We start from the raw sequence: 72089 nt of genomic DNA on the forward strand, positions 1-72089 counted from the left end.
ACTTGTCTCACTAGCTGTTATAATTACATTAACCTGTTTCTCATCATCTAAATTTTGCCTTGGGGCTTTTTACCTTTCTTACATTCTGCATGTTCTACTTTCCTTGATTCTTCCATGTTTGGCTGTCTGGTGGCTTCCTGGCAGTCTGACTGGCCCAAGGCATCTCCCTCCTTTTATCCCTCATTCTTTCTTATCTTCTAGTGACCCTAGATTCCTCCTCCTACTTATCCTTTGTGACTTCCAGCCCAATCTGTCCCTCTACTGTCTAGCTACTGGCTATTCAGGTTTTTATTAGACCAATCAGGAGCCTTAGGCAGGCAAGGTAAAACAAATGCAGCATATCTTTACATAGTTAAATAACTTCAGCATAAACAAATGTAACACATCTTTATATAGTTAAAGCAATTTTCCACAACAAAATGGAGCTCTTTGGAGGAGTCCAAAATATTTTGATTTCAAGATGTCTGACACTGAACTTCTCACACAGTTGGACTTTGGTTTTTCTTTGATCTGATTTTAACTGTTCCCTGGCTGTTTCATTTTAAAGAGAGCATGCAACTTATTTCTTGATTTTAGAGGAACCCAGTTATGAGACTTTGGAATTTTACAGAGACTTTGAAAATTTTAGAGAAATTTTTAACTTTGAAAGAAATTTTAGATGTGCATTGATATGGCGACATCCACTAGAACAAGAAAGCATACCGGTGTTTAAACACTCAAAAAAGAATGGCCTTTTCCACACAGCTATCCTCTTCCAATAGCTCCTTAGTAAAGGAGGGAACCTGAGATCATCTATCCTGTCTGTGTTAGTTGGAGTTTCTATTGATGAAATGAAACACGATGACTGAAAAATAAGTTGAGGAGGAAATGGTTTATTAGGCTTACACTTCCATACTGGTGTTCATCGCTGAAGGAAATCAGGACAGGAACTCAAGCAGGGCAGAATCCTAGAGGCAGGAAATGATGCAGAGGCCATGAAAGCATACTGCTTACTGGCTTGCTTCTCATGGCTTGCTCAGTCTTCTTTCCTATAGAACCTGGGGCCACCAGCCCTGGGATGGCACCAGTGCCTGTCCCTCAGTATTGATCGCTAATTGAGAAAATGCCTTATAGCTGGATCTCATGGAGGCAATACCTCAGTTGAGGCTCATTTCTCTCTGATGACTCTAGCATGCATCAGTTGACACAAACCCAGCCAGTTCACTGTCTATGCAATATTTTGACTATGTTGTTTGTGTGTATCTATTGGCTTGGGCTGTTCTTAACCTGGATCAAAGAAGCTTCTGTTTGCAGTGAACAGGAGTCAGTAAAGATACTTATAACTCGTCAACATCCCGAGAGTAAGAGACTGAGTGATCAGCCCTCAACAGCATATGTCTATTAATTGTACTACCTCCAAGGCTCAGGGAGTATAGAGGAAGGAGAGGTGAAAATAGAGTGGAAGTCTGTCGGATGGGGAGAAGTACTGTGAAGTACTGTCTTCTAGACCTGACATGGCAATTGCAATCATGAACTCACAGCAGCTCTGGCTGTCTGCAGTGACTTGCATAATAGTGCCATTTTAATGATGGCTTTCTCCTTCAGTATTCATTCAGTTTTTATGAGCTGCTTACTTAATCCCTTTGCTCTTATCTTCACATACCTTATCTTTTATCATTTGGCTCATTTTAGTAGAGTTTCTAAGCCTCCCAAGTTATATACTTAGTAAATCACACCAAAACAAATTCAAAGATCAGTTAGCATGGTTGCTGGACCCCCATAAATAAGCAGCCAAGGCTGAGAGCAGCTTTGCTTTGCGATTATGAACAATCCTTCTTTGTTGGTACTTTTTATCATAAAAAAATTGTGGGGGAAAATAATCTGTGCTTCTAAGGGAGACTTGCACTATCTGCACAATAAACCTCCAGGGCTTTCTGATTTCATTTCCTCCTTTGATGTCTGCTAATTTACAGTGTTACAAGTAGAATAAACTGCTTAGTAGCAGTTCAACTGACTTCCCTCCTCCACTGTTGGAAAATAAGTTTCCCCAATTTGCAGGAGCTTCAAACAACTGGTCTATAAATGTCTTTGTACTCCACATTCTTGTTCAACAATCTGTAATATCTCCTTGGCTCCTTCATTGATTAATTAATGGGATCAAATCTTGAATCCATGCCCATTGTTCTATCTACAGGAGAGTTTGGATTTACCAGGTCAGTGAAGCTATCTTTTAAGGGCACTGCCTCTGTGGCTGACTAAGGCTTTTGATACATTTTGAGTTTCGTATTGATCACTTCCTAATTATCATCTGTAATATGCTTTCTTCTTTGTTCTCTGTGTTGCTTCCATTTAAAAAAAAACATGTAAGCATATTTTTCTCCTGTTTTATTTTGCTATTGGCATAACTTATTTACGTGGCAGTCTGAGAACACTTGGTATTGTACTATCCTTTGGGGAAAAATGAGGCTTCTTTGTAATTCTTTTAAAAAATATGATTGGTTCTAGTTAGCAGTTACATTAACAAAATTCATTGTGGCATTTTAATATACTTATATCATTATACTTCGTTGTCACCTCCTTCGGCAGCCATTTCCATTTCTCTCGTCACCCTTTTGCAGGTCACCTTCCTCTTCCCAACTAGCTCTTCATTCTGCTTTTATGTTATATTATCCATTGTTTTCTCTGCTTCCTCCTCTCCCCAACATCATACTGCTTTCTCACCTCTCTACATTCATGTTTTACATACATATGTATTCATGCACAAGCACATATGAATTTAAATCTAGATTCAATATATGAAAGAGAATGTTAAATTTGTCCCTTTGAGCCTGTCTTATTTTACTTAACATAATGACCTTCAGTTCCAACTACCCAAAATATCATACTTTCATTCTTAGTTGCTGAATAAAACCCTGTTATTAAGCGAGGTATACCGAGTCTACAATTCTAACACTCTGGAGGCCAATGTAGGAAAATTTCCATTCAGTCAAGGCCAGCCCAGGCTCCATAGTTAGTTTCAGACCATCCTGAGCTATAGAACGAGACTGTGTCAAAAGCAAAACAATTCTGTTGTTGTGTTGTGTGTTTCTTTCTTTTTTGTCTTTTTTTCTTTCTTTTCTTTTTTTCTTTTTTTTATTTTTCTTTTCTTTTTTTTTTTTTTTTTTTTTTTTGTTTTTTTGAGACAGGGTTTCTCTGTGTAGCTTTGGAGCCTATCCTGGCACTCACTCTGGAGACCAGGCTGGCCTCAAACTCACAGAGATCCACCTGCCACTGCCTCCTGAGTGCTGGGATTAAAGGCGTGCGCCACCAACGCCCAGCCTGTTGTGTGTTTCTTTATCCATCTGCTGATGAACTTTTAGGATGTTCTGGGTCACCTTCTTATGAGTATTGTAGGAGCGAGTGTGGACATTGAGTGTGGTGTGTGGGTTTAGAATCCACCAGCCGTACAGTAGCAGACCTGGATCCTATAGTAATTCTAGTTTTATGTTTGTGAGGAACCTGCACAGTGATTTCTATAATGACTGTACTAGTTCATTCCTTCCACCAGGGAATAAGTGTTTCTCCTCCATACCCTTGCCAGCATTTGCTGTCATTTGTTGTCTGGGTCATAGCCATTTGGAGTAGAGTAAGATGTTTTTGATTCTGCTAATGCACTCGATTTCTGTCCAAAAACTTTTTAACTTAATGTAATGATTTACAGTTCTTTGGATTGTTTGATGAATTATTGGAGCCCTTTTCAGAAAGTCTTTGCCATACCTATATCTTGAAGTATTTTTTAAAAACTTACTTTGTATTTGTGTATGCTTATATGTGGTGCATGCCTGTGTAGCTGCCAATTTTTTTTTGTTTATTTACATTAGTATTCTTTGATTTGAGGACTGTATGCCTAGATGGGTTTGGCTGCTGGGTTCTCCAGGAGGTAGAGCTGGGGAAGGGCCATTCCATCTGGTCTCTTTCTGGGGATGAGGGGGATGGTGAGTGTCAGAAAACTCAGACCCTCCCTGCTCCTGCTTACTAGGAGAAAATAACCACTGAGTTGGGAGATTTGTTGAAGCAGGATCTCTTATTCCAACAGGCATGAATTTATTTAGGGCTGAGGTAGGGGATAGGAATCTTAGGATGGGGTAAGGTGATGTGGGGAGTAAGGGCCAATAATATTCCATCAAGCTGGCAGGTAGCTAGGCAGGGGGCAGTCTTACATCAGGCCTTGCTGAGTCACCCCCATGTGGAGGTTTGGCCAGAGACAGGCTGCCAAACTCTAGGCAGGTTCAGGAGGTTACACTGGGCCTCACATCCGAGCCTTAAATCCAAGTCAGGCTCAGGAGGTTATATTGGGCCTTGCATCCAAGCCTTTTTAGGCCCAACATCGACAGATCCAGGAATTATGAACTGATATTGTCTTTCAATAATTTTGAAAGAGTTTCATCAAGTTTTCTTCAAATTTTTTCTTCTTGTTGTTTCTAGTACTTGTTTCTGGGACTGTACCTAGAATATAAAAGACATTTCTATTTCATCCCCTATATTCTTAAATCTATTTGATATTCAATGATTTTTGTCTTTGTCCTGTATCAGGGTAGTATATAATCTGATCTTTTTCGGTGTTATTACATGTCTTTTCATCTTTTTTTTTCCAGTCTGTATTTTAGTCAGTCAGTTGCATGCTTTTTAATTCCAACAGCCTCACTCATTAGAGTTAATCCCATTATTGGCAACATGATATGTTGGGGAGAAAGAGACTGGTCAATTTCTCTATTGCCTGCAGCCCTCAGGCGACAGCAGCATCTCATGGAGTCTGTTCTTGACTGTCTCCCTTCATCCTCAAGTGTAATCTGTTTTGTATGGAGGGAGGTGGCAGACTATTATCTTGGGCTATAGATGGTATCTTCCTAGTGGCCAATGCAAAAATTTCTTCTTTGTTCAGGTTACTTCTAAGTCATGGAAAGCCTGGTGTCTCTGACCTATGCGCTCCACCTGGACCAATGTGTTTGTTCAAGTTTCTCATGAGAGTGAAAGATTCAAAGTCGGTGTTTGGTTCCTTTCTGCAACTGTTGGAAGGGCTTGGACAAGTGACTTTATAGACCTGCCCTGGAACCAGAGGAGGATTTGACAACACTCATGAGTAGGCTACAGAATCTTTAGGAAAGCCATTGTTTGAGGTTATACCCTGGCCTCCAACACCACACACCCCCTCTTTTGTGGATGTTTTTATATCTGTGGGTTTTTTAAAAAATACATTATAAGAAATTATATTAATAAATTTAAAGGCAATTTGTATTTAATTTTTCTTCTTCTCCAAAGCAACCACCATTTAAAGACCTTTAAGCAAAGTTCTCCATTTATGCTTTTTTGGTCTGCCTAGGTGGTGTGAGTTTAGGTAGCCATGGTCAGTGAGAAATCGCCTGTAGTTCTAAATTCTCAAGACAATTATTCCACTTCCCTCTCCATAACAAAATCACAAGAAGGAAATGTCTTGACTAGCCCATTCTGAGTGATATTATTGGTCACTGCTCATTCTAACATTGATGACATAGTACACTGGGGCTGCAGTTTTATATGAAAGGGTCCCTTAGATATGTTAACCAATGACGCCTTATTCTTATAATAGGCCTGTGTATAACCTTCAAAGTTTTCCAGGACAAAGAAGGCATCTTCAGGTCATAAGCAACATTGATGTTTATTTGACTTCCCACATGCCTGTTTGTGTATTCTTGTTTGTTTGTTTGTTTTGCCCTACACACTATACCACCCATCACTGACCACTGTCAGTTTTCAATGAGCCTAAAAATGTGATTTACATTTTACAAAATATATCAGGGTTTTAGTCAGGTGGGTCAACATGTTATAGTAGCAACTCTCAAACTTTGTAGACTTAGGATTGCTTTAATGGCTAAAATTTGCTGAAGGACTCAGGTTTCTTGTTTATGTGCATTCTGTCTACTGGCACGTATTACTTAATGATGGTTATGAATTCGAGAAATGCCTCATTGAGAGGTTTTGGTATATGAACATTATAAACTTACTAACAGAAACTTACTTGTTCATTGTGTAACCTGCTGGACCCCTGAGCTATATGGCATCTACCTACATATGTTCAGTCTGTCTTTGACACAATGCCATCATACAGAACCTGCTGTGTTAATATTTGCCATTCCACAAAGTAAATAGATAACTTAAGAATGTTTCTTTATTGAAAAACAACAAACTCAGTATATTGTTCTGGTAAGTAATTTTTTTCACAAATAAAAATTTAGGTAGTAATTATATTTGAACGAGAAAAACACTAATGATAAGTATTGCATCATTTTTGCATTTTGGCAAAACTTTTTAATGGCTGACTAGAAAGGCAATATTCTCTTATCTTATTTTGCACATCAATTTGCTATATTACATATTATTTGGCCTCTGGCAAACCCCACAGCATGCTCAAAGGAAAATAGCAGTGAAAAGGCAAATGACATAGAATGATTATGAAAATCACTTTGACCTGTGACCTCTTTATAGTGGCTCGAAGATCTCAGGAGTATCTTCACCACTAGGAACCTGAAGACTGAGGAACTTATGTTACTCCATTTCAACTTTAGATAATGGTCTCTGGGTAGTGGGATGCTAGGTGTTCTACAATATGTTCTAGGAGGAGCCTGAAGTAAGAGAAGAGAACCCAAACCTCAACTTGACTTTTTTCACTACTGCTCCTGGAATTGTTATTAAAATATTTTTTATTAATTCTTTGATGGTGTCATACAATATAGCTTGATCATTGTCACCCTCTGCTCTTCCACCTAACGTCTCAAAGACACACCTCACTATACCCTGAAAACTTCATGTTCTATCTCTGCTGTCTCTGTCTGTCTGTCTGTCTGTCTGTCTGTCTGTCTGTCTCTCTCTGTCTCTCTGTCTCTGTCTCTGTCTCTCTCTGTCTCTCTCTGTCTCTCTCTCTCTCTCTCTCTCTCTCTCTCTCTCTCCATTGACTCCAATTTGGGGTGTCAATGTATTTCTGGTATTAGGCCATCCACTGGAGCATGGTGGACCTACCAGTAGTCCACACCCTTAATTTTTTTCTTTTCAGATTTTTTATTTGAATTAGAAACAAGATTGTTTTACATGCCAATCCCAGTTCCCTTCTCCCTCCTTTCCTCTCCTGCAACCCCCAACTAAAACCCTACCTATCACATTTCCTTTCTTCTATTCTTCCCCTGACTCAACCTTTCTGCTCCCTTATGTCCTCTGCATCCTTCCTTTTCCCTTCTCATTCTCATAACTTCCTCCCCCTTCTTCTTGTGCTCTCAATTTGCTCAGGGGATCTTGATCCCTTCCCCCTCTCCAGGGGACCATGTATGTCTCTCTTAGGGACCTCCTTGTTTACTAGCTCCTCTGGCAGTGTGGATTGTAGGCTGGTAATCCTTTACTCCATGTCTAAAATCCACATATGAATGAGTACATATCATGTTTATCTTTTTGTGATTGAGTTACCTGGCTCAGAATGGTTTCTTCTAGTTTCATCCATTTTCCTGAAAATTTCAAGATTCCATTGTTTTTTTTCTGCAGAGTACTACTCCATTGTGTAAATGTACCACATTTTCTCTATCCATTCTTCAGTTGAGGGGCATCTAGGCTGCTTCCAGTTTCTGGCTATTACAAGTAATGCTGCTATGAACATCGTTGAACAGATGTCCTTGTTGTATCAATGTGCTTCTTTTGGGTATATTGCTGGAATTGCTGGATCTTGTGGTAAACTGATTCCCATTTTCTTGAGGAGCTGCCATACTGTTTTCCAAAGTGGCTGTACAAGTTGGTACTCCCACCAACAGTGGAGAAGTGTTCCCCTTTCTCCACATCCTCTCTAGCATAAACTGTCATTGGTGTTTTTGATTTTGGCCATTCTGACAGGAGTAAGATGGTATCTCAGAGTTGTTTTGATTTGCATTTCCCTGATGGCTAAGGATGTTGAACACTTTCTTATGTGTCTTTCAGCCATTTTAGATTCCTCTATTGAGAATTGTCTATTTAGTTCTGTACCCCACTTTTTAATTGGGTTGTTTGGTGTTTTGGAGACTAGCTTCTTGAGTTCTTTGTATATTTTGGAGATCAGCCCTCTGTCAGATGTGGGGTTGGTGGATATCTTTTCCCTTAAATTAAACAGACTTTTGCCACACAGGAATCATCTGCTGTCCATAGTTATTTGTTAGGGGCAGGGTTCATAACCCCCTTTCTATTCAGTGCTAGAATGTTGGCTGGCTTGATCTTGTGCAGGTCTTGTACAGACAACTACCACGGTTGTGAGTTCATGACTGCAGCACTCATGTCCCAATGACACTGTTTTACTCCAGTCCTCCATGGATGCTTGCTCTTAACAATCTTTACAGGCAACTCAAGGGTCCTTGAGTCTTGGGGAGGAAGTGTGATACAAATGTCCTCTTTGTATCTGAACACTCCATTAGCAATCATTCTCTATACTTTGACCAGTTGTGAATTTCTGCATTAGCCATGATCACTGCATAAAGAAATGTCTCATAAACTGAGATATGAGAGCTGCTCTAATTTCTGCATAGAGAGATACCAGTTATCAAAGTAATGCTGGTAGTTCCAACCCCAGGGCCTGTGAGCTCCCCAACCATTCTTGGCCAGATGTTGTCTAGTACCAGACATGTGTTTCTTCCTGTGGAACGAACCTTATACTAATTAATAGTTGGTTAAACTAAAGTAGTTGGTTATCTCCATAGTACTTGTGACACTATTACACCCATGTAATATCCTGCCACACTGGTTATTATTGCATGTTACAGAGTTCACAGATGAGTAAGATTGTTGATGACATTTTTTTTTCCTCCAAAAACCTGCATAGTACCTTCTAGTTCTAGCCACCATGGAGAAAATATCCTGGTCAATACCAATTTAATTTCTCCAAGCCTTGTGAAAAAAAGTGTGATGTCAAAGTATGTGATGTCTTCAGCAAAGGGATCTTACCATCAAGTTATGATAGGCAATCAAGCACAAAGGCAATAGCTTGTACTTTTGGTGGGTTCTCCAGGACACTCTACAGTAACAACCAGAAAGTGCCCCACATTTGGCGCTGGCTTTTAATTGAAAACCTCTGGCCTCTTGGAGGAACACCCTTTCCTATGTAGCATAACTCCGGTTAAACTCTTTTATAATACATGTATACACATGAAGCTTATAAAATAGGAGTTTTGCACATACCTTTTCCAAACATCCTCAGTGTTAGCTAATTTTCCACAAGCCAAACCCCCATCTACCTACCTCAGTCCCTCTCCTCACTTAAACCTTCCTCCCCATTTCCACCATTTTCCTTCAATATCATGTGTTCTACGTTCCCCTTACTCAGAATCTTTCTTCCCTCCCTTCACTGATAGTCTTTTCCTAGTTTCCTAGCTTCTACAGATATTCCAAATTAAACACACCAATCTAAAGATTGGAAACTAACATTTGTGTGTGAGAATCTATGATGCTTGTCTTTTTAGGTCTGTGTTACGTTAGTCAGTGTAAGTTTTTCTGGTCCCATCTTGAACCTGAATTTTCATTTTCTTTATAGCTTAATAAAATTCTATTGTATAGGTTCAACATTGATCTATATCTGCTTCTCTCTATTCCAGCCCCCTAACCTTTTCTCTTTTTTTTCTTTCTGTTTTGGTGCTGATTATGGAACCCAGGTCCTTGTACATTCTAGGCAAGTGTATTACTACGGAATATATCTTCATCTCATATCCCACTTAGTTTGTCTTATATTCAAAACTTCTTTGCCACGTCCTTTAGATCTTCATAAAGTTTCATCTCATGATCCCAAATAGTTTGTCTTAAAAAAATAAAAGCACATCAAATTCTGTCATTTAAGAAAAATAGTCTCAGATCATGCAACATTAGTATGAGCTTTCCTCTTTTCCACATTCAAAATTCTGTTTATATAAATCTCAGCTTCACATTACACAAAAATAATGATTTCTGCTTCTATCAGAGAAAATCAATTCCTTTTATTAACAAAATCATTCTGTAATTGCCAAAGCTGAACTTAAATCTTGAAAGTGCTCTAAACTATTTTTGTTATTTTAAAATCATGGGCAAATGATCACCAAAATATCAGCATATTGCATATTTATGGAGAAGAAAAGTTCTAGGCTGAAATCCTTAGACAAACACATAACCTAGCTAAAGTGCATGGATTTCTCACAGTAAGTCTTACTCTTCAAAATCACAGTGTGTGATTATCTCTTAAAATGATAAAGCCTTGATTTTTATGGTTGATTAACTAGGTTATTGTAAATCACATCAGCTTTGAGTTTGGCATGTCTCCCAGAAAGCAAACTTCCCAGGCTAAGCTCAAAGTTTCTTTTTCCATAACAAAGATTTGAATCCACAAATCCCTTGAGATTTCTTGCATCCAAAGCAGACATTTCCCAGGGTTTCATATGGTTTTCTGGAAAGCGCTTGACCTAGCAAGTAGTTCCATATGGAGGCACCAGAGCTAATGAAAGTTCATTTCCTGTGCGTTCATCTTACTTGAGTCATTCTATTATTTTTTCCTCAATAATCACTGGTCTCTTGTTCTCCCATCCAAGTCCATGCCATGTTGAGGGAAGCCATAGTTATCAGAGTGAAAAAGCATAAAAAAAAAAAAAAAGAAAACACGGTTCCTAATTTTTTAAGCTATCAAGTTACAAGGGCATTTACATTTATCCTTTGAGATTTGTTGGGCCACTTTAGGTGAATTTGTGGAGTGTCTGCACAGAGTGAGTAGCAGCTAGGTCTCAAGCTATCCCACAGTCAGTAGACTCACAGGAATGTAGTAAGAAAGCAGGGTTTCTAGACAATAGAAGTTTCAACACTATAGCAATATTTTAAGTGTAAAGATAGAGGATCAATTTTAGATTTGCCTGGGACACTTAGCATTTCTGTAGCAAATGCTGTCAATGTTCCACGAAAATCCTTGGGAATCCCTTCATTGTTTCTTGTACTCATCTCCTAAGCCTGTGTTCTGTTTTTTTCTGTTAGTTGTCACTTGTGGAGATCTCTTTGGTGAACTGTTTTTAAGCTCTCAAAGTTAATTGACCTATGTGTGAGAACCTAAAATGCCAGGGAGTGTGAGTTTTCCATTCTTATTTCCCAGAGTTCCGTCACTGCCACCTACTAAGAATGGGGATTTTAGGTGGGAATGAGTATACAGACTTGATCACTGATAGGGCTCTCCAATCATGACAGGCTAATGCTGAGGCTTTCCTTAACATCTTTCCATTGTGAAACTGGAAAATAACTCCTATGCAAAGGCTTATTGCACAAATGAGTGGCACAGCATTTATAGAACTATCATAAGTAGTAAAATGTCCCAACATAAAATGATTTCTTTTGCCCACAAAACAGGGCTGTCATATAGATAAAGCAATCTAAGCCACTAAGGTGATAATGTACTCTTAAGTTTGAACCTGGTAGATTTAAATAAAAATGAGGGGAAGTTGACATGTAGATTACTTAGTAGTTAGCAACTCTTTCTCTAAAATTGGAAGAAATTTAAAATGTATTGTTTGTTTACAGTTGGGTGAAGGACAAAGAAATATCTTAGAATATATGTAAAACTAAATTTTAACAAATCTATCTTAGGGCTGTGGGATTTACTTTTTGGATATATATACACTGTTTTGTTCTAGAAGCCTTGGTCTTTAAGATGCATATATTATAAAAATTGCCCCTGTTCAGTTGAGCCCTAAAACATGGTATTTTGCTTAAACATGCAGGAGTTAGTTTCACTCTCCCCAACAGTGTCCCTTTCTCAAAGATGACATGTGAAATCCATAGTGTAAAATTTACTGCGAAGAAAGCAGTAATACTGAGGTGCATTTGTAGCCATAGATCATGTGGATGGTCTGCTGTGGTCAAGCCCCAGTTCTGCCTGTCCACTCCTTAATGCTCCTCATATTAAGTCATGGTCTCTACTCAGGACTGTCACGATGGTGACAGGTAGCACCGTGGACAAGCTTTGAGGAGATTCAAAATGCCCAAACGACAGCACCCAACTCTCTTTAGGACCTGCTTGAGAAAATGACTGTAAGTTCGTTTATGTTCTGAGTATGGGGTAAATATTAAAGTGAAGTAACCTCTTAGTTGCTTAGCTTCTCTAAAACATTGATGGTTTTGATGTGAATACTCTTAGTTCTTGATGGTTCCCTGATGATTATGGCTGTCAGTATTTGCAGGATCGGACACTGTATAATGTATGCAGCTAACTTTAGTGAGAAGGGAGGGGATTGCAGAACCTGGGATGAAGGGATATGCTACCTGGAGCATCCCCAGATGAGATTTATTGAAGAAAGCTCTGAGTTGATATTGTCAAAAGGAATAGAGCTCTGGTTTCACATTGTAAGGACCAGTGCTTGGGTCAGTCCCTTTGGTAACCATTTTGGAGGAAAGAAAATGATTATGAATAAATGGGCTGTTGATTTATTTCCAAGTGACAGATTAAGAGCTAGGACCAGGGCAGAAGCAATTGCAAAGCAAGGTGAGCTGGGAATGGAGAGAGATTTCCCAGAGAATTGGCAAATTTTGTGAGCAACTTGATGTGCAAGGCTGAAACTGGGAATTGAGGTGTTAACCAGCACTTCAGAAGGTTTGGCTCAAAGAGCAGCTGCCTGATGGAATGAATTATTTGTGGATTGTAAGTCTGTATATGTTTGTGGTACTTGTTGTGCCTGGTGCTCTTTGAACTTCTTGGATCTGGTTCTGTGGCTTGGAGCCTGTCATTAACGTTACAATGTTCTTCACCACTGTGACTAAAATACCTATTCTGTTCCATTCCCTCTCTCTTCCCTTCCCAGTGTGCTACTTTCATGTGTGTTGTACCTCTTAACTTGGCCATATTAAAGGTTCTGCACTGTTTTTCCCTATTCCTTTTTGTTTGTTTGTTTAGTTTTGTTGTGTTTTTTCGAGACAGGGTTTCTCTGTGTAGCTTTGGAGCCTATCCTGGCACTCGCTCTAGAGACCAGGCTGGCCTCGAACTCACAGAGACCCGCCTGCCTCTGCCTCCCGAGTGCTGGAATTAAAGGTGTGCACCACCAACGCCTGGCTGTTTTTCCCTATTCTTAATTTTAACTTTTAAAATTAATTAGTTTCTTTTTATGTATGTGTGGGTTTTGCCTGCATGCACATCTGTGTACAACATGCTAGCTGGGTGCCCCCAAAAGCCAGAAGAGGACCTTGGATGCCCTGGGACTGTAATTACAGATGGCTGCGAACTGCTATATGAGTACTGGGAATTGAATTCAGGTCCTCCAGAAGGAAATCCAATGCTCTTAACTGCTGAGTCATATCTCTGGGCCCAGATTTTAATTATCAAAATACTATTATTATATTTGTTTTGCATGCTGGTGATGCATGTGCCAGGGTATGCATGATGAGGTCAGAGAACAATATGCAGGAGCTGCTAGTTTCCAACTCACACCTTGTGGGTTCTGGGGATTGAACCCCAGGCTTAGTGGCAAGTACTTTTACCCCAAAGAAGTTATCTCACTGACCTATACTTTTTCAAGCATGCATTTCATTTTGAGAAATGTGTATGAACCTACCTCAAAATTCATTTATTCTTTCCTTGGCTGTGACTGGTCTATCTAAGGTATTGTTTCTATTAATCTGTTTTTGACTTCTAGCGTTCAGTTTTGATTTTGATTTTTTTCTTAACATTTTGTCTTTGTTTATATTATCATTTGTCTATACATGGCACATGCTTTTTCCATTATGACTCTTACCATATTCATCATTGTTACTTTAAATCCCTCTTTGAGAATTCCAACATCTGTCATACTTGCATTTGGTTCTGATGAATTTCTTTGTCTCTTTGGACTGGATATAAACATATATAACTTCTAGTATATCTTGCAACTTCTTGCTAGAATCCATATTATATTGATTGGGTAAGGACTAGGGTAAGTGGGAATTTAGTGTCAGGACTTATGTATTTATATAGCTCTGATTAGATGTTGGGATGTGTTTAATGTTTCTTGTGAATAGAGGCATGCCCCTCCCCCCATCAAATTCCTCTTAGTGTCTTGTTTTCATCTTGAATTTACCTAAGTATTCTCTTCAGAGTCTGTGTCTTATCTCCTGATTTATTCAACTGAAAATGACTGTTATAATGGAGCTTTGTTGTGGTGGTGATCAGATGTAGGCAAAAGAGACCAATTAATAATCTTCCTAATAATTCTCAAGTCTTGTATATAAAGCTTTGTTTTTTTAATTAAATGTATGTATCAGGAGCTATTTGCTTCTCTCTCTCTCTCTCTCTCTGTGTGTGTGTGTGTGTGTGTGGCAGGGAGTGTATGTGGTTATGTGCACGTGAGTGTGGGTACTTCAGAAGCCAGGAGAAGGTGTCAGCTCTCCTGGAGTTGGAGTTACGGGTGCTTGTGAACTGCTAGACATGGGTGCTGGGAATTGAACTCAGGTCCTCTGCAAGAGCATTAATTGTTTTAGTGGCTAAGCCATACCTCCAACCCCCTTTAATCTCATGTCTTTTGTAGATCTCACATCAGTGAACTCTTAAGTATTTGTTCAGTGTTTGGTGTTTATTTTCTCCTACTCTATGCTTGGGTCATTGATCGTATCATTCTCAATGTATTTCTTTGAAGTCCTAGCTTTGGTGTGTGTGTGTGTGTGTGTGTGTGTGTGTGTGTGTGTGTGTGTGTGTGTGTGTGTGTGCTATTTTAGGTGAACTAGTAAGGGGAGAGCTGAGATAAGATTTCAGGATGTCTATCTTGAGCCTTTCCTTCACTTGAACAGTAGGCCTTTGTTAAAGAGGCTGCTCTGAGAATTCTTGACAGTGGTTAATCTTTCTGTCCCCTTGACAGAGTGACAAGCAAATGTAAGAACTTGGAGGAGTTCCTGAAAAGAAAACACAGCATGAGGGTTTTACCCAAATGCTACAGACATTATGCTATGTTCAGCTCAGGAAACCTTCCCAAGGGACTATTCTACCAGCTCAGAGAGTGATAGTGGTTCCTGGCAGATCTCAGTTTCTGCACCTCTCTAACTGCACTCTGCTCTCTGAGTTGTGGGATAATTGTCTGCCTAGACACATCAGTTCTCTTATAGACTCAGGGAAAGCCACTGACTTTTCAGTTTGCCCAGTTTCTTTTTTTTATGGTATAGACGGGAATGAAAGCTCATATTCTTCTGTAACATCTTGATATTGAAACTGAGAGTGGATTGGTTCTTTTGAAAAATGGAGTCAGATGGTCTCAGGAAGCATCATTCCTTGTCAGTCCCACCAACTGCAATCCTGGGTACTGTCACCCTCAGAATTTCTACCATTCTATGGTTTTGCCTAAGACTCAAAATTCTGTTTCTTCTCTTCCTTATTCCTCTTCCTTCCAAACATTTGTTGGCAAGCTTTCTTAAATGCCCTGATTAGATAAGAAAATCACTTACGATGTGAGAGATATAGCTAACATATCCGAATTGGCACTTTAGTGTAAGACTATGGTCTGACTAGCAGTGTGGGGGATATGCTGGGTCTTCCATATCTTCATCATGCTGGGTACTTCATCACCAACTTACATTTGTGCCAGTCACAGAGGCTCAAATATTTTATTTGTATTTTTAAATGACCCACAAGCATTCTTACAGTTTTATTACTAATTCTTCATCACTTGAATCTGCCCTTTGACTTTCAAGGTGCTGCCTGCCTCATATGTGGGGGATAGGCCTCTTCAGTGTCCTGCCTCTGGCCAGTGTCCCCTATACTTGGCAACCTCTTCCACCTTTATTTGTCTTTCACTTCTGCCATCAATGGTGGCATTAACCATTTTATTTATCCTGCTGATTATTTCCTTCTGGTGTTCAAAGAACGAAGTGGGCCTTAATATCTTGCCTTCTGATTTTCAATGTGCAGGGTGACATACTCTTTGGATGGGGAGGCTGCCATAAGCTGAGATGTTCTGAGGCTGGAGTGTTAGACTAGAGGAGAGGAGGAAGCAAGCAAATTTCAATGTTCTCTTAGGCAAATGGATAATTCAGTGATCTCACAACACATTGTTTTTGTCTTGACGTCTATCTCTAGAGCCTGCATGCAGTGCCTGTCTCATTAATGATAGATTTCAAACTGTACATAACATACACGTGCTTGAATTGCAAAACTCTCTAGTTATAAAATTGTGGCAAGTGACTCCCTTCTATGGTTCTGTCCTATGAGGAATAATTGCTGTTGGTCTACTAATTAAAGCGTTAGAGTATGATTAACTTAGCTGCCTTCCTCTAAGTCATGTAGTAAAATAGACTACAAGTTACTGTGTTTGTGAGTACTCCATTATTATAACAAAATATTTGAGACAATGTATTTATAAGAGGAAAAGTTATTTTGGCTCCAAATTTTGTAGTTTTAGTACATGGTCATTGGAGTCTATTGCTTTGTGGCCTGTAGCCAGATAGTTAGTATATCAGGGCAAGGATTGTGCAGGAGAGGCATCTTCACTTCAGTCAGGAAGGAAGAGAGGTGGGAAGGAAGTAGGGTCCCCTTCAAAGGCACAATCCTGATGGTAAGAAGACTTCCTACTATACCTCAACTGTTAAAGTTCCCACTATTTCCCAACAACCCATAGAATGGGGACAGAGCTATGATAGTCAATATTGATTGCTTACTTGATTGAGCAAATTGCACTTCTGGGTATATCTGTTTTTGTATTTCCAGAAAGGATTAACTAAGCAAGATGACCACCTGTAAATGTGGATGGTATGGTGTAATAGGCAAGGGTCTGTACAGAGCTAGAGTGTAAAAGGAGTTCTTAATTCATCTAGATAGTAAAAGGCCAGAGTCAGATATAGAGGGAAATGCTTAGAGATCAGAGAGAAGGAGCAAGCCACAGCACACCTTATCTCCTATGCATCTCTGCAGATTTCCTGTTTGTTTATATCTTGTTTCTTGTATCTTGTTTCTGCTTATATCTTGTTTCTGCCCGGCTATGTCACTTCCTGCCTGTCTGTACAGACCTCCAGACCTCTATGGTTAGCTAGTGGCAAGCTCCATTCTTTGTTCCCTATACAGGCTTTATTTGTGCAAGAAAGATATCACCACACTAGAGGGTAAGTACAAACATTCCTAGTCCTACAGGTAGTCTTTTCACTTTACTTCCAGGACTCTGTGATATAAATGTCTATGCTTTTGCCATCGTCTGCTCACTGTGATGGACTGAAACCATGATCTCCAATCTGTCCCTCCTAGTTGTTTTTCTCAGATACTTGCCACGGAAATGTAATGTCTGACATAAAATTTTATGTATGTTAACACAGAGATTTGGGGAGCACTTGTCCAAGCCATAGCAGATAGGCAACCTGTGGTGGTTGCCTCCCATCTCACGGATAAGGGAGGTTTCAAGCCCTTGCCTTACTTAAACTGTTTCCATGGGGAAATATGTTCTTAGCATCAACTAAATTGTTCAACCTGTTCCAAAATCAGTCTCTGTGTACATTTTAAAAGATTATTAAAGTGCTTGTAGAAGATGCCAGTTTAACCCATGCTGGCAATATAAGGCACAAGAAATTACACAAGGAAAAAAATACAAAAAATAATAAAATCACACAGCAAAGAAGTGAAGGGGACAGCTTAGAATCTGATCTGTGAGGCTGCAGGTTTCTTGTAGTGCCCTAGTCGTTGGTTGTTCACGGGAAGGTTTTTAAATAATTGCCTGCATTGGTAGGATAGGAAAAAAGCAAAGATCAACTAAGTCTGTATTATTCCTGGGAGGTAGGAATTGGGAACCATTTGGAAAATGAAGGACTTTGGATGTAGTGTTTCTCTCTTAACAATTTTCATCTAAAAATTGAAGGTAAATACTTGAATGTTCCTAAATTTATTTTTTTGGTTATTTTTTTGATCATGTGTGCGTGTGTGTGTGTGTGTGTGTGTGTGTGTGTGTGTGTGTGTGTGTGTGTGTGTTGGTTTAACTGGATGTCTGCATGTTGAAGAATGCAACTTGATCCATATCAATATCTATTACCCTACACAAGTCTAAATTCCAAGAGGATCAAAGACCTAAACATAAAACTAGAAATACTAACCTTGATAGAAGAGAAAGTGGAAATAGTTTTGAACACATTAACACAGGAGACAACTTCCTGAAAAGAACACTTAAGATCAATAATAAATGAATGGGACCTTATGAAACTGAAAAGCTTCTGCAAGGCAAAGGACACCATCAACAGGACAGCCTACAATACAATAGGCAGCCCACAGAATAGGAGAAGATTTTCACAAACTCAACATCTGACAGAGGGCTAATCTCCAAAATGCACAAAGAATTAAAAAAACTAGAAATCAAGACACCAAATAACTCAATTTTAAAATCGGGTATAGACCTAAACAGAATTCTTAAGAGAGGAATCTCAAATGGCTGAGAAACACTTCAATGTTCAATAAACATTCTTAGCCATCAGGGAAATGCAAATCAAAATGACTTTGAGATTGGACCTTATACCTGTTAGAAAGACTAAGATAAAAAACACAGGTGACAGTTCATGCTGGGGAGGATGTGGAGCAAGAAGAACATTCTTCCACTGCTGGTGGGAGTGCAAACTTGTATGGCCATTTTGGAAATCAATATGCTGGTTACTCAGAAAATTGGGAATCAATCTACCTCAAGACCCAGCTATATGATTCTTGCACATTTACCCAAAGGATGCTCCATTCTACCACAAGGACACTTGTTCAGCTATGTTCATAGCAGCATTATTCATAATAGCCAGAACCTGGAAACAACCTAGATGTCCCTCAACTGAAGAATGGACAAAGAATATGTTTTATGTTTTCACAATGGAATATTACACAGATATTAAAAGTGACATCATAAATTTGTAGAAAAATGTATGGAACTAAAAAAAAATCATCCTGAATGAGGTAATCCAGACCCAGAAAAACAAATATGGTATGTACTTACTTATAACTTTACATTAGCTGTTAATTAAAGGATACTCATGCTACAATCCTCAGACCCAGAGAAGCTAATTAACAAGATGGGATGAATGGATCTCCTAAGATGAAATAGAATAGATTTTGAAGGTGGACTGGGGATTGGTAGGGATAGGCAGGATGGGGAAGAATAGAGGGAGAGAGTATTAGGAGAGAAAACTGTAATTGAGGGGCATTTGGGGGTGACTCAGAAACCTAGTGCAATGAAAACTTCCTAGAATGAGAGATGTCAAGCCTCAACCAGCCATCTTCTATAAGCAGGTAAGGCTCTCAGCAGTGGGACATAGATCCAGCTACAAAACCTTTGACTTATAATCTGTCCTGCCTGCAAGATGCACTGGGGCAATGGTGGCACAGAACTTGTGTGAGTGGTCAAACAATGACAGGTCCAACCTGAGGCTCATGCCATAAAAGGGAACACAAACACCACAAGAATATGACCCACAGAATCAACCAAGCAGGGGTCACAGGATGTGGTAGTTTGAATGTAATTGGCCCCCATAATCGCATAAGGAGTGGCACTACTAGGAGATGTGGCCTTGTTGGAGTAGGTGTGATCTTGTTGGAGAAAGTGTGTCACTGTGAAAGTATGCTTTGAGGTCTTATATATGCTCAAGATACCACCCAGTGTATCAGTCTACTTCCTGTTTACTTCTGATCAATATGTAGATAGTATAATATCTGCCTGCATACCACCATGCTCCCCACCATGAAGATAATGGACTGAACCTCTGAACTGTAAGCTGCCATCTCAATTAAATGTTTCCTTTATACGAGTTGCCATGGTCATGGTGTCTCTTCACAGTAATAGAAACCCTAAATATAAGGGCTCACAGAGACTGAAGTGACAGTCATGGAGCCTATATGGGTATGAGCTAGTTCCTTTGCATATACCATATGGTTGTGTAGCTGGGTGTTCTTGTGGGACTCCAAATAGTGGGAGTTGGGTTGTCTCTGACTCTTTTGACTGCTTTTGGGACCCTTTTCCTCCTGCTCCTTCTAGGTTGCCTTGTCTAGCCTTGATATGAGGGGATGTGCCTAGTTTTATTGCAACTTGTTATGCCATGTTTGGTTGACATCCTGGGGAGCGTGTTCCTTTCTTTTTTTTTTTTTTCTTTCTTTTTTTTTTGTTTTTTTGAGACAGGGTTTCTCTGTGTAGCTTTGGAGCCTATCCTGGCACTCGCTCTAGAGACCAGGTTGGCTTTGAACTCACAGAGATCTGCCTGCCTCTGCCTCCTGAGTGCTGGGATTAAAGGCATGGACCACCAATGCCCGGCAAGCTTGCTCCTTTCTGAAGAGAAATGGAGGAGGGGTGGATCTGGGGAAGGGAAAAGGTTGTGGGGAGGAACTGAGAAGAGTGGAGGGAGGGGAAACTGTAGTCAGGATAGAATATATGAGAGAAGATTAACTAAATTTTAAAAATTGAAGGTAACTGCTGAAAAGTATTTTGAAAATCCCCAGTTTGGGGTTCCTCTGCTAATGCAATAAGCTAAATCAAACCAAATTAATAAGGTCAGATTTAATAAACAGAAAAAAGCAGAGTGAAGCAACTCCCAGGTGCTTCTCAAGAAGGCAGGAAAGAGATCACATGGCAGGTCTGACAACCAGGTCATAAATACCCTGTAGGCCTGTCCTTGACCAGCTCCAGCTCCAGGGGAGGAGCTGATCCTTGGTAGGCTTTCTGAGGGGCAGGGACTGGAATGGGAGGATTGGGAGCTGAGGTAGAACTTTTGCCTAGACAACTACTTTTATTTTTTTTAATGGTTTTTGTGTCTGGTGTGTGTGTGTGTGTGTGTGTGTGTGTGTGTGTGTGTGTGTGTGTTTAACTTCTATGCATGTATATACTTCTATGCAGATGCACTCAATGGAAGTCTGAGTTGATTGAGTTGATGTCAGGCATCCTCCTTATTTACTCACAACCTTTAAATTGAGCAGGGTCTTTCACTAAAACCAGTGCTCTCCGTTTCCTTGGTCTGTCTAACCAGCTTGCTCTGCAGATTACTCTTCTCTCTTCTGTATGGGCATTACAGGAGGGCCAATACTACCCTTTCCCAGCATTATGTGTGTCCTGGGGAATCCAAATCCAGGTCCCCATGCTTGTGGCACATATGTTTTACCTGCTGAGCTATCTCCCCACAAAAGTTATTTCTAACTAGAAGACAGAGAAGATAGACATGGGGACATGGGAAGCTCCTTCAGAACACTCAAAGAGAATGAAAGATGTACTTTCTTCTCATTCATGCTTACATTTCCTCCAGCTAACAAATTGTATTTATGTTTTCTTATTACTGAAGTTTTAGATGTTGAAACCACTATAATTCTAGTCTGTTTAGCCGTGTGCATTTTCTACTGCTGTGTCTTCACCACCAGTGGCTTTCTTGGGCTTTCACACATGCACATTCTGATTTTATGAGCACCCTATTTAATGAACTCTCAGAAGTTGCAAATGGATTATTAATGATTTATTTACAGCTGAAAAAGTTGTAAACAGTATGATAATATTTTCATGAATATTTAACAATGTTAACACAATACAATTAATTGTATCTCAAGGCCTCATTAAATATAAAGAAATTTTATTTTAAGTAACAATAGATAGAGAACATATATAGTGAGTTCTTATAGAACATAATGGCATTCTTGTTAAGAAGCTTACATATTCTTATTCCTTCTTCAGAAATGAATATGTTTTAATACACTGCACCAGAGATGCCTGGACCTATAACATGCATTTTACATCAACTCTGAACAGTATGCTAAAACTGTATGCTTAATGATACTGCCCCAAGAATAAGAACAGCTATAAATCATCCCCAACGTTCTACTGTGAATAGTGGGTTGCATCCAAAATGTAATTATAAAGCAGCCACAATTAGTGTTCAGTAGGCAGTGTCTGTGAGAGGTAATGGAGATCTTGAGAGCCCAAAGGCCTTGGGAAAGTATCTCAGCATCTCAGCCTTACCTTTGGCCAAGGGGTAAGACAAAGCTTGAGTTGATCAGTTCAGAATGATCTTTTAAATTTGTTTTATAAGCTTAGGGATACAGTATTTGTGTGTGTGTGTGTGTGTGTGTGTGTGTGTGTGTGAGAGAGAGAGAGAGAGAGAGAGAGAGAGAGAGAGAGAGAGAGAGAGAGAGAGTGACAGAGAGAGAGAGACAGAGAGAGAGACACACAGAGAGACACAGAGAGAGACACAGAGAGAGAAAAAACAGCCAAACAGAAAGACAGACAGACAGACAAAGGTTTAACATAAAAATTTTAAGTGAGAATCACTTGACTTCAGTGCTATGAGCAGTTGTATCTGCATCAGCATTCAATACTGATGTCCAGACAGAGGGCTGGCCAGACAGAGCTCTCCTAAGTTCTAGATAATAGTAGTAGGCCAATAACAGAGGAACTGGATCATCAAACTGAGTTTGAGTATAGAGTAGGGTTCAGAGAGTGATTCTAAATACAATCCCAAAGATAGCAGTTGGAGGTAAATCTAGAAACAATATTTATAGAACAATTCAATGATAGCATTAATCCCCAAAGAGATTGGTATAGAAAATAAGTCAAGAGATAAAATGCCACTGACCAAATTTGTTCAGAAGATCAGTCAACAGACAAATATGCATCCATGTGTTAAGTGCCCATTTGTGGTCACAGACAGAATCCATCAAATGAAATAGATACAAAGATTAGCCACCAGGACAGTTGGTGGACTCACAGAAATAATTTAATTTCTTCTTAATATGGAAAAAGAATATAATCTAGCCTGGAATACTTGGCTTTATAATAATGCAACCCCAACATTTCCATGGCCAACATAAGTTACACTGTGACCCAAACTCTTAAGAAATGTTTTATAGAATTTCTCATAATTAGTCCATAACTGTTAAAATTGGTGAAGGGACTCAGTAGACCATATTGCAGGAGAGAACTACAAAGTAGTTAGTGCTTTAGACCAATGTGGTAAAATTTAATGCAGGTTGATGTATCTCCCCTTATCCAGGTAGACTGACTAGAGAAAGGTGTTTGTGAAACGTTATGTTTGCGAGAGACAGAGACTGTCCCTTTCCCCTCTCATTCCACCAACTCCTTTCCCAGCCAAGAAACAATGTGATATGATGGATAGGATAATGGGGTTTGTCTTGTCATTGCCAGTCCTGGCGTGGTTAACTAGTAGGAGAGATGAAGGAGAGTCCTACTTAAAAGGAAGCATTCAACAATATGTTTAACTCTTCCAGTCATCCCAGAGCTGCAGTTTTCTGTGATTCAGGACTTTCATTGTTCAAATTACAACAACAAACCAGAATGTTTAGTGAGGTGTGCTTTGTAAACTCCTTGGTATACCCTACTATTCTGTTATTAGAATGCTTCAAACATTTTCCTGGGGAAGTCTCTATTGGATCTCCTAAACTAGTGATTACCAAGACTGGGTCCAGCAAATCATCTGGAAGGCTTGTAGAAACACAGAACACTCGGATCTCCTCCAGAGTTTCTGATTCAAACATTCAATGGCAAGAGCCCAAGATCTTGCATCTCTACTTAAGATTTCTAATTGCTGCTGCTGCCCTCTGGGAAGGAGGGTCTAAACAATCTGAGTGTCTGTGAGAGACAGTAAGCAGAGTGGCTACCCATTCATACTGTGCCTCAGAGCCTGGTGAGGTGCCTTGGCTGCCCTGCTCACACTGTAGACCAGAGCCCTGGTAGGTGCCTTACAGTCCTTAAGAACTGAGGCCTGCATGCCCAGTAGGAAGCCAAATGTAAAGGTGCCCATCCTAGGGAGATTTCTTGTTTGATGATGTCATTTAGAAAGAAGATTGTGTTTGCTGTTGGCTTTTTGTTTAGGTTGAAATTCCTTAGGTCTTTGCTTTGCTAGTTGAAGGAGACTTTTGGAGGTTTTGGGTCTACTTTCCAGTTAATTTTCTTCTTAATAAGGAAAATTTGAGGGGCTCAGGATCCAGCTTATTTGCTAAGAGCCCTTGGTACTTTTCTGGGGGACTATGGTTCATTTTTTATCACCTACATCAGGCAACTGACCAGGGACTCTGACAGTCTCTTCTTGCTACCACAAACACCTACACACATGTGGCATTAATACAAACATAAATACATATACATATATACATATGTAGAATACATACATATACACATACATGCAGAGATGCTTATATACAAAGAAAAATGAAATAAAATCTTAAAAACTAATACTTAGAATAGAATAAGAGCAGGCTCAAGTTACAGTGCTGGTACTGCATGAAGGCATAGATTTAACCAAACCAGATTTTGGTAAAAGAGCATGTCAGGTCACTTTGATTGCCTTACTCTATCCATAAATTCAGATAGCTTTCATAGAAAATATGCTAAGGAAAATGTAGGTTGCCTTGAGCTCGCTTGAGCCCAAATGTCTTTCCCTGGCCCTTTGCTAGGAGGGAGCTTATAATTGACTGGGTGGAAGTGAGGGCTCAGATGAGTCACGGAGCTGCCCATGGTTCATGCTCTGCTTCTTTCCTCTGGGGTCTGAGCAGAGATGCTGATATGGGTCAGAACTGCAGCAGAAGCTATAGCTAATAGGACTTTATTAATCACTTGGTCTACTTCTTGAACATTTACTATGTGTCATGTAGTGTTGTAGTATGAGATTCTTGCAGTGAGCACAAACAATACAACTCTATTATAGTACAAAAGAAAAATCAGTTTTCTATACCTGTAGGTTCCGAAATTGCAGATTTGACCAACCATTCGTTAAAAACATTAGAAAAGCAATTACAACTATACAAAACACATGCAGAAAAATTCACTATTATTCTCCTAAACAATATAACAACTTTTTACACAGTACTTGCGTTGCATCAGGTGTTAGAATGGTGGAGAGGTGGTTTAAAGTGCCCAAGAGGCTTGTGTAAATCCTATGCAAATACTACAGCATTACCTATAAAGAACTTGAGCAAATGGCTGGGATAAGGTAGGTCAGTTGGGAGAACTGGTAAATCTCTAAGCCCTCAGGGATTAAACTCCATACTAGAAGTCTTGCTTAGAGGTTTATGTAGCTGTTTTGGAGAAGAGACAGGCAGTGGGAGAAGGGTCAGGAGTGGCCTCAGAGGCAGATGTCAGGGACCATGGAAAGGTCCAGGATTCCTATCCTGTCCACATCAGTGGAGTGATATACATGTTCGGCCATCATATCTCTGTGTTAAGTTCCTCCTGTCACTGCAGGAAGTTAAGAGATGGGTAGGGCAACATCTGTCCTTGTCCAGATCTGTCTTCAAGCCACCATTGTTGATTTCAGGAAGAAACATTAAGGAGCACTGTACTTTCCACTCACTTTATATAATATAGTTTATGTTCTTGGGTTATCAAGAATAAGAAAAATTGCCATACTGGATCATAAAAACAGAAGCAGTTTCACATAAAATGTCAGAGTAAAGTAACACGGTTTATTATCTGGACTAAACATGCATCATGAATAGTTAGTATTATGCACTAGATAATGTAAATACAGTAACTTTACCATGCTTCCTCATCGACTCCCTGGTGCCAGGCATTGCTAGTTAACTGCAGCACTGTCCTTTTCACATTCCTATTGTCAGAATCCTTTCGACCTGGAGTGTGAGCAGCATCTAGCCTTTATTACAGTTACCACATGAATTATATTTATGGACAAAGCATCTGTAGATAAACTCTAGATTCATTGCTTCTGTTGTGCCACCCTACCTGTTGTTTCAAATAATCTGTTGTTTCAAAGAAATCAGTCAGTTCAAGTGTATGATGACAGATAGCAAAAAGGAGTTCGTTTCCTTTGCTCCTTTGGCATATAAAAAGGGAAGACGATGAATTTGAAGATGAAAGAGGATGAAGGCTGATTTCCTTTTTGAAACTCAGCTCTGGCACTTCCAAACAGCTTCAAAGCAAGAATCCAGCTTTTAAATCTTTTTAATATTCTAACTGGAATAATCCAAGAGAGCTAGAACAGTGTGCCTTGATCACAAACCTTCTAGCGTGAAGAAGTCTATCTATCCAAAACTTGGATCTTCTTGCTACTGTTCACTTCAACTTCAAACTAAGACAGCACACTTTTTATAATATATTTATCCAATTCACTTATTCATAATGACAAATATATTCACCTACATAAATAGCTAATTTACTTACCATTTCGAGAAATAGGCTTGTCCAAGCATTAGATGCCACGCAGTTAAAAAAAAAAAATTGATTTAGGAAAACCACTCCCTAAGTAAAAGATGTAAGCCTGAAGCAGGTATTCAGTAACTAAAGAAATACAAAGAACCACCCTACTTTTAGTTTTCAGTAGTGAGATCTTATTTTCTAATCAGTATTGCTCTCACATTTTCAGCATAGCTCAAGAGTTGAATTTACAAAGAGGGTATTTCCTTGAAGTTTCAAGCTCTTACTTCACAATAATTGTTGCTACCTAAAAGCACATTAAGTGTCTGTTCAAATATGCAGCTGCCTTGAATGCAAAAGACAAATCACACAAGACTTGCTGTCTGTCCTTCCTGGCTTCAGGTGTCTAGCAAAACACCTCCACCCTCGGGGATTGCTTTTGTTTGTGTAGCTGGGCTGCTGACACCAAGTGACAGCAGAGAGCTGAGCTTCAATAAAATCAATATCCTCAGCACTCCAGCTCCAAACTTCTCTTTGAAGTACAAGAAGCTATCGCCTTCTAGACTGTGCATTCCTTTTTCTGAAGGGGGGATTTCCCACAGGGATTATTGGACAAGTGAGCTGAGTTCTTGATTCTTGCTTTATCTTTCTCATTTGTAAGTAAAACAACAAAGGGCTATGGTTTACCAGTGCATTACCCTGTTTTCCTTTTCATCTAAAAGGTAAAGCTGATGGTGTGTGTATATGTCTGGAGGTGCACCGATCTAGGTAACTTTAGAAGTAAGTGAAGTCTAGGGGAAGCACATTATTCAGTTGATAAAAGGATACAGTTTACACCTCCAAAATGGCTATGAACTTATATTGGAATTGAACAAGGAAGCAAATAATTGGCAGGATGGAATCTTGATTTCTCACTGTGGAGAGGAAAATCGCAGTATGTAAGAAGGGACACACCAAAGACCCATGGAGTAAAGTGGACTCATATTAGAGAAAGTGTGGACTCATGCTCATGAAACATAGATACAGATGGTTACATGTAGAAATTCTGGTTGAAACAGCTTTGTTCACAGACTCATGTGCACATACATATCTCTGTCCTGACAGCTGGAAAGCAGTGACAGGCCTCAGAGCACAAAGCACACCTACATCACAAGTTTGGGGTTCTAATTGTCTTCTTGAAATTTGAACTTCATGGAGGAGAAGCTGACTTGGATGGAAGACCAAGATGGTACTAGCATCTTCTCTCCTTAGAGAATCCAGATGATCTAAATAGAACACAGCATGGCCCCACACGATGACTGGCATGTCAAGGAGACAAGAGTCCGAGGAAAGAACTCCTCTGGTGGAAAGCTGAAACAATCTGAGCAACATAACTCCAGAATGTCAGATTCCAACTAAAGGTCTAAAGTATGTAAACAAGAGGATTGACTAATACACATAAACTACAGGGATGAGCCAGAATGAGGAATGTCCTGTTGAAGTAAAAAACATTTGACATAGACACTTCATCCTCACAAATGCCCCCACTTAACATGCGAGCTGTGTCTAATGATTTCCTCCTGGAGCATGGAGAGAAAAATAGGAGGCCTCTGAAAGGTGGAAATAGGACAAGCACTCACTCAGTGTTTAAGTTCAATATCTTCACTAAAAAGACCATATTGGTAGGGAAAACCTCCAAATTTCTAACCATTGTCTCAAAACTGTTCCAGTAAGATAAACCTAGTGTGGTGGCTCATGCCTGTCATCCTAGCCCTCAGGAGAATGAGTCAAGATGATTACAAGCACTTGAGACTAGCCTGGCTACAGAGTGCGCTATTGTCTCAGTAAACAAATACAAACAAAGCCACCCTAAACCCCCCAAAAAGCAAACAAACAAAAAACGAAGTGGGGAAGTTTCTGTAAAACTCATTAAGAAGAGATAGAAATTGAGAAAGTGTCAGAGCCACAGGACACCAAAGAAAAGAAGCCAGCTAAGTGCAGAGTGGGGGCCTGGAGGTGACATGCACCTCAGAAAGCTTGAGTTAAGTGTAGGTTTTAGCTAACAGTAATGTATCAACATTTTCTTATTAAAAGAAATGCATCACATTAATATGTTGTTAATGGTGGAAGCTGAGTGTGAGCTATATGACAACTGTGTAACATCTTGGTTATTTTTCTATAATTTTAAAATTATATAAAACAAAATGATTATTTTAAAAATGTATACAATTCAAATTTACAAAATGAATTTATACAGTTTACTAAGCTTAGATATTCTTCCTGTTTTCATGTGCTTTGTTAATATAATTGGTAAACTCAAGAACTGAAATAAAACAGAACCCCTGGTTTCCTACTGAAGGCTGTGTCTGACTGTGTTCTCTGTCTTCAGTAAAGAAGGAAGTAGTTTTAAATTGAAGGTTAGCCCCCAAAGGAGTATTTTACAGAAAACAAAATACAAAAGGACCATGGAGTTTCCATGTTACTGTTGCTAAACATGTCCCTGCATACAAAGCTACTATACTCCAAAGTTAGAATTTTGTGTATATAAATACTCAGTATATATTCAGTAATCAAACACATATTTTGGGTGGTTATGCCCCTATGGCCATGGGATTTAACCTGGCAAAGTACATTCTTAAAAGTAGCAGAGCTACAGTACTGCAAATGGTGAACTCACCAAGTCAGTGCAGGAGAACTCACCCTGGTGGTGAGGACCAAGGAGAGTTGGCAGGCTGACCAACCCTACAACTACCCAGGCCCAGGGTTATAGGTCAGCCCACCTCAATATCCACCCCATCTGTGATCTGCTGAAGCATGAGAAGGGTCTGGTACTACTGACACAAAGCTGTAGAATCTTCATGACACTGGGCAACAGCAAGATAACCAAGAGCAGTTCCAGTGAGGGACCAGAATCGATAGTGTAGCAAAATCCAGAGGGCTGGAACCAGACCAATGGCTCTTTGCAATGAACACTTGCAAGTAAAGATATATGGGCAAAGCAGTTCACCGTGTGATTCATTATGTCACACTCAACTTCCATGATGATTTTTTTCCTTTTATATTTTTCTCTTAATTTTGTGGTGGGGGAGGAGCTGCAAGGGCCGAGGGTGGATACACAGGGACGGGAAATGAATGGGACCAAGTTGCATGATGTGAAAGACACAAAGAGTAAATAAAAAAGAAAATTAAAAAAATAAAGTTGGAATTTAAAAGAAATGTATCACAGCTAAAGTGTTGTAGTATTTAATAGTGGTTAAAAGAGCTATTGGCACACATGAGATTTATGAAAATGATAGAGCGAGCAGACCAGCACGCATGTTAGCACTGTCAGAAGGTTGACTGGCTTTTTAAAGATTGAGCCACAAACACAGCATTTTCTTTAAGTGAAACCTCAATAATTTTATTATCAAACACATAAACCAGGCTTCAAAATTCTTTTTTCTATACCTATTAGTGTTGTAGCATTTTGTAACATCATGTCCATTGAACCCAGAAAGATACAGGGTTGCAATTTAAGGCCAACTGCAGTTTGCCAAGTAGATTTTGACAATGTCGTTCCATCAATTTTTTTACTGAGGGTGAAAAGAGAGCACAAGAGCATTTTATTTATTCTCTCCAGAGCCCATTAACCTATTGCTATGCTCCAAGAAAAGTACTGACTTCTACAGAATACAGCTTTCTAAAACCTTTGAGGGAAACTTCCATACCACCTGTCCACTTTTTATTTATGCTTTCATAAAAGCCTGCTAGTCAGTCTCCAACTTGTGATACTTAGGGGCAAAGCTCAGTGAGTAATGGACCCTTTCACTGCACTCTATTTTGACCTCAGCTGAATACAGATGATGTTTGACATCTGGATGGCCAGGAGAAGTGAAGGTCGTTTGCAAGATGCAACTAAGTGTGGCACCTCCATGTAAACACATTATATATCATGTCTGAAGTTTGGTTGAGGTCGGGGTAGGATATCCCAGCTATGTCATGATGGTCAGGTCTTCTCCATGTAAAAACTGCCATTTGTTAAATATACTGGTTTTGGAATTATGTTTTCCTATCCAAAAGTAGAGGATTTTTTCCTGCTCCTATTCATTTGTTTTCCTCCTCAAGAGCAAATGTTCTCAAAATATAAATCCAGGATGAAGAATCAGTAGCTTTCCTACTTTTAGAAGCAACTAGGAAGGAGTTGTGAACACAATTGACAGCAAGTAAATGGATATACACAGTTAACAGTTTTAATAGTGTTCCTATCAAATGTTTATGAAAACGTTTTTTTCCTGTCACCTCCATATGTATACTGTACCATGTGCACATACACAAATAAAAAAACTATATAAAAAATAGCCAAATTTATTTTTTTCCTGGGTTATGAAAAGAATCAAATACAATTTTGTTTTTGGTGACCAGCCTCAAATTTGCTATGTCGGTGAAGATGACCTTGGGCTTTGAATCCTCCTGCTTCTACCTCTGGAGTGGAGCATTAGGATTATAGGAGTGTGGTAAGGGGAATCAAGCCCAAGGTTTTATGCATTCTAGGCAAGAGGTCTGCCAAATTAGCTACATCTCTACACCCTAATATAGAACTTTAGCCCTAAACTGTGGCTACACACTATCTTCCTGGCAAGACATTACCCCTAAGGGAAAAGTGACAGCTGAACACTAATTACTAGAGGCATCTAATGGCACCCCTTAAATTTTTTCAGTTGATACCTGTCAGAACACAGTCCAGGTATAGAGGCCTATGAAAAGAATTCAGAGTGCTTGTGAGCAAACTCCGAGAAAACAAGACAAGAGTCTGTCACCTCAGTTTCTTCAAAACATGGAATTGTTCTTGAAATGTGTTTCATGTTCCTCCCAGGTGTGGCAGATAGGAGTGAGTGTACTTCAGATTACTCATGACTGCTTGCTGTTGGTATTCAGTTAAATCTTTAAAATATCCTTTAGATGCTTCTATGGAAAAACATGTTTTGCCATGTGTGGCATGTCCTTGTGATTATGTACAGCTTGAATTCATGAGAACTTTATTCATGTGACCATTCTTAACCATCAGAGAATAAATTGTCTGAGGCTCTGAATAAAGTTGGCTATTGCATGAGACTTTAGTTAGCCTCATTAATTGGCTCCATTCTTGAAGGTTCCACTGCCTCTACAGCAGTGGCAGATACCCACTGTGCTGGATTGTTTTATATAAACTTGACAGAAGTTAAAGTCATATGAGAGAAGGGAACTGTGGTGATATATTACTTATGATTTATTAAAGTTTGCCTGAGGATTCAGAAAGCAAAGTCAGCCACAAGACCTAGAAGCCAGGCACACACCTTTAATCCCATCAGCCAGAAGCTAGGAGGTGGTGGTACACACCTTTAATCCTAGGCCTCAGGATTAAGAGATAGATGAGTTCAAGGTCACCCAGGGATATATGAGATTAAGTCAGTCTAAAAGAATAACAGATGACACACCTTTAATCCCTGCACTAGAGGGGTATAAAAGAAGCAGGGTGTTCAGTATTCAGTATGAGGCATTCATTCTCCAGCCATGCTGAGGAGAGGTTACCGTTTGAGGCTTGGTGAGAGTTTGTGGAAACAGGATCAGCCCATTCAGCCTGAGGTAGAGTTAAGAAGCTAGTGACCAGCTGCTTTGCTTTTCTGATATTCAGCTTGACGTTTGAACCCTAATACCAGTTTCTGGGTCTTTTATTTGTTGTGTTACAAGGAACCTCAAATGAGGAAATGCACCTATAAGATCATGCTGTAGGCAAGCCTGTTGGATATTTTCTCAGTGATCAACAGGGGAGGGACCAGCCCTTTGTGGGTGGTGGTCCTGAGTTCTGTAATAAAGCAGGCAGATAAAGCCATGAGGAGCAAACCAGTAAGTAGCTCTCCTCCATGGTCTCTGCATCAGCTCCTACCTCTAGGTTACTACCCTGTTTTGTGTTCCTGTTCTGATTTCCTTTGATGATGAACAGTGTTGATATGGATATGTAGGACAAATAAAGCCTTTCTTCCCAGGTTGCTTTGGTTATGGTGTTTCATGACGGCAATAGAAACCCTAACTAAGATGCCTACTATCAACATAGCCAGAGATATAATTTTCTAGTGAAAAAAGATGATGTCACAAAATCTTAGATTCCATATCTATATATCCTTTAAAGAATAAAACAGTTCTGCAAAGATAAGCCTTACAGTTTTAATCTTCCAGTCTGATTTCAGCTATTGTGTAGTCACACAGCTATGTACTGCTTATTATGATGAATGGGAAGCATACAAATTCAAATGCTATTGACGACAGCTCCCATTTCTTAGAAGTCTGCTCTTGTCCTGCCTGTTCCAGAGCAACTTTCTGATGCCAGCATTACTCATTCCCTTGTGTTCATTTATTCTTTTAGAAATGTTTTATACACCCTCTTTCTTTTTATTCGCTTCTCCATTTCAATTCATGTAAATGAGATGTTTTTCATTAGATTCCTCCCATGTTTGCTTGAATGAAACATTCATTCAGATGATGTGTATGGCTCTTGTCCACTCCCTTTCTCAAGAAAATGGTAACCCATTCCATGAGTCTGCTCTGGAAGCCCTAAGTTGATATTTAGGTTGTAATACTTTTGTTGTCACAAGTACTGCTACTATTAAATGCATCATGCAAGATTATCTCTAGGATATATACATACATGCAATTCTTTATACAGATATAAAGAATTGGGGAAAACATGCACCCTTTGACTTTATTAGGTCATTGTCCTGGTTTGCTTTTCTGCTGCTGTGGTAATTATCAAGGCTAAAAGCACCTTGGGGAAGAGGGGGTTTATTAGCTTACACTTGCATATCACTATCCATTATTGAGGGAAACAAAGGCAGGAACCTGGATCAAGAAAAGGAAGCAGAGACCACAGAGGAATGCTCCCCAGTAGCTTGCTCTATAGCTTGCTCAGCTTTGTCTTTTATGCATCCCAGACCCATATGGTCAGGCGGTGCACCACTCATATAGGATTAGGCTCTCTCATATCCATCAGCAATCAAGAAAATACTCAGCCTTCCCACATCACTCAAGAAAATGCCTTACAGAGATGTCCAGAGGTCAATCTGATGGTAACAATGCCTCAACTAAAATCCTTTTTCTGAGGTGACCATTTTGTTCCAAGGTGACAGTAACTAACCCACAAGTCATGTTTCCTACACTCCTGACTTCTGTCCTTGGTGTTGAGAATCCTTATTTACTCTCCAAAGCACGGATGCTCAAACTATTTCTTTTTGTTTTTTTTTTGCCATCAGCTTGGTTTATGAGATATACCTCCATAGTTGTGCTAATTTCCAATCACTCCTGGAACAAACAACCATAAACTTAGTGGCTTACAGTAATAGAAATTTGTCATCTCAGAATTCTGGAGGCATCCTGCTCTGTGTCACCAGTCTTGGGCAGGTATGGTAGGACAGTCCTCCTGGAAGCTAGGGGCACTTGCTCCTTGTCCTGTCCAGCCTCTAGGCACACCTGGTGTATTGGTGGCTTCCTGTGTGCCACAGATTAAGATGGTGTTCTTATACATTAAACTGAAGAAATCCTTCAGATTCAATAAGGAAGATAAGGAGGTTAATGCAACCTCTTCAGCACATGTTAACGTGACTGACAGTATTTAAATGATTCTTTAATTATTTTTATAGCTAGCCTTGATTTATCACATCTCACATCAAGTTCTATAGAGATTTGAGGTTCTTACATCCACTACAACCTAAGTAATCTCTGAAAGTAAATTTTTTATTAGTTCATAATATGGGTGAAACAGATTGTACTCTTGGAGTACAATTGTTAGCAATTGGTAATCTGGAAATTCTCATGGCTAATGCACTTGCCTTCATTTTCCATTTTGTATTTGAGATCAAGTTTGAACTAAGGCCATTAAAAAGCAGGTCAGCATCAATGAGACATGAGAATTTATAGTAATTTCTGTGAAAGATAAAGATAACTTATCTTACACTGATTATAGGTCTACCCTCCCCTTAGGGCAAACTGTAGAATCACTTCTAACCTTGACAGTCATGTGAAATGAAACTGTGCTTGCATTTACTCCTCCTGATTAAAAACTGAGTGAAGAAGAGTAAGTTTACACACACACACACACACACACACACACACACACACACACACACACACACACACATTCTTTCAAGGGAAGAGAGAGCATGGGAAATTAGGTCCTGGCCCCAAACTAGCCTTGTTGTTTTCTGACATCTTTTAGGTGAGTTACCTATTCTCTGAGCATCAGGTTCCAGTCTGTAGATCAGAGTTAATGGGAGTCACTGCACCAAGTTTGGAGGGTTAAAATGAAGCAGTGTTTGCTAATCCGGTTGGTATGAGGCATATCTCACTATGCTATGCTAGTTTCCTATTGCTACTAAAACAAATAATCACAAATGTAATGGCTTAATGCAATATAGGTATGTCAGTGCTCAGAAACCAATTTTAATTTTTATTAACATGTTTACTATTACTACTATATGTTATTACTGCTACAACTTTTCCTATTGATTTCTAATATATATATATATGTGTGTGTGTGTGTGTGTGTGTGTGTGTGTGTGTGTGTGCAAGCAATTTTGTTTGTTGAAATTGATTTTTATGTAGAGTGACTTTTCCTCACAATGTATTCCTTATCTACATGTGTGGACAAAGGGAAGTAGATGTACAAGTGGCATCATGGAGCCAGAACCATACACAGGTTTACTGACCCAGCCTTATGCACGTATGTATTTTTCCTATTCAGCACTTAGGCACTGGCTAGTGTTTCTGGGACAGAGTATGTTAGTTGGTTGAAAAGCCAAAGTTTATTCTGGTGGTTGGAAGCCAGATTTAAGCCACCAGCAGTTTGGTTTCTCCCAAGATATTTCTTTGGCTGGCTGATAAGTATTTTCTCCAAATGGCCTTACATGTTTTCTCTTTGTGTTTGTCTGTGTCTCAGTGTATGAAAATTTCTTAACTTTTTCTCTACTATGTTCACAATAGTGTTACCCAAATTAAAATGATTAAAACATAAAAGAGATCACAGATGGGTTTTACTCAGTCTTTGTGTAGTATCTTATGATATCAGCCAATAAAATTCAATACTTCATTACATTTGAGAAATCATGCCCAAGGCCAGGCATTGTGGTTGTCTTAGTTAGGGTTAGTATTGCTGTGAAGAGACACTATGACCACAGCAACTCTTATAAAAGGCAACATTTAACTGGGATAGCTTACAGTTCAGAGGTTTAGTCGATTATCATCATGGTGGGAAGCATTGTGGCATGCAGGCAGACATGGTGTTGGACAGTAGCTGAGAGTTCTATAACCACATGGGCAGGCAGTAGGAAGAGGGAGTGACACTAGGCCTGGCTTGAGCATTTGAAACCTCTAAGCCTATCCCCAGTGACACACTTTCTCAACAAGACCACTCCTAATAGTGCCACTCCCTGGTAACCAAGCATTCAAATATGAGTCTATGGGGGGGCATTCTTATCCAAACCACCACCATAGTTAATGCAAATCTTTAGTTCTAGCACTTGGGAGGCAGAGACAGGCAGATTTCTGTGATATTGAGGGCAGCCTGGTCTACATACCAAGTTCCTGGACAGCCAGGACTAAATAGTAATACCCTGTCAAAAAAAAAATAGCAAGCAAACAAAAAACAAACTGTGATCATGATCAGATAATGTTACTCAAAAATAAGTGGAGAATCAGTACTACACAATCCATTTGCATAGGACATATTTCTATTATTTATGAGAAAAACAATAGAATTCTTCCCATAGATTCAGAATATGTACTGGACAAAAATTTATAGCCATTCATGTGAAAAATAATGGTACTATTAGAATCAATCTACCTCAATACCCAGTTATACCACTCTTGCGCACATACCCAAAGAATACCTTATTTTACCACAAAGACATTTGATCAACTATGCTTTTTAGTGCTCTGTACATAATAGCCAGAGTTGGAAACAGGTTAGATGTCCCACAACAAAAGATTGGATAAAGAAAATGGGGGTATGTTTACACAATGGAGTATTACTCAGCCATTAAGAAAATGAAATTATGAAATTTGCATATAAATGGATGGGACTAGGAAAACGTCATTGAGTGAAGAAACCCAAATACAAAAAGCAAATGTGTTGTGTGTTCACTTATATGTGAATATTAGCTGTTAAGTCAATGATAACCAAGCTATAATCCATGGAACCACAGAGGGTAAGCATAGAATAAGGGAGTAGGGAGACAGATATTCCTAGGAAAGAGAAATAGAATAGATAGTTATGGCTAGATGGGTGTGGTCACTGGAATGGGAGTATCAAATGGGGAAGGGAGAGAAAAATGGAGAGGGTTCAAGGAAGGGAATACAGAGAGTCAGCTAAATTTATGGTTCATTAGAGGGGTTGTATGGAAATCTCATACAGTAGAAACTTCCTAAAATACAAAAATATATGAAGGCAAACTAAATGAAATTGCCAAATAATGAGGAGACAGAGCCCCAACTGGCCATCTCTTGTCACCCAAAGAAGCTTCCAGTACCGGGATTGGATTACATCTAATTGAGTTGTTGGCCAAAGGGGTCCTGTGGGAATCTCCAACCAACCCAGGATGTTGCCATGACTATAGGCTGCTCTCCACAAACTGATGATAGGGCCATAATGCTGAAGACAACATCTATACAACTACTGAACACAGAGAACTCTGTTGAGTTCGTGCCTACCTATATCCTTTCATCTTTATGAACTACTGTTCATGGCACTGGAAGATACTCTGCATGGTACCAAAAGAGAAATGCAAATACCAATCAAACCACAAAACCTTTGATCTACAATCAAGTCCTGCCTGAAAGGTATACCCATGCCAAAGCTTGTGGAAAAAACCAACAAAATCTATTTTAATTTAAAGTCCACTCCATATGTTGGAACCCATATCTGACATTGAGTAACCAAGAACTTGTGACTAGATCGCCCAGGTAGCTAGTGTAAAATCAGATACTACTTTCCAAAACAAAAACAATGACAATAACAACAAAAACATTGGAATAAATGACTCCTAATGACATTCTGCTATATTCATAGATCTGTATCTTAGCCATCATTAGAGAAGCTTTTTCCTGATGCAGATATATGAGATCAAATACAGAGACTACCAGTTAGACATCATACAGAGAGTGAGAGCCAGGCTGATCTCTGTGAGTTCAAGACTAGCCTGGTCTACATAGGAAGTTGCAGGCCAGTCGTGTCTAAAAAGAGAGAGTCTGTCAAAACAAACAAGAAGGGAAAAATTAAGTCTTCATGGCAAATGTCAGAGTCCAGGTCTTGGTAGAAACTTGCATAAACATTTTGAGTAATTACTTTAAGTGTCACATTCATATACACAAAATGGGGTTGTACAGGTTTTTTAGCCCAGAGGAAAATTGAGGCCTGGGGTTACAGTGACAAGGCTCATTCTAATACAGCACTAGACTGGACTCCCTGGCCTAAAACATAAGAAAAAACCTCAGTAATTTTCCTGAGAGTGCAGATCCATAGCTGACGCACAGTCACCATCCTACTTCTGTATACTGGCACAGTTAGAGCAACTGCTTTACCACTGGTTTACGAACCACCACAGCTTCCTCCTTTGTTTTATTTATTTTTCTCTTTGTGTTTTCAGAATAAAAACCTCTCTGAACTCACGGAGCAGCCAAAGATGATTTCGAACTTGAAATCTTCTTGCTTCACCTCTAGAGCCCAGCTCTGTTTTTGTCTCATCTTTTATTTAAAAAGATTTATTTACTTTTATTTTGTGCATCTGGGTGACTTTGCCTGCATTAAGTGCATGCAGAGCCTGTGGAGGTCAGAAGAGGGCTCCAGATCCTCTAAAAGTCACATAACTATTGTTAGCCACCATATGGTACTGGGAACTGAATTCTCTACAGTCCCATGCTCTTTGTTTTATAATCTATAGAAACCCAGGTCACTCAGTCACCATTTGAGAGAGTATGGTTTCTAGGTGGCTTGAATTATTCTCTCCTGGGAAGTGATTTTTTTTTTTTTCTATTTTCATTCTTCCACTCCTCAGCTTGCATTTTTGTTAAGATCTTGAATATTTGTATAACACTTGTACTCAACACAAAGAAACCAACCAAGACGGTGCAAAAGGAGTTAACTTAAAAAACGGTTGGCATGGACCCCAGATAGAGGAATTTGAAAGCAAAATAATATTATCTGTGTTGAATATGTCATTTACTTAGGAAGTTGTTTCTCTTCAAAATTTCAACCAAATGTAAGTCTAATCTAACCACAGATCAAACTATCAATGTCTGATTAATAGGTAAAGGTTCAAAGGGAATGTTTAGTGACAACCATTACACTCTAAGGACTTTCCAAACTGGCTGGGTTTTCTGTTTCTTCAACGACGGTAACATCGACAAGGAAAGATAGAAGGAAATGGTCAGAGCAAAAGAGACTTGAGACAGATAAATTACCAACTTTAGTCAGTGTCATAAACTATAAAAATATGAAGGTCACTCAGAGAGCTAGGATGAAGACCAGCCCCCAAAAATGTGTGCATAGTTTTCACTTCCTTGGAGAGACTTCCTGGCCTCCAACAATTTTGATTAACATTCTGCTTTTGAAGAAGTGGGTTTCTCCTGTCATTAATCCTGAGCTAACACTTCAGTCTTTTCTTCCATGCTCTGGGGCTGCAGACTTTCTGCCTAATGGTTTTATTGCTCTTTGTTCTTCCCTGAAGAAGTTCTTTGTATAGAACATTGAAAATTATTTACTAATGATTTTGGTAACTCACAGTGTTTTAAAGCCTGCTTTCTATATTTTTCTTACACATGAACAAGTCTTTGCAAGACATTACAATGGGACGAGGTACTCAAAGAGGAAAACTCCTGAGAGGCTTGGATATGTCTTTATAAACTGCTGGGCAGATGGTCCCAAGCAGCCTCCTCTAGTTGGCTTGCAATTGTGATGCATACACACAGAAAGGCATCTCTACAAGCAGCCTTTGTTTACAGACACCAAGAGATAACAGTTAAATTGTCAGGCAGTTAACCTTTAGCTCAGGTTCACATTAGATAGGAATTTAGGGACGGACAGTCCAGAAAGACCAGTTTACCTTAGGAATTTATGGCTGGACTAAGTGACCAGAGACCAGTTTTACACAAGATAGTTTTAGCACTGAAAGTATTCTTAGGAACACTTTCGTTAGATGGCATAACTGTAGTTCAATAGCCTACTACAACAATTTTAAAAATTGAGCTAAACAGAAATTGTTTTACTCCATCTTGTAACATTTCTTTGAATTAATCAAAAGCATAAAAACACTGCAATGCTATCTTTCTGAAGTACATTCACCATAACTGAGCAGGTTGTATTGGTGAAACAAGCAGCTTCAACTTCAGTGGTTTAAATGTTGAGTTTTGCCTGTGCTACCTGTTCATTTGGGGCTCAGCTCTGTGAAAATTCTAGAGTATGGGCTAATATAGCTACTATGTTGAAACATGGGTCTCAGTAAGGTCACCATCCCCAAAGATTTCCCAGTCTCCTTATTCAGCAGCTTTTGAAGAGTTCAATCAGCTGGGACTTTGACCTCTACACTGACCTACAGGAAGAGGAAATGACTGTAGAGCTGAGTGAACTTTATAAAAGCCATCTAATAGATAGCTTTGGGATGGGGAACTTATTGAGACAACTGGGGACAGTGGCCCTAGTGAGTGCCCAAAGCTCTGCCCAGCCATAGCAAGCCTTATGCATTTCTTCCATTTCACTGTTTCTCATTATCTCCTTTTCCATAAACCAGTATCTATCTCTCAGCACTCTGTAAGCTTTTCCATCCAATTACTGCCGTGTTTGAGGATTACAAGCTGTGGGATCTGCATTAACTGTGGTAATCAGAGTCAGAATCGAAATGGATTTGAGGACAGCTAGATAAAATTAGTGAATTGAAGAAATGGTTATTATCAGAGAACATAATCCACATGGCAATCTGTGAGCTATTTCTTAAATGTCTCAATGGTAGCAGGAGATGTCACTATACCCCACTTTTTATTGGACAAAGCAAATCCTGTGGTCATAGCTCAGTGCTGTGGAGTGAGGAGAGCAACCCTCTTTTAGGAGGGACTTCTAATATTAACAGCAAGTGATGGTATTAATACAGTTGATCAGAACTTAGGGTACATTTTTAAAATACTGAAAATTGCATTCACCTCCATTTATTGGATGGAGGCAAGAGACAAGTTTTAAAGGTGAATTGCAGGCATCTCTTCTCAATCACTTTTAGGGTATGACAATTCTTTAACTTTGATTCCCATGCTGTTTTCTTTTAAATCAGTGTTATTCGAGCAATCCTTTTAATTTATATACTGTAAGAGATGGTACAGTGAAAGTACCAAACTGGACCACTCCACAGATAGAAAGAGAAGTTTACTGGGGAATCACAGAGAAGCAGAATGGCAGAAAAAGCAAGATTTTATACGATATTCAACAGCATAAGGTGGGCAAGGTGTCTCTTGGGCTAAAAGCATCAGTTCCAATTGAGTGGAAATTAGTTGACCTTCTTGGAAGGATGCAGGGAGGTTCCTGGTAACCAAAACCCATCTTCACCCTGGCCAAGATACTTCTTTTTAGGGCACTGTCACCAGAACTGCCATTTGGGGGTAGAGGTGGGCTGCTCTGGACCTAACATATAGTATGCCTCATTATTTCTCCTTTTGTCTTTCTATAATGAATTATAATCCCCTAGGCATTTAGATGGTCAGTAGATGAGATGAACTAGATTCACAAAGAAAATGCTATTGTTTCATTTTGTTTAAAGTACTCTTGTTTCCTTATAAATTCAACCAATGGTCAATAAGAATAACAACTCAGTCCATAAATGTAAATTCTGAGATACAAAGTTGAATTTTTCTCTCTGTTAAAGTTCTGTTTTCTTTTTGAGTCATTCATCTGCCTTCTGCCAAGACAGTAACTTCTGGGAGCTGTGGAGTCCAACATCTTCTGACTTTTCCAGGTTGTCAGTCTGGAGGCTGGTTCCTTGCTGGCCTCCAGTGTGCAGAGTCTGCAATTGGTGAACACACGGCTTTGTTTAGTGAGCCTCTCTTCTTTAACATTGCTCTCCCTACCCTTCCCTCCTTCCTTTCCCTGCATGCCATTCTTTTTTGGCCATTGACCAGGTATCCTGCTTGCAGTCACATCATGTTGATCCCTGGCATGCTCTACAGCCAGACCCTCGGTGTCATTTTTCTGTTTATCCTATAAAGAGTCCAAAGGCGATTGAAGAAAGCAGGACCTCTGCTTTTCTGTTGGAGCAGAAATCTGTTCACCCAGTGAAGACTTCCTTTTAAATGGGACCCACTCAGAACCGAGTAGCTGGGCAAAATTATTTGAACAGCTCATGCTGTGCCTCTTTGTTGTTCTTCCACCCATCTCTGGATTAGAAAAGAGACCTCTTTCTTTCATTTCTCTAAACTATGTCTTCCTTTTATATTAGAGAACGAAGTTTAGAGCCTCCACCACTTGGGAGGAAATAAAATCCTGAGCTAAAGAGAGCAAAACGATAATGGCAATGAGCTCCACAGGAAATGTGTTATAGGAAAGACAGAAGGATGGGAAAGTGAGCTCCCTTTCCAGTGTGTCTGGTACTCATGCTTGGTACCATTTTGTGGAGTCTTAGCAACACCAGATGCTGAACCCTGCCTTGTTTTTTCTCCTTCTGTCCTTCCATAATGCATCCCAATCTCCTAGACACTTGGAGGAATATTGAAGGTCACAAAAAGAAAAAGGAAAACTATGAACTCCAAAATGTTAATTACATTTATTCTCTCTGTTTTACATGTATTTGTATAAATATACATGAGTGCCAGCAGGCATATACATATATCTGCAGACACTTTAAACCCCAGGAGACAATACATGTTAATGATTCATTTTGCTACTAACACAACTGCTCTGTGTGCTTATGTATGTGAATGTGCATGTACATACACATTTACCCTGATTCAAGTCACTCAATCAAGAGATAGTAATCAGTATGTATGATGAAGTCAACCTGCACAAATTTTCATTCTTATCCATGATAGAGAAGTCAAAGGTATTATTCATTTCCCCAAGCAGAGATCTACCCAGTAAGTATAAATGAACAATCATGACTTGATTATGCCCCTGTCCAATCATGGACTAAGTATAGGTTTGTTTAGAAGGGGGAATTTGAAAATGATTTGGATAAAAGGATGAGAAGCAAGGAGGGTATGGACGGGGTGAAGCTGGAAATGTTAACCGAGTAACAGAAGCTCAGCCAAACAGTCAAAGCTAGTGTTAAAGACACTGCGTGAGCACAAGTCAAACTCAACTCCAAGCCAGAGAAGAAAACTCAATTCCTTCCCAATGAAGAGGTTTGGATCTCCACAGCCCTCCCAGAAACCTTTGTGTGTGATCCTCTGTTGTCATGCATTCTGCCTAAAACTCATTGTAAACTCCATGTTCTAAGCCAGAACTGGACCTTTATAAATTGAAAAGGACTGGTTCTGTGTCATGTAGCAAACCCCCCAACAGTCTCTCGTTTTCTTTGTTCACAGTTGTCTCAGTATTTCGTGTTTAGAGGCCATTTATACTTCTTTTTTATAGATTTAACATAATTTTTATTGACTTTTTTGTGATTTCACACCACACGCCCCAATTTCACTCACCTCCCAGTCCTTTTGTACTCTCCCATCACCCCTGCAGTGGTTCCCCCCTAATGAAAGAAGAAAAAAATTAAACTAAACCAAAACAAGCAAACTAACAAACAGAAAGAGAAAGAGAAACGAAATGCAAAAGAACAAAAATAAAACAACAAAAACAAAACAAAAATTCCTCTTCGCTTCTCCATCTTTCCCCCTTCTCTAATACCTCTTCCTTGTCTTGGAGGCATTTAGAGCCATGGTGCGTCACACAGTATATCCGTTTGTCCAATCAGCTTTACTTGCAAATCTTCATTACAAGTCACTGGTTTGATTCAAGACCTCTAGTTTCCAGTACCTCATCATCAACTGAAACTCCTTTCCAATGTCCTGAGGCTGCTCCAAGTCACGGAGATCACATGGCTATCTTTCTACAGGGCCACTCACTTGAGCAGCTCCAGCAGGTCCTAGATGGGGTAAACGTTAGGTTAGGCCAACCCAAGGCCTGGTCAGTCTAGGCCACTGGGGTCAACCCTTCTCAGTGTAGGGGAGGAGCCAGCTTTCTTAAGCCCATGCCATCAGGGTCAGTTCTCCCTGGCTCATGGTGAGTGGTGGGGCCATTTCTTCTATGTGTGTGAGGGGGTGTGGTAGGGGGCATCTCTCTTGCTATATCATTCAGCAAGGGGCAGAGGCAGCTATCTGAGAGCCAGCAAAGGGCAGGGCTGGCTCATTATGGCCCTCTGAATCTATCACACACGGTTCCTGTGAATCCCTGAGATGAGATGGACCATAGATTCAACACAGACCCCAGTTGCAGCAGGACCATGGACCCAGATATGACTCTTGGCAGCAGCCTGGGCCTGGATGACATTCCAGTCTCAGATGGTACCACAGGCCACTCAGATCAGGATGGATTGGGTGGCAGCATGGCCCTTGGATACCAACAAGGCCACAGGCTGCAACTCTGACCCCCCAGCCTCTGTGCAACCCCTGGGCGAAGTACAGACACAAACCCAGACATGGTCTTTGGCAGTAGCTGGGTCTGGTTGGCACCACTGCTCCAGATGTCAGTGCAGGCCTCTCAGATTGCCAGGACCCCAGGGGCAGCATGGCCCATAGACACTAACATAGCCCCAGGTATCAGACCTCGGGAATCTGCATGGTCCTTGTGGTAACAGGAGCCTCAGACATCAACACAAACCTGGCCTGCTATAGGGCTACAGACCCAGACATTGCCCTCAGCAGCAGCCCAGGCCCGGATAATACCATGACCCTGGGTGGTAGCACAGGCCACTCAGAATTGTATGATCTCAACTGCAGCATGTTCCCCAGATGCCACAGGTTGCATTCCAAATCCCAGGCAACTGCACAGCCCTCAGCTGCAACATGGACCACAGATGTTGACTCAGATCCTGGCTTCTAGAAGACCATGGATCCAGACATGGCCCTTACCAGCAGTCAGGGCATGGACAACACCATAGCCCTGGGTGGCAAGCAGGCCTCCCACATCAGCCTACTCCTCACCACCTTCACTTTTTCTGTTCCTGCCCCTTCCCACAGTACATGAACCATTCTTCTTCTCTTTCTCTCCCATTTCTCTACCACATACTTGCTCATCATAATGAGACCCGTGGAGGTCTTTGGGTGGCTTGTACCTGCATGAGCCATATAGCATCAGATGGTCCATGGATGTCTTCCTGTCAGCCCAGGTCTTGAGGACCCTGGCTTTTGGGTGTCTGTCACCCACTTGATAGTTGTCTCATTTTTTAGCACAATGCTTTCACAGCATCTTCTCATCATACATTAAGTAGATTGTTCTCTCTTACTGATGTTGCAATAAATCATGCATCACATGAAGATAAGTTTTTGTGTACTTTATTTGCATAAATCGTGGCAGGAATTTTTGCACTGTTGTAATGCATACACACACCAATAGAGCTTGTTGTTAAGGTGAGAACTATTTCCATAAAATAGAGGATTTGTAAGTACCTTGATGGGAAAGGAGACTTTAACCCAAGTACACCCTAGGCTTATAACCATTGCCAGTTGAGGTGTTTTAGTTTAAAAATTATTTCCATGAGAAGAATGTCATATTGGTAGCTGGCAAGTTGCTGGAAAGACTAAAAGATCATTTATAGAATGAAAGAACTGAAAGTCTATCAAAACAAATCTAGTCTTTTTCCCTCCTGGGACACTGAGGCTTTTATAATATAGTTGACCAAGGGTGCATGTAAGTGGGGAATCCAGCTGGCTGCTGGAGACTGATGTCTGACTCCTGACACTTATGGTTTCTTATTGTGGCCATGTCTCCCAATGTGTTCTTAACCCATTCACACAACAGTTAAAATTAATCTTTAAAAAGTTAAAAAATAGAAATCAAGGGAAGTTTTGAACTTGAGCCCCATTTATCAGAGAGACCAAGGTACACTGACGTCATAGATCAGCTGCAAAATTCTGGGTGTTGGACACAAGGAGTAATTGTTTCTCTTGGTGCTTTCTGTATAGTGAAGCCATCAGTGCCCTGTACTTCATGTCCATTGTGAGTCCAGAAAGGTGCAGGGTCCCTTGTCTGGTAGCTGCGGTCTCGGGAACTTGCAGGGTTTATGGTTCTGGTGGTGGCTTTTGCCATTTTACAATGAGAAATACTATAAGATACTTTGCATTAAAAGAATAACAAAGAAATGTAAAACAATGTTTTGAGACAAGGTCTCACTTAGAATAGCCTGGGCTGATCTAAAAATTGGCATGTAGACCAGGCTAGCCTGGAACTCACAAAGATTTGCCTGTCCCTGCCTCTTCCTCTTGAGCACTGGGTTAAGGACATATGCTAGCACACTCTGCCTTAAAAATTCTTCCTTAAGGCTAGTACTGCAATAAAAGATGATTTAGAGTATTTTCTCGTTGAGAAAAATTTCATTGTCTCATTGAGGATTAGATACCTGAGGCTTAAAGACTTTAAGCTCATGAACTCAAGGAACCTTATTTGGTAAATGTCCAGCAAGAGGTCTGATGGGTTACTCTTCTATGCTTTTGCTTTCCCAGCAGAGCACACTCTTCCAGGTGATGTTGGTGAATAAGGTCATTGCCTTCTGCCTTCATTTCCACACTGATGACTCTTTGTACTTTTATGGTTATTCTATCTAATTGGAGTCTAGCCCTGGGAATTTCTCCCTTGATAAATAGTTGTTGTATGTGAACACATTTCACACATTCAAAAAGAAGGAAGCCCACATAGGCTCTCACTGTTATTATACATTATGCATAGTTGAAGAGAATTACATGTAGGATGATAAGCTCAACTTTCCCTTTTCACAAGGAGTCAGGGCAGAAACAGAGCTAGTGTGCTTGCTGTGGGAGCTTGCTGGGGCAATTGGAGTAAAAGCTGTTATTGCAGATTCGGCAGAAAATAGAGTCCAATAAGCAAGACCAAGTCAGCAGAAGACACAAAATCTATGAAGAGAAAATGGTTGGAGTCTCTAGCTCAATAAAGAGAAAATGGGCAGATCTTTTAACCAAAAAAGCCACCTGACTTAGTGTTATTTACTCATTCATTTATTTTCTCTTTACATTGTTCTAGAATATGAAAACATTAGAGCAGTTCTCAACTTTCCTCAAATTATATTCCAGAGAAGCCCCTCTCTGTTTTGCTTCCCCTTTCTGTAGTCTGCACCTTGGATTTCCCTTGTCTATAAACTTTCCCTCCTCACTTCTGAAGACTTAAGAAACTTTCTTCTAGTTCTTTGCAAAATACTTTGAAATGTAAAGTACTTCCTAGAAATTACTCTGATTTGACTTATCTGCTACTTTTTGTTGAAGACATGCAAACTTCAGCCATCTCTTCTGAGTTGCTGTCAGCATAAGAGAAAAATCACAATATTGACCCTTGGCAGTTTGAGACATGAACTAGGGACACAGTAGGAGCAGCCTATTGCAGTCTTCTCCTTCCCTGACACTGTTGAATACGGGCAATGGGGCAACTCCAGGCACAGTAGGGCTGTGAAGCCCACATGGGCCAGGGATAGAACATTCACCACAGGCTGGTCACAAGTCAAGCCTAGAAGCCTCTCAGCCTTTGTTTCAGGGTTGAGTATTTTACGATATTGGTAATCTTCTCTACAATCCTCGCCTTTCTTTTGCTTTAGGAAGTAAGAGCATAACATAGAACATGGACAGTTAAGATGAGCACATGAATCCTAGAACAGGATGACCACATGAACTTCCTTTTAAGATGAGTTTACCAAAGGAATTACGTGTGTGAACCCTACTGGAACCCTGCTCAGGGCCTATTCTCTTTTTACAGCGACCTTTAACTTACAAGTGACAAGATCATACTGCTCATCTATCTTAATAGAATGTTTGATATATGCTTTATTTTGTAAGATTATGAAATGATGATAATTTTATTATATAGTTATCAATACTAAATAGATAAAAATCTTTGAGAAAAAAATTTTAGAACTCTCACTCCAGTATTCTTTCCCTGCTAAAGGGGAAAAATAATATGAAGTCTGTCTTGCATATTGTGTTTGGAGATATTTTACACATATAGTTCTGATTTCTCATTTGTAGACATGCCTACCACCTCAGAAATGAATTTGGTTTCCTCATATTTTGTTCTATAAAATCAGAGGATATGCATTGTCATTGCTGCTAATGCATAACAACCCCCAAGAGAATGTTTGTAAATTAGTGACTGTGGTGGTTTGAATGAAGTGGCATCCATAATCTTGGGCATTTAATGCTTGTTCCCCAGTTGGTAGCTCTGTTTGGGCTGATGTAGAAGGCATGGCATACAGCGTATTAGAAATGTCTCAGTGAGAAGCCACTCCACACACTTAGAGAGGAAGGAAGGCTCTTCACTTATGTCCCAGGTTGACTGGGGCTAAGGTGCAGGTGAAAGTTAACATCGAACAGAGGATTCTTACTAAACCTACATACACCTTAGGCATGACACAAACACTGCCATCCCTCAGTGTCTTTCAGGTCCTGCTCCTGCTTACACTTCCAACAATTTGAAGAAAGACAACCAGAGAAGGCAAATCTGGCCACTTAAACCAATTGGAGATTCACACCGCCAAGATATTCCATGTTGCCAGAATGATTTTAAGTACGCCAGTGTTGTGCTTTTTGAATAGTTGTTGCCCAGAAAGGTCATCTTTTCCACTAGGCAGAATTATGATTTTCCTGATAAGAGCAAGAGGACCTAATGGCAGACCTGCACTTAATAAGATAGCTGTACCTCTCCACCCCCCCTCCATTAGAGGTATGTCTTTGTGTCTTGGGGGATGGGCCTAATGGCTGTTCAGTCTTGGTGAATAAACATTTGCATCTTAGCATACTAAATTTCCCTTATCTTCTACAGGCCTAGTTAGTAGACTACTTATCTCGGGGATATTTTAGAGGCCACACTCCCTTAGCTAAATTCCATTTGCATGACTTAATGTCTCTTAAGAAAATCTTGTGAGTCCTTTGTAATATCAGTTCTATCACTTTGAATTTCTTCCACATCAGGAAGAAGTATGTCACTGGAGGCAGGCTTTTAGAGTGTAAGGACTTGAGCCATTTGGTTCTACTCTCTCTGCTTCCTTCTTGCAGTTTGAGAAGTGAGCCAGCAGCTGTTCTTGGCTGCCAGGCCCAGTACTTGCTGCCAGTCTTCCCCACTGGGATGGTGTTGGAGTCTTATCTCTCTGGAACCCTAAGCTCCAAACAAACCCTTCTATAAGCTGCCTTTGTATTCATGTTGTATCCTAACTTTTCATGTTTTGATGATTGATGCATTTGCTGCCAATTATCAGTCAAGTATCTAAAACTTGCCCTTATCTTGATAGTATGATCCAAGGGTCACTGTGGCAGAGATGTTGGTCACCAAGAGCTCTAGCTTGTCTGCTATTTCATGTGGATCTCTGCCTGGGTTTTACTGGGTGTTTCAAGTTCATGAATGGAGGGTTACTTGTCTACACAGACACCTAATCACCCATCCATCACTAGGCCCCACATCCTCTAGGCTCTATCATGGCTTATATCATTCCATACTGGGATCACGCCTCCAGAAACTAAGTTTTTGGGGAGCAGTGCACAGTCAAACCACAACAGGCATCAAAATCAAATTGGATTATTTTAAAGACCCAACATAGGTTAACTAGAAAGTTTCTAATTCTGTTGAAATTAAGAATTCCCATTTATAAAACACAACATTATTAAAAGTGTGAAATCAGAACATATTTCATGGGGGAAGGTATTTTTGAGTTTTGAAAACAAAAGATCCATTCTAATCTCTTGTTTCTTAATACAAATAGCAAGACAAAAAATTCAAATGACCCAAAAGGAAAGTCAGCTAAAGAATTGAATTATTTCATACCTAACCAAATAGAACTTCTGAAATTCTATTAAGCACACTGACTCTTAATTGTATTAGTCACCAGGGAAATATAAACTATAATGTAATTCTAGTAAACACTATGAAGATGGATATACCACATCATATGACCTAGTACTTTTACTCCTATCAACTGGCTACTGTTCAGATACATGACTCCAGAACCATGAGCAAAGATGTGCATAGAAGCAACATTTAACAATATGCCCAGGACTGCTGCACTCATCAGCTTACAGCAGCTGTGTTTGCCTGTACACAGTCAAAGCTAGTCAACACTCTAGGATGGAGTGGGAAGGAGTTCATGAGTCTCCAATAACTGAGAAACGATAGACAGTTTGTAGTTTCTGGGGAAGGAGAGTCAGTTTTCTTTAAGGGTGGGGCTTCTGGTAGTTGACCTGAGTGTTCAGGTGGATGTCTATGTACCTAGGAGTACATAGACAGAGTATGTAATGAGTTATTTTATCAAAAAGACACAAAGTTGGAAAGGGGAGGGAGGTGGTGGTAGATCCAGGAGGAGTTAGGGGTGAATATGATCAAAATCCATTGCATGAAATTCTCAAAGAATTGATAAAAACTTAAGTCTTAAATGTGCACTAATGACACACTGCAAGTACTGTGTCTGTTTTTATAGTAGCATACTATATAACACTGAGAACTAATGAGAAATAACAGTAGAATGAACAATTGCTAAGCTCAGAATTGTACGCTGAAAGAACCAGAGCGATAAAGACACACATGGTAAAATTAGAGGAAGCCCAGTACAGACATCAGTCATGTTGATGAGACACTGAGAACAATCCCTCTTTATCCCTACAGGGGGATCATAACTAGAAGGAAATCAAAGCTTTGCCAGCATGTCACTAATGTTCCTTTTGATATATGGCATTGGTGACAATGTTGTTCACTTTGTGACATTTATCGGGCTGCTCACCTGGCATTTGTGCATGAGTTCTGTTGTATTCTATACCTCAGCACAAAATTTAAAATGGACTGCGTCCATCACCATCTTATTTGTCAAATAATATCTACTTTCCCTTAAAAAGTAAATGGAACTGCTCTCTTCTACCTCATGACTTCTGAAAGAAATCAACTGCACATTCACATATCATTTTGAAAAGAGAAGGAAAGGAGACCTTGGCAGTTGAAATTTCTGTGGTGCAGAAAGGGCAGTGGCCAATTTGCATGGGTCCCTGAAGCAGACTTGATTTATGGAAACACTGATATTTTCACCCCTTGGAGCCAACTAAAAGGATAGGGAAAATTGACTTTGGCAGCCTTAACCATTTCTCAGCTCATCCTTCAACAACTGGCATATTGCCTCCACCTGGAATGTTCTATTCAGACACATGCCACTTCCAAACAGATGGACAGTTGTCCTGGCTTCCAAGTCATAATGGATGGCCTGAGTTATGCTATTAGGTCAGGTTGGAATGACTGGTCTAGTTAGATATGGTGGGTGCCACCATGGACCACACAAAGCCATGGAGGAAATAAATCAGTGTGAGCATTTGGGACAAGACTAATGTGACACAAACATCTGTGCATTCAGCCTATGTCCTGGGCCTTCTGTTTCACCATTTTGCTCTTTCTAAATATATTTAAAAGTCACTATGGTAAAATGATGATTTCAATCATGCCAAAGGTATTTCTGGGTGTAACATTTAGGACCTTCATAACCTGTGATTCTATTACAAGGTCAGCTTTGTACACACTGTATCACAGTCACCTATTGCTACCTATTGCAAGGTGAGATATCTACCTTGCCCGAACCTGTAGCACCCAAAAGCATGTGGTCACAGGTGCTGAAGTGATGAGAGTAGATTTAGGTCTGGGGTAGGGACAGGTGGCTCTCTCTGGCTTCTGGTCACATCACAGAGGGCAGCTGGGGTGAATCCTTGGAGCTGGAGCTGCAGCAGTCACCAGATTCTCCTGTAAGTGACTTCTCTTTATCCGTGCATCCACAACTTCTGATATAGTAAAGGTGATAGACATGGGTATGGCACGCCTCATGTGTGGGACACCCACAGTAAATGCTTAACTTATTCTTTGGGAATAAATTGTTTTCAATAATAATATTGAAAAGACACTATAATAGCAGTCACAAAAGAAGTATAAGCATTAGAAATTTATTTTCTCGAGTCCACCAAGTATGCCAAAAGAATCAATAATATTAAGCAAATTCTGATCCCAAATATCCAAATCCCACAAGGCAACAATTCATAATATTAGGCTTTATTTTATTGACTAATTGTTATTAATTAAAAACAAAATTAAAATTTAAAGATGTTAATCAAATTCAGTAAATGTTTAATGCATAAACTGAAATTTGCATTTGCTAAATTAAAAACTTACTCAACACACTATTTTACTGTCTTTTAAACAAAACTACAACTGGTCACAAAAAATGACAGCATTGAAGATCTCTTTTCTTGTTTTCATAAGCAATGTACTATCGCCATTTAATTAGGATATATTAACTAAATGCAGGAGTATTCTGTTCCCTAATAGTTGGAGAAAGAAAATGCACAGGAAATAATCTAGTCTCCTAAATTTTATGTTTGTTCTCTAAATTCATTTGGATATCTGAGTCTGGAGACTCACTATATAGACAGGAGCTCTCTAAATTAAGTGCCTTGAAAGGCAATATTTATTAAAAGAGTAAGTAATGAAAACAGGCTAACTTGAAGCATGCATAGATACTGTTAAAACTTGAAACCACAAACAGTGTGATAAAAAATGGTAAAACCTTGTATAGATAGCTCTCCATCAATGACACACAAATGCCCGATAAATTCATGGAATGATTTTCAATACTATTAATCTTAGGTAAAATATAAGCCAAAACCACAAGGAGATATCATCACACAACAATGACTCAATAGAAAATAGCAAGTTTTGGCATGGATTTGGAGAAGCTGGAACCTCCAATATTATAGCCACAGTGGAAAACAGTAGGAAATTTTGATGGTTATTCTTCCACAAATTGAGAATGCCATTATCTTATCACCCAGAATTCTGTTTCCAGGTATATATTGAAAAGACTTAAATACAGCCTTGAATACATAAATGTGTAGCCATCTTCACAGCACTACCAAGTACTGTCAGCGGACAGACAACAAAGAAGCAAGATGTTACATATATATATTGCATGGGCATAGCTGAAGAACATGATAGTGAAATGAGCCAGTCACAGAAAGACAAACACTATATGACTTCCACTTGGTGGGGTTCATACAGCCATCAAATTCATAGAGACAGAAAGTGAAGTGGAACTCTGTAGAAGTCTTGGGTCTGGAGGGTCTTGGTGAAGGTTGCATGACAATGTGAGAACACTGTTAAAATCAATGCACACCATTGTGTTTGTTTTAGCTTCTTCTATACCAAGTCTCAGAGGGGTGACCAAACAGGTAGATCCACTCAGGCTGGGTGCTAAGGAGTCAAACTCTACCACAGCCCAGTATTCCAGAACACAGATATACAGCAACTAATGAAGAGAGACTGTGTCACCCAAAGATAGCACAATCTGCAATTTTTCCCCAGCTTTGACCCAAAAGAGGAACAATATGACCCACAATGCCCTGATGTTGACCCTCTGCCTCTTATATTGTAGACTTTCCTGGTTCCTGTTTTGGCTACCTTTGTTTGCCACCCCTGGTGAAGCTCTTCTTTATTTGTAAACTGAATGTTGTCTGATTCATGAATCAATAACAAAGCAAATCAGATCTTAGCTTTTAATTTTTTGACATTCTGGTCTTGGTGGTTTTTCACGTGACTGAACACTTAAAAATGATTAGTATCATGTTGGGTTTATTTTGCCAAAAACAAAACAAAACAAAACAAAACAAAACAAAACATGAAGAAGCATGTCAGCAACTTAGAGCCCATGTCTTAGGGTTTCTATTGCTGCAATGAAACACTATGACCAAGCAGCAAGTTGGGGAAGAATGGGTTTATTTAGCTTATACTTCCCCATTGCTGTTTATCACTGAAATCTTGCCAAAAGCAATCTACAGACCTTGAAAGAACAATTCTCAACTTTATATGAAGAAACGAAAGACCCAGGATAGCCAAAATATCCCTATACAATAAAGGAACTTCTGGAGGCATCACCATCCCTGACTTCAAGCTCTATTACAGAGCTATAGTCATGAAAACAGCTTGGTATTGGCACAAAAATAGACTGGTAGACCAATGGAATAGAATTGAAAACTCTGATATTACCCCACACACCTATGAACACCTGATTTTTGACAAACAATCCAAATCTATACGATGGAACAAAGAGAACATTTTCAACAAATGGTGCTGGCATAACTGGGTGCAGACATGTAGAAGACTGCAGTTAGACCCAAGCCTATCACCTTGCACAAAACTTAAGTCAAAATGCATCAAAGATCTCAACATAAATCCAGCTACACTGAACCTATTAGAAGACAAAGTGGAAAATACCCTTGAATTAATCGGTACAGGAGACTGCTTCCTGAACGTTACACCAGTAACACAGACACTGAGGACAACAGTTGATAAATGGGACCTCCTGAAACTGAGAAGCTTCTGTAAGGCAAAGGAGACAGTCAGGAAGAGAAAACGGCAGCTCACAGACTGGGAAAAGATATTTACCAACCCCACATCTGACAGAGGGCTGATCTCCAAAACATACAAAAAACTCAAGAAGCTAGTCCCTCAAACACCAAACAACCCATTTGAAAAGTGGGGTACAGAACTGAATAGACAATTCTCAATAGAGGAATCTAAAATGGCTGAAATACACATGAGAAAGTGTTCAACATCCTTAGTCATCAGGGAAATGCAAATCGAAACAATTCTGAGATACCATCTTACTCCTGTCAGAATGGCTAAAATCAAAAATACCAATGACAGTTTATGCTGGGGAGGATGTGAAGAAAGAGGAACACTCCTCCACTGCTGGTGGGAGTGCCAACTTGTACAGCCACTGTGGAAATCAGTATGGCGAATCCTCAAGAAAATGGGAATGAGTCTACCACAAGATCCAGCAATTCCACTCCTAGGCATATACCCAAAAGAAGCACATTCATATAACAAGGACATCTGTTCAACCATGTTCATAGCAGCATTATTTGTAATAGCCAGAAACTGGAAGCAGCCTAGATGCCCCTCAACCAAAGAATGGATAGAGAAATTGTGGTACATTTACACAATGGAGTACTACTCAGCAGAAAAAAAAAAACAATGGAATCTTGAAATTTGCAGGAAAATGGATGGAACTCGAAGAAACCATTCTGAGCGAGGTAACCCAATCACAAAAAGACAAACATGATATGTACTCACTCATATGTGGACCTGCTTTATGATACATAGTAGTGGCCATGCTTTATCAGAACTGTTTTTAATGATGTTGCTCAGAATGGTTTCCTCTCAGATGATGACTGAGAAGCTAATTTAAAAAAAATGGTGCCAAGTACCACAAGAGTAACAGAACTGTGTTGTTTTATGGGATTTTGTTTTTTTAGTTTTTTTTGTTGTTGTTGTTTGTTTTTTGTTTTTTTAAATGGAATGTGCTGGATGTCTCTACAATTTTGTTCAAATGACTACAGAACCTGGAAAACCTGTTGCTACTATTGATGCATAACATATTGCCATTATTGCTCTCTCTCTCTCTCTCTCTATATATATATATATATATATATATATATATATATATATGCTAATTGAAACTCAAATATGTGATGAATCCAAGGTGTTTCAGTGAGTGCTCACCTGTGCATGCAAATTTGATTTAATCTTTAGTAAGTAGTAAAGTTATATGCTTGCCAAAAAAAAAAATAAGTGATACACTGGAAGACAGATGTCACACAATTTCAATTTTATGTGTAACCTAGAAATGATGAACTTATGGGAACAGAGAGCAGAATTGTGGCTATTTTGCTTCAATGTGGGTCTTTTAACAATGGGGAAACGATTGGTTTAAGGATATAAAACTGCAGTTGGACAAGAGGCATAGACTCTGTGAAGTCCTGAGGTCTACTGAGAGCATGATAAATATGGTTGATAACAATATGCTATATTTTAAAAGTTGTGAGATAGTATACTTTAAGTGTTCTCAAAACAAAAATGATGAATATGTGTGATATAACATGTTAATTGGTTTAATTTAGCCATGCCATTGTGAACATACTGTATTGTGTATTATAATAGTGCATGACTTTATTTATGAGCTAAATAAATGAATGGAAGGAAAAAAAAGAAAGAAAGTCAGGACAGGAACTCAAACAGGAACTCCTGGATGTAGGAGCTGATGCAGAGGCCATGAAGGGGAGCTGCTTACTGGCTTGCTCAGCCTGCTTTCTTAAGGAACCCAGGCTGTAAGAACCCACCGTCCGAAGGATAACACCACCAACCATGGGCTGGGTCCTCCCCTATTGATGACTAAATGAGAAAATGCCTTACAGCTGCATCTCAAGGAGGCATTTCCTCAGTTTAGGCTCCTTCCTCTTATGACTCTAGCTTGTGTCAGGTTGACACACAAAACCACCTAGTATAACCTGAAAATGAAATTTTGTAGTGGGGAGTTTTATCACTGACATCTTTTAGAGTTGCTCGGGCTGGTTATTAGGATACACAAGACTCTTGGCTGTTTTTCAAAATTGTTTTAAAATTCCCCAGACTGGGTGTAGCTCAATGGTAGATTTCTTGTCTAGCATGCATGAGGCTCTGAGTTAGACAAGAGCTGTCTTGTTTATTTTTGTTGTTGTTGTTGTTGCTGTATAAACATTATAACCAAAACGCCTCAGAGAAGAAATGATTTATTTCATCTCAGTTTGCAGTCCATCTTGAAGGGAAGTCAGGGCAGAAACTAAAGCAGAAACCACAGACAAGTACACTCACAGACTTATTCCCAGGCTCGCATTTTCAGTTCTCATTTTTATACCATCCAGGACCAGTTGCCTAGGAGTGGCAGTGCCCAGAGTTGCTTGGGCTTTCACACATTAATGATTAATCAAGAACCCACCTACAGATTTGCTTACAGGCAATCTGATGGAGATGATCCCCCCAAAAAAGTTCCATCTCCCTGTATGACTCTTTTTATCAAGCTGAGAAAAATCCACATAGCACAAGTACTGAAAAAAAAGGAGGGGCAGAGAGAGGGACGAAGGAAGGAAAGAAGGAAATAAATTTTCTAAAACCCCATCTTTCTCCTATATTGTGGGTCTAAATTTCTGAGTCTCAGGAAAGTCTTGGAGGATGGGGAGAACATATTACTGGAAAGGAAATAATTTTGTTCTCTAGGATCATGAATTCAGGCATGTCTGGGAGCTATCATATTTTTAATAGTGTCTGTCTGTGTGCAAGCATGTCCTGAAGTGCCACCTCCTGCCTCCTTTTTTCACCATTGGCTCCGGGGCCTGTCTGTCTTCTCCTCCTTCATGTAGCAGCCGTGTCCATTTTGAGCACTGGGTAGACAGAACAGAGCAGGTAAAAGCAGCCATATTTATTTGTCTTTTATTGTCACAATCTTATAATTGTGAAGAGGTTCTGATTGTGCTAGGTGAAAATATGCCACCTTGACATACAGGTTATTTTGAGCGAAATCAAAAGGACAGCTAGCTAAGCTAGGAAAAGCTCTTCATGTCTCTCTTAAATTCTTGCCCATGAAAAGAAAAACTTCATGTCTATAAAAAGTTCTCACTATTAATATTATCTGTGACAAGAAAAGGGCTCTTCTAAGACATTTTGGTCTGAGGTACTCAGCAACAGAACACATCAGTGTTTATTCCTCATGTGTTTTCCATTCCCCCTCCTTCATCTCTAGCTCCTCCATAATGGCCCCACCCCCTACTCCACCCATTCTATAGATCAGAGGAAAATACATTTGTTGCTGAAATTTTAGGACAAGAGTGCTAGAAGGTTCAGTTTGTTCACCAGTTCCAATATTCCAGTTAGAAGGTGGGATGGAGGTGGTGGTGATGTTGGTGTTGAAGTCAGAGACAGAAAATGTAATGAATACATGTCATCTTCAGGATCCAAATATGAGCTTTGATCTGAATAGAGGAAAGACTGGGATAAGGTCCAGGCCTGTATGATGAAGCAGTCTTGGACAGGGTGTGGTCTGTTTGATCGTTATTCCAATTTGGGGTCTGTGAGTTCAGAACCAGTCCTTATTGCTTGAGGGGAGCAGTCCATTTCTCATATGGTGACTGACTAGTCCTGCTCTAGGGGGTAGCCTTTCTAAATAGATAATTGCCCTCACTTGGGGGTGTGGTCTATTAGCTCACCAATGGGGTGTATTCTGTTGGCTCACTGTTGCTCCAGGGCACTTTCAATCCCTTGTCATAAAGATGTTTCGTGATGATAATTCCTGTTTGCTTAGAGTCCAAGGGGAATGCAGCCTCAGGAGCCTTGGGTGGGGAGATCTGAGACAGCATACTGTATAAGCTAGTAGATGGTTAGATACACAAAGGTGATAACTACAGACTGAGGGCAGAGATGCCAGGCTTCCAGCCTGCTTTTATTCCACCATAGATACAGGTGTTTGTTTGCTTGTTTGTTTGTTTTTTGGTTTGGGTTTTAAAAGTAAGGGTAGTTTCTAAATGTGTGTTATACTTAGTGTCTTGCGTTTTTGTTTGTATATCTATAATTAAGATTATTTTTCTTCAGTTAATTTATGTTTGTTAATTTAATTTGTAGACTAGCTATACAACCCAAAAAATGGTAGATGGAAGCATTGTTCTCCCTCTGTGTTTCTCTGTCTATGCATTTGTACTAACAAAGGCTTTGACTCTTTATTTTGATTGAAATGGCATTTTCCTGTATGGGGTGGGAACATGAAGAATGGACCGGAGTTAATGGACTGGGAAGAGAAGAGTGAATTTACAACTGGGCTTGGGCCAATGCTTTGATTTGCACATGGGAAGCCTTGTTGAGCCAGTATTAAAATGGGTTTCCTATGTGAGATAATGGATATGTTGATTTATTCCACTGTGGTGACCGAATCACTGAAGTCTCACGTTACTTGAGGGTAGGGACACATTCTGAGAACTGCATTAGAAGGCTGTTTCATCTTTTGTGATTATTATAGCACAGCATGCATGTTCACAGCCCAAATAGCCACATCACTGGGAGACATCATCTCGGCAACCACCAGGATATACGTGGCCAATCATTAGCTAAAACGCTAAAACGTCTCTATGTAACACAGGATTCTATACATACTTTAAATATATGTAATTCATCCTGTTAATGGCAACAGTATTGTATTAAATGGCAAGCCCGCATGAAATCTAGGCAGGTCAGGGTTTGCATTGCCCTGCAGAAGGTAGAAGGGGCTGGTCTCTCTTCTCTACTCAGGGTTGCTTAACATTCTGGCAGATGTCTGCTTCTTTTTTGGACAGGATCAAAAGGGGTGACAGCCAATAAATGGATGCCATCTGGGATTTTGCTTAGAAACTCTAAGCAAAGGAAGAAACTAGCCTCAAAGATTAAGAGGTTTAAACAAGGTAGCCTAAGAAAGTATCTTGCTGCTCCCAACACCCCTGTAAACAGCAGGGAGCATGGCATTCCAGCAGGCACTTGGTGCATGGCCTTGTTTTGGACATATTTTTTGGTTCTTAGTGTTCTAAATGTCATACTGGTTCCCTGTTTCCTGGCAATGATCCCCATATCTTCAATCCTGAATCCATATGAACATTCTGATTTATCATCAGCCAATTGCCACAGGCTTCTCACAGCAACTCTTTCCCTCTATCTACTCTCACTGGACTCTCTTGAAATTCAAGAGAGAGAGGTTTATATCTCCCTTTTCCCTTCTGTACAGAAATAACATCTATATTTATTCATATCTATAACATCTATATTTCTACCACAAAGGTATTGATTTTCATCTGGAAGGCTGTATGCAACTGCCAGCCCTTCCTCCCTGAGGCTCTGGAGGCTTGAGCTGGTCTTAGAATGTCTACAGCTCCCCTTTTCTTTTTCCTTCTCACTGCCCCTTCTGTCTCTCCCCCATCCTCAGCAGTTTCCATGCCCTCGTCCCATGCCTCACAGCCTTTATCATGCTTTTCTAATTTGCCATGGCAGACTCCTATTTAGCCAAGCAAATTTCAAGAATTCAATTTTAGTGACTATGTTCTTTTTTGTTGTGTTTGTTTGTTTGTTTGTTTGTTTGTTTGTTTTTTGAGACAGGGTTTCTCTGGGGCTTTGGAGGCTGTCCTGGAACTAGCTCTTGTAGACCAGGTTGGTCTCGAACTCACAGAGATCCACCTGCCTCTGCCAACCAAGTGCTGGGATTAAAGGTGTGACTATGTTCTATAGACAGTGTGTTTCCTACTAATAAGTTCTGAAAAATCTTGGCTGCCCACGGAGTCCTCCTTGGTGGATGTCCTTGCTGTGTCAATTTGTGTCCCCTGCCATCTGGCATGCTGAATTACATCTGCATGATTCGATTTCTCTGTGAGCAGCACAGACCTTTCCAAGCCACTTTGAGTCACTTGTTACTTGGAGACAGATCTGAAAGCCAGTGTCCTTTATGGCAGGTCATGGCAGTGCCAGAGTCAAGACACTCAGTGATCACATGGAGTCCATTGTTGCACAGTTATTTACTCATCTCTATTGCTTTGTCATGTCCCGACTTACACATTAAAACTCTAAGGCAACAAATGTCATTGAATTTGTTAATCATCCCCCAGAATTACTTGTATAGCATGTTTCTTATCATGTACCACCTATTAGCTTCCTATAGACACTGGCTAATGCAGAACACCATTTGATAAGTGCTATGTTATGCTGCTGTTATATTCATTTTAGAGACAAATTGATATGGAACTTTGAGGTACGCAAAATTATACACCTTTTAATGTTTTCTCCTCTGAGATGGGTACCTAGAACTTCGGTTTAGATAAGATAGAGTGGGGGAAGAAAAGGGAGAGAAAGAGAGGGAGGGAGAGGGAGAGAGAGAGGGAAGAAGAGAGAAAGAAAGGGAGGGAGGAAGTAAAGGAGAAGTATACATTTGTTTTTCTGTAAGATCCAAACAAAGACATCCCACTAATTACAGAGATATTTATTTTACTTTCACTTTGTGTACCAGCTGCTGTCTTGGGGTTGCTGTTGCTGTGACAAAACACCATCACCAAATGCAACTTGAGGATGGAAGAGTTTATTTCAGCTTACAACTCTCAGGTCAAAATCCATCCATGAGGGAAACCAGAGAAGGAAATCAAGGAGGGAGGAACTGAAGCAGAGAACATGAAGGAACAATACTTAATTACTTGCTCCTCATAATTTGCTCAGCCTTCTTTCTTATACAACCTAGGACCTGCCCAAGGGTGGCACTGCCCACAGTAAGATGGTCCCTCTGACATCAATAGTCAATCAACCCACACAGGCTTGCCTACAGGCCAATCTTCAGGAAGCATTTTCTTATTTATAATTCCCTCTTCCAAGATATTTCTAGACTTGTGTCAAGCTGACAAAAAGCAACCAGAATAGCTGCTTCAAGTCAGATGTCATGAGTCTCTCACAAACAAGTCTTCCCATAGTGTCTAAGTTAGGGTTACTAGTACTGTGCTAAAATACCATGACTGTTTATCACTCCGAAAGTGGTGGAACCTGGGAGAGGGTGCCTAAAATGAGGGGACTAAAGTTTCATGTGGTTGACAACTTTATTCAGAGTATCAGACAATTTATACTGAGGGTTAAGAAAGATCACATGAGTAAAGTTGCATATGGCAAAAACATGTTTTTCCATAGAGGCACATGGACAAATAATAACAGCCAGTTTTAATTAATTATCTAAAGTAAACTCACTCCTATCTGATACATTTGGGAGAGGCAGGAAAGCACAATCCAAGAATAATTTCATGTTTTTGAAAAAACTGAGGTCACAAGACTCTTGTTTTGTTTCATTGGAGTGTTCTCACAAGCACTTAGAATTCCCCTAACATAGCTCTGTTTTGGGATCATGGTATGACACATGGCCAAAGAAACTTGAAGAAGAAATGTTTATTCGGCTTATGCTTCCATATCACTGTTTGTTATCAAAGGAAGTTGGCACAATAACTCAAACAGGACAGGATCCTGGAAGCAGGAACTGATGCAGAGGTGCTGCCTGCTGGCTCGTTCCCTCCTGTTTGCTCAGCCTGCTTTCTTACAGAAGTCAGAGCCACCAGCTCAGGGGTGGTTCCATTCACAATGGGCCCTCCTCCATCAATCAGTAATCAAGAAAATGACTCCCAGCCTTGCCTACAGGGGGATCTCATGGAAGAATTTCTCAACTGGGGTTCCCTCTTCTCTGATGACTCTAGCTTGTGTCAAGTTGACTTAAATCTAGCCAGGAAACATAGCAAAGGGTAAAGAATAAGATCTGGTAGAGAGATTTCTGAAAATCTCCTTGGGAAAACATATCATATGGCAATACTCATTCATGATATTGATTTTGTCTTTTTCTGTAATTAAGCAACCCCTCAAGTCTCACTGATGCTTTCCTCTGCCCATGTCTTCTTCGTGCCCTGTATTTTTTTCTGTGACATACTATTCTCATGGACCAGGGACCACAGACCAGGGACCAGGATCAAACAATTTGGAGAACTCTAAATGAGCCTTGGTTAATGATATTCACAACCTAAGAGCAGTAGAGAAATGATGTTTTAGCTCCCACGATTGGCATGCCAGTTACTTAACAGATTACTAGTTCTATTTTGGACATGGGAAACCTGGTAATTGAGAAACCATATTAAAGAGTGATTTTAGATCAAAGTAGTATAGTGTCCAATAACAATGGATTGTATTAACAGGGAGTTTTTTCCTCCATGCACAAGGAATCTGGAGACAAATGGCTATGGTTTCTCAACAGTGCTACCAAGATTCATCTTGTATTACACCATCTTTAACAATCTAATTTTTCACATTATACACATTGCCTCTTCATCACAACAAAGCTGCAGAACTCCAAAAATGACAGGAATATTGAAGGTCTGTTATTCTAGGAATGCCATTTGCTGAGAATTCAAACAACATATTAGAAATTGCTTCATCTCCTATAACACAGACATTTGCTTTCTTTGCATTGTGTAGCAGGTAGCTCTTTAAGTCATAAAGGAGACCAGAAGAGACTAGAGAGATTCTGGTGGACACAGGCAAAGGAGAACAGGGATTGAATGTCAACTAAGTTTTAGCATAAATGGCAGATGTTTGATCAAGCTTCTTTTGTCATTGTTTACATGCAGCTAGAAACTAAAGGTAAATTTACATCTTTTACCAGTTTCCATGATTAGTTTTTCATTTGTTATGCACATTTTTTGGATAATACTACTAAATCCCTCAAGTACTCTACATTTATAGAATTTATATAGGTAGATTTTTCTATTAATGATATTATTGTTCTTTAGTACACTACATATATGATTTACATCCCAAGAGAGAAAAATGATGGCCAATAATGAAATTTTATTGCATAATGGATTTTAGAAGAAAACATTGTTCTTTCCATTTTATTTGCTTGTAGTCATATAGTAGTTATTTTAAGAGAGGGTTTTTTTGTGTATGTGACTAGCAGAGATGTAATTGTACTGCTACAGTCATTATATAGAGTCATTTCAATGGGTATAAAGGCACTCCCGCTTCCTGACAAGAATGTGTTATTTTTCTTTCCTGTGAAAATTATGAACTGCTAAGTAATCTGATTGGCTCAGAGATAGTAGACACTTCAGGAATGTCTCATGCATACAGAGATGTTCCTGTCCCAGCATCTTGGTTTTTGCCTCCTGTGACTCCAGACTGACAATAACTTAGGGTTGTGGAAGACATGGGAGCTGGGAATGTCTCTTTCCTTGTGATTGGTCACTAAGACTGGAAGAGCCTTTGACTTTGTTTTGAGGAGGATCTATTATGTGTCAAGGAGAGAGTGTTATTGCCCAGGCTGTAGCAAAGTACAGAGCCTGGGAACTTCACCAGCAGGAAGCTACTCATGGTTCTTCCAGCCAGATGTTCAAGGTCATGGAGTCAGTAGATTTTCCTCTGAGACTGCTCTCCTTGCCTTATATGTAGTTGTCTTCTCTTTGTGTCTTTGCCTTGAGTCCTTCTGTGCATGCCTGGGTATAGCTGGTTGTTTTTTAATCTTTATTCTTTGGTGGTCTACCACCCAGCTCCCAAAGAAATCCACACAGAGTCTTATTATTTCTTATGAATGCCTGCCCTTAGCTTGACTTGTTTCTTGCCAGACTTTCTTAACTAAATTATTCCATCTACCTTTTATCTCTGGCCTTTTACCTTTCTCTATTCTGTATGTCTTTCTTTACTTCTAACTCTATGGCTTGCTATATAGGTAGGTGACTGGCCCCATTAGTCCTCCTCCTCTTGTTCCTCCATATTTTCTTTCCCAGATTTTTCCCCCTTTAATTATCTCTTCCTGCCAGTCCTGCCTATCCTTTCTCCTGCCCAGATACTGGACATTCAGCTCTTATTAGACCAATCAGGTGTTTTATACAGCCAGAATACCACAGCTTCACCGAATTAAACAAATGCAACATAAAAGAATGGAACACAACTTCTAAACTAATATTTCATAGAATAAATGAATGTAGCACATCTTAGATTAATATTCCCCAAGTCATTTTAGATTAGGATCATAGCCTCATTTTATCATAGTTACTTCTTAGAGAATTTGGTCCAAATACAGTTGTGTCCTGAAGTACACAGTTCAGCAAACAGCAGAAAGGTAGAAGTGAGAATAGTTTTAGAATGTGTTCATTTCTTTTTCTTAACTTCTTTTTTATTTTTTGGTTTTTTGAGACAGGGTTTCTCTGTAGCTTTGGACCATTTTATTAACTTATATTGTCCTTTTTCTATGCTGCTACCGTGGTGACAGATATTCATCACAGAGAGCAGCAGTGGTGTCTATTACAGTAACAGTACATACTCACAAACACATACACATATATGCAAACACTTAAACGCACATGCTTATACCATCTGTTCTTCCCTGCTTTGAATGCTGGTATCACCAATACAACAAGCCAAGAGAGACTCCTTCTACTCACTGTAAAGGACAAGAGAGGCCAATGCTTATACAAACAAGAGATTTATATGATTTTACAAGGGACCTAGTGTTTTGGATTTTGTTTATTTTTCTATTTTTATACCTCAAATGTAGCCAAGTAACATCTAATTTCATTTTCTTAGAATCCTAACATACAAAAATTTTAATAGGAAGTGTTTTTTTCAGTACTTTATTTCACCAACAAAAAGACCATCATGAAAGCAGCCACATTAAAACATATGATTTTAAGAAGAATAAAAATCTTACATATTGTGGGAAGACATGAATGGACATATTTTTAAGAAGTCTCTTGAAGGTTCCAATTCTGCAACTCTTTACCTTCATTTCTTTACAGAGATGGGAAACAGTGCAAAATTTGAAGTTGATTAGACAGAGGTAGCCTGAGACACTCTAGGCTTAGTTTACTTGTGTGAGGAGAGATAGAAGGTTCTAGAAAGTGCCTCCTCTAATCCTTGAAGATAAGGATTGGGGTTCATTCTTATGCACTTTTGTTCTCCTTGAGGAATGAGGCCACCGAGGAGGCTGAGAGAGCCACTGGCTCTTCTAATTTTGAAGCAAAATGCCTTCTGTGGACCAGAATATTCTTCCACCACACAGTTCTGCTTCCAAATGTCATTATCTACTGCTGACTTTTGTGCTACAGCAGCAGATGCTGGAGTCCTGGAGCCTGGCTGATTCCCATCTATCCTTGAGCATCACAAGAATGTGCAGACAGACCCTATAGCGTGACTGCCAACATAAGGGCAATGAAGACAGACATAGGGCTTTCACTGCTTCTTCAGATGGCCTTTTATGGTCCACTTTGATCACAATTGCTGCTGGAACTCAAATAGGTCATCACACTAGATGTGGTAGAAGTTGACAGATTTATATGCACAAAAATCTACTTTTACAATCAAATATACAGGGCTCCAGAGTATAGACTCCTCAAGCTGGGAAACTCTAGACAGACTAAATCAAGAGTAAGCATTGAGGCAAACTGTGAGAGTCAAGTCTTTCTTGTGTCTATTTCTGGGGCACTGCTGGTGTTTTGAAAGGCAGACAAGCATCAGACACAACTTCATGTTGAGCCAAATTCATGCAAAACATTATCTGAAGGGCCAAGTTTTGAGGGTAGGTGAGCTCTAGCCTAGCTTCATGGGGGGAGGGGCAGCTCACTGCTGAGCTGAAGAATTTGCCATGTGTGATTGGAGAGGGGTTGTAAATGGACTCTGAAAGTAGATGATTAATAACATCCTGACCCAACCTGTTCATGCCGACCTATCCAAAAGCAACAAGAAGACGGCCAAATTTAAGTATACAAATAGTTGAAATCCATACATTTCTAAAAGGCTAATGTCATAAGCCATGAGTTTATTCTGGGATATTAAAATGTTTGTATATATTTTGGCAAAATTATTGAACATGTTAGGTAAGTTATTTCTGGAAAATATATGAATTTCTCTGCTTTATTTTTACCCTGAAACTAAATACTTCACAATTTTTGAGGTCATTTCTTAAGAAGGGTACAATGTCCTTAAGCAAATCTTATCAATAAAAATAAAGAAACTTGTGACTGCCCCTGTCCCTGCTCTCCATTTAGGGAGAGAACAGAATATTTAATTGAACTATAATAAATAGGAATGGAAAGGGAGTGATGATAGAGAATAATGCTTTGTTTTCTCTCAATTTCATTTAAATTCACGGTGAGAACTTAGAAAATTCCAATGACAATTGCTTCTGAGACTTTAGGTGAATTGTAATCATTTCACAGTTTAGCTTTTGAATGTGGACAGAGGAAACCTTCCAAGGCTCCTGATTATAATGAGACTACGTAGTTCTGATACTGGTCAAGGAAGAAGTCATGCATTTGCCTTTGAACATCAGGAGGTCATCTCGAACTTGACAGAGTAGGAACAGCAATGTGCCTGAACGCGGGGCAAGTGTGACACCTGCAAGAAGGAGTTCCTGTCAAGATGCCACCTGACTGACTGGTTACTCATATCAGTGTAGACGTCATATAATTACAAGAGTATGTAACATTATTCTTCACATTTTAAAAGTAGAATCTTACCGTGGACCCCATCCTTTATAAAGATATAAAAAACATTGCATTTAAAATTTTACAAATGGCTTTCCAGAATTAGCTGGCTATCAATGATTATACTTCTAGAAACCTAAACTCTACCATCTCTCTGTGAATGACTGACAAAGAAAGGAGCTAGAAAGTCACTGCAATTGATGCAAATCTTTTGGAGAAAATTTTCCAATGACTATGTAGCTATGTAGTAAATGAATAAACAAATAGCTCAACAAAATTATCAGCATCAAGGAAGCTGACGTCTGATCACAACACTGCTCAAATCTTAATTCAATTATTTTAATGAATACATATTTTATTTTATAAACTTTAAGATTGATAGCTTAAGATGGGATTTGCATAATTCACTCAAAATGGGCAGTAAGAAAGACACATATTGTTCTAGTTTGCTTTCTATTGCTATGTTAAATACCAAGACTAAAAGCAACTTGGGCTTTAGTTAACATATATGTCCAGATCACAATGGATTTTTGAAAAAGTCAGGATAGGAACCTGGCAGGAATATGAAGGTAGCAACTGACACAGAGGTCATGGAGGAACACTGCTTGCCCAAGGCTTGCTCACTATACATTCTTATACAACATAGGACTGCCTGCTCAGAGGTAGCACCACTCACAGTCAGCTGGATCCACCCAAATCAATTATTAATCAAGAAAATGTCCCACAGACATGCCAACAGGCCAAGCTGATGGAGGAAAAAAAATTAAATTGAGATTTCATCTTCCCCTATATGTCTGATGTGTGTTAGGGTGGCAAAACCACTCAACATGAATATTTTTCCCAAGACTGGTGGCTCATGTTTGAAAGCACAGTGCTTTGTTGCAGGGGTGTCAATTAATAAAACTGTGTGGTATCCACAGTATATTCATTCCTGGATCTGCAGCCATCCTTCCTCTTCCTTCAACGACAGTCCTCATCTTAAAATGTCATCCCTTAAGTTTACAATGTGCCCACAGTCCATTAGTTATTTATTCTCCTCTTTGTTATGGAGTGCCCTCTCTCTTGATTCTCTTTTCACAGTTGTAATCACAGAGGAATTATTTTATCATAAAACAATTTCCCTTACCCAATGCTGCCCTGCACATGACTTTTCCTTAATTAAGTTGCAAGGCAGCATTAACTGGCCAGGCTTTCTTTCTCTAAAACTTTTCCTGCGGAAACCTTCTGTGGCTGTTCTGAAAAACTATGCAGGGGTCTTTGTAGCACTCCAGCCAGATGCCATGCTGATCTAAATCTTACCCGATCTCATTGAATTGGATTTAGCTTGCTGTTTTTCTTTCTTACAATGCCTTTATTCCTCGCTTTCTAAGAAAGTAAATATTCCCATATTCCCACCTCCTCCCTGCTTCTCCACATTGCCCTTGAGTGGGCTTTTCTACTTATTATCTTCTCTAAAAGATTGTTCCCTATTCCCCATAGCCCCCATATCTTATCTTCACTATCTTCTGGGCGAATTTCATGGATGCCTTTACTCTCATGACTTTTTTCTTGATAAATGTATTTATTTTTGCCTTTTCAGAATTTCAATTAGAAACTAGCTTGTTTTACATGTCAATCCCAGATCCCTCTCCCTTCCCTCCTCCCTTGTCCCCCACCAGACCCTTATCCCATGCCCTTTCTGCTCCCCAGGGAGGGTGAGGCCTTCATGGAGGATCTACACAGTCTGTCATATCACTTGAAACAGGGCCTAGACCCTCCCCCGTGTCTCTAGACTGAGACAGCATCCCTCTATTTGGAGTGGGCTCCCAAAGTCCATTCATGTACTAGGGATAAATACTGATCCACTACCAGAGGCCCCATAGATTAACCAGACCTCCAAACTGACATCCTTGTTCAGGGGGTCTGGAACAGTCCTAAGCTGGTTTCCTAGCTATCAGTTCAGAGTCCATGAGCAACCTCTTGTTCAGGTCAGCTGTTTCTGTGGGTTTCTCCAGCCTGGTCTTGACCCCTTTTCTCATCACTCCTCCCTGCAACTGGATTCCAGGTGTTTGGCTCAGTGTTTAGCTGTGGGTGTCTGCTTCTGCTTCCATCAGCTACTGGATGAAGGTTCTAGGATGGCATATAAGGTAGTCATTGATCTCATTATTGGAGACAGGCATTTAAGGTAGCCTCTTGACTATTGCTTAGATTGTTAGTTGTGGTCAACCTTGAAGATCTCTGGACATTTCCCTAGTGCCAGATTTCTCTCTCTCTCTCTTTTTTTTGTTTTTTTTTGTTTGTTTTGTTTTTTTTTTTTTTGAGACAGGGTTTCTCTGTGGCTTTGGAGACTGTCCTGGCACTCGCTCTTGTAGACCAGGCTGGTCTGAACTCACAGAGATCTACCTGCCTCTGCCTCCCCAGTGCTGGGATTAAAGGCATGCACTTTAACCTATAATGGCTCTAGTATGGTATCTCTTTTCTTGCTGTCTCATGACTTTGTAACTTCTGAATTCTACAAGGTATAGCAGTCTGCCTAAACTGAATGCCGCCCCTTCAACAGGCATGACTAGACTGACTTTTTCAGTAGCTTTTGAGGCTACAACGTTGCCAATGTTCTCTGTCCTGGTTGCTCTTCTCAGTGAGGACACCATCTGAAAAACAGTCTACTATCAGAACAGGAGGTACTAGGGCCTATCAGACAGCCTGAGCGGCAGAAGTGAGGCTCATCCAAAGAAGCTGAACTGCCTCTCACCAGAACCATGAGTGCATAATTTAAAACTAAACTAGTTCTTAGAGGTTTGCTTCCTGATCAACTCAAGGTTACCATTACCAATGGAAGTGGGAGAATTGGCAGTTGGGGGATGACAATGTTTGTTTGTTTTGTAGAGCCTAAATTATCTGCTATTTATGAATCTGGATTGTGTTGAATTGAAAATGAACACTTTTTAAACTATCAGTATAATAAAAATTCAGCTCAGGTTTGCATGTTACTTGTAAATTTCCAAATTCCTTGTTCCAGAACAAAGATAATGGGAAAAAGGAATACAGTGTTTAAAAAAGAAGAAAATTAAATGAAAAGCAAAAAGAAAGCCTTGAAATGCCCTAGGCTGACAATCATTGATGACTGAATTTGCCTTGCTAATAGAGTTAAAAGCATGCCGTTTAAGAAATACACAATTGAAAACAAATAGCTATTATAAAACAGCATTCAGCCATTTGCATCAAACTCATTGAGAATATTACTTTGATCAGTTTTGTCCTCCTTACACCTCCCATTCTGTTATAGATTCTGAGAAATACAAAATGTTGAATAAAAAGATGGTTGAACTAGGGGCAAAGTGCAGCTTGTTGAGCACTTACATAGCATGTGTACAGCATAAGACTTCATACCCATCACTGCCAAAGGGAGCAAAGCAGTAAGAGACGTCCCTTGCCTTACCTGGTTAATCTGTAGAAGGTTCCTTCTACATGTGTTCAGACCATATTGTCATTTTTCTATTGCATCATTAGGCAAGTCCACTTATCACTCAAGGGCCATTCCTAAGAAGCCTCTTATGTGTCTAACATTACACAACAGTGAAGATAGCATAAAACCCATTATAGATTTGGTTCTAATAGAAGACAAATACCATATTAAATATGATAGATGGAAGAAAAGGAAACATAGGTACTCAATGGCTTTGGTACAATGGCTGTCAAGAAAGGTCTGCTATGATAGATGGAAGAAAAGGAAACATAGGTACTCAATGGCTTTGGTACAATGGCTGTCAAGAAAGGTCTGCTAGAAAGGATATGTGATAGGTAGGGTATTAGTTAGGGGGTGGTAGGAGAGGAGGGGAGGGAGTGGGAACTGGGATTGACATGTAAAACAATCTTATTTCTAATTCAAATGAAAAAATATAGATTTATAAAAAAAGAAAGGTCTGCTAAATAAGATGGCATTGACTTAGAGGGAAAATGTAGGTCTTACTAATCTCTGCATCTATTGAATTCTGTAGAGTTTGAAATGTGGATATTGTTTATTAACTATACATGGAGTAAATGCTCTGAGCAAACTCATTCTTGGTAAACTGCGTATGTGTAACAGTAAGGAGGTAGGCTAGAATGATAAAGGTCTTATGTCTAAAGGATCCTCAAGACCCTCATAGTGAGGATAGCAGGCCAGGGTGGTGTGGCACTCTGGCCTACAAACCATTACTACCAGATTTCCATTGGGTAAGCAGAGAGGAGCATGGGATAGAGCTGGAGATCAAGACCTACAATTAGTCAAGGTTAACTCAGATGTCTGAGGAGGTTGTACACTGAAAAATTATAGGGGGCAACTAAATGGAATCAGTGATTATATTTGTTATTGTAACATTTATTTGTATACACATACTGTGATATATGTTTTTAAAATTTGAAATGTTTAAATAGTATTACTAGATATTAAATACAAGTTTTCAGAATTATTATTACATTAATTATTATTCTACCTTGAGCTTCTAGTTATCATTTCTCTTGTTATTAACCATTCACAAGAGTGTACTTTAAATATGAGTGCCTCTAAACTCAACATTTAGTATTCCATTATTAAGTCAATGTTTTATCAGTGGTCTTTCAGGTTTCATTTTTTTTTTTCTTGCTGTGTGAATCTTTGGTTGACTAACACTTTGATTGGAGACTTAGTGGCCATTCAGGTCTCATGTATTTCTTTTCTAACCTTGTGAATTTTTGGTTAACTGACATTTTCATTGGAGACTTTTGGGTTAATAACCTTCTCTGTTCTTTGCATTTTGTAATTTAATTTCATGGTCATTTTTGATGAGGTTTAGATTTCTATTTCTTCATTAATTTAAGGGAAGAGATCACTTGAGAACAACCATGAGTATTTTTTAGTTTTTCCCACAGATTGATAACCACCATTTTTTCACACAAATCACAATGTCCCTCAGAGACTGACTCAGATGGTGAGAAGGGGTTTTAGAAGGTATGTGGTAACAACAGCAAACATATGACATGTGTACCTGTGCTGAATCACAGAAACTTGTATAATGAATATTCTTGCTCTTTCGGATTGAGGTAGCAAAGATCTTCTCCCTAATCAATTGTTAAGCTTTCACCAAATACTAGAAGTTCAAGAGAATGGACTGCTGTTTGTTCTAAGTTAAAATTATGTCCTTACAAAGTATATAATTAACAACAGTGGTCCTTCTGTGGTTTGGATATGAATTGAGTGTCCATGAAGACTCCACTGTGACTGGAATCTCTGTCACCAAGATGATGGTAGTGGGGAATGTTATATCATCTTTAAGTGAAGGAGGCTAGTGAGAAGTCCTTAGGTTACTGGGGCATGCTCTCGGAAGGGAGCTCGCCCTCAACCCAGGATGACTACAAACACTCAAACATGGCCTAACCACATATCTCTTTATTTCCTATAGGAGATCTAACTACTTGTTCCCAACCATTGCTTTGGGCCACGAGGAGAAGCTACCAGTGTTGCCTACCTTACGCTGTTTTGACTTAGAGCTCATAAACCCATTAATGTTTTCTTGGTAGTTTGTATAAGGTATTTTATTATAGGAATGCAAAGTATGGAAAATGAAGATATCTTGAAGTTTTACAAGTAATTCACAATGGAATTTTATGTGGACATAGGAATTTATACAAGAAACTGCATTAAAATCGGGTGACTGAGGATGGACCAATTCCATAGAATTGGTACCCTATACAAAGGAGAAGTTTAAACCTAGACACATGCATACAGGAAAGTTTACATGAGGACACATTGGAAAAGACAGCCATGGGGTAACTACTATGATGTTTCCACAGCCAAAGAACATGCTCAGATGACAGGAGCCAAGGAGGTAAGGATCATTCATTCACAACTTCAGGAATGGGCCCCTTGCCTTTAGACATCTGGTTTCTAGAACTACAACTCAATCCATTTCTGGTATTCTAAGATACTCTATTTGGGGTACTTTTTTATGGAATCCCTAGAAAATACATCCAAAACTTGCATACTATGAATGAAAATAGCAA

The sequence above is a fragment of the Cricetulus griseus genome, chromosome 2 (assembly GCF_003668045.3).
Source record: "Cricetulus griseus strain 17A/GY chromosome 2, alternate assembly CriGri-PICRH-1.0, whole genome shotgun sequence".
Lineage (NCBI taxonomy): Eukaryota > Metazoa > Chordata > Mammalia > Rodentia > Cricetidae > Cricetulus > Cricetulus griseus.